The 63,104-nt window shown below is 46.4% G+C and overlaps 2 protein-coding genes across 2 annotated transcripts; one reads left to right on the top strand and one right to left on the bottom strand.

The window, feature by feature from the left end:
• The first annotated feature begins 8,809 nt into the window (after positions 1–8,809).
• Positions 8,810–30,372, top strand: LOC146186055 (uncharacterized). The gene is made up of 11 exons (XM_084607983.1): positions 8,810–9,142; positions 9,333–9,690; positions 11,141–11,184; positions 12,937–13,019; positions 15,611–15,769; positions 17,152–17,214; positions 18,350–18,507; positions 19,678–19,757; positions 20,947–21,181; positions 27,348–27,414; positions 30,113–30,372. Exons 1-11 carry the CDS (start codon positions 8,810–8,812, stop codon positions 30,312–30,314), a joined length of 1,782 nt encoding a protein of 593 aa, XP_084464109.1. The 3' UTR covers positions 30,315–30,372.
• A 1,162-nt stretch (positions 30,373–31,534) lies between these two features.
• Positions 31,535–51,354, bottom strand: LOC146186054 (serine/threonine-protein kinase haspin-like). The gene is made up of 10 exons (XM_084607982.1): positions 50,961–51,354; positions 49,129–49,172; positions 48,272–48,354; positions 40,013–40,171; positions 38,868–38,930; positions 38,594–38,697; positions 35,595–35,674; positions 35,082–35,316; positions 31,978–32,044; positions 31,535–31,736 (listed from the first exon to the last, which is right to left on the bottom strand). Exons 1-10 carry the CDS (start codon positions 51,352–51,354, stop codon positions 31,535–31,537), a joined length of 1,431 nt encoding a protein of 476 aa, XP_084464108.1.
• Between the last annotated feature and the right edge of the window lie 11,750 nt (positions 51,355–63,104).

Below are 63,104 nucleotides of genomic sequence, written 5' to 3'. Positions count from 1 at the left end.
TCAAAATTCGGTCATAAGTTTGGACGCTTCCGAAAAATAAAGGAACAGATAACACTCATATATATCGCACATGAGAATAATTGTTGACCGCATACAGAAAAAAAAAGAGGCGCCTCTATTTATATTGAAGCACGTGCAGTGAAGGGCAGGAGGCAGACGATGCGTTGTTTTTGGGACATTCGTTTACGAATTTCTCGAGTAATCTCGAAAAAGTGATGAAGGAAACGAAAAATTAAACATATCTGGTAACGACCACAACTATTTCACCCTTTTAGTTGGCCACTGAAGACCTTCGTGCCTGGTCACCTGAATATTCGCGAGAAATCGGGTGGAGAACATTCCCTACCGTTTCGAACTCACGCTGATGTGTGCACACAACCTTTCCGCTAATACCCGTGTGCACGAAAGCGACGTAGGCAAGTTGATTGGGCAACATTCTGTGTATTCGGGGTGATAAGTTCAACAAGTGCAGTCGGCAGCGAACGTTTACGACATGCGAGAGTGCAGATAGCCATTTCATGCAAGGCAGTCGCTCCCAATGCCCACAGGTAGGCTGAGATGTGCATGTTCATCTGTTGAATATGCCAATGCTATTGTTCATTGGGCGATGCTTAAGGAGATTTGTCCCCGAGTACACTTACCCACCCGTGAACTTTCGCCGCCGACTATACAGATAGCGTATTCCCCATCACTGCAGCGTTCTAATATGCGAAGAATCAGGGATGCCGATCTTTTGAGCCGCCGAAGCCTCCTTTTCTGCGTCACAGTGATAATGTGCCAATAATAAATAAATCCAGTAACAAAAGCAACAGCTAACGGAGCGGAAGGAAGGCTCTCAGAAGCAGCTCTGTAACCTGTAACCTTGAAATGGCAGTTCTGCGTGCTAACCGCCCGAAGAGCAGAACGAAAAACAAAATCCTGGACTAGATCACTAGAGTTCACTCTTATACAATTAAAGATGGCTTTACTTCACCTGTACAAGTTCGATGTGCGGTTTCGGGTTCGACGGAAGGGGGAGTTCTCAGGGAAAAGAGACCGAGGCACCTTACGGCACAGGCTGCATGCACGAACGCCGGCGCAACGAGATCACCCGGGCTCGGATGTCGGCCCCAGACACGTGACAGAGGCTCGTGACCACGGGGCGCCTAACACGCGGCTCTATCTGCCATCTTTTGATTACCCATGCCAGCTATATGGAAGAATAAGGATTATGTAAATAATAATATCGGTAACGATTGTAACAATAAAATATGTTCATGAAGGGTAAAAAGAGGTCGGAACGAGGTGGATCGACCTAATATCGGTATGACATGAAATTTGATTCAAATGTTTACGCTTTTATTTTATGGTTTTAAAGAAAAAAGGTGCTGGTAGGGCTCCATCCAAAATTTCTATTTATGCAGATGTGGGTTCACAATGACAAACCTTAGTGACTTCTGCGGGGAAGGTGACTCAATATAACATTTTATTTTACTGCCTAGCGGTTGGTTCACATTTTAGAGAAGGGCATATATCTGGAGGTCCCTCTGTCAAGGTTAGATCTCCTTCTGTTCTTCATGTAATTCCATTTATAGTTCGGTGCGAGCGCTAAACTTTCATGTTATGTAGAATTTGTTGATTCCTTCACGACTGCATTATTGCAAATGGAAAGTTTCCTTGTTGTCTCTACTCAAAATTCTTTTACATGTTTCCTTTTTGTTCATCTAAAATGTTTTATTTTTGTTTAATTATTCATTACTAGTCTTCTATAATTTTACTATTCTACAATTACTCCTCATGCATTTCTTTTCTTTACAATGACCTGAAGTCGGATACAGCTCAAGAACGCTGTGGTAAATGTCACTCAAACGAGAATCCAGCGAATGACATCGACTGCTTATCATGACGTCACACTTAATTCCCTAGCATAACATCGGAGATGGCTGGAAGGGGGCTTCACAAAACAGAATCAACCACAGCGTCATTACACTCGCTAATGTCATTAGCCGGAGGGCTAGCGTTGAAGGGCATTTGCCTGCGAGCCCAGTTCGGAAGAACGCTTAAGTTTCTTACAAAAAAGAAGGAAAAATCCTAGGACATCATAGCCTGGAAACACTGTTCACAAAGGCGGACTGCTCGGCACGAAACCTATGGCTGACAGGTGGTGGGTTCTCATTGACTTCAATGCCTGGGAAAGCCCCAAATGCTGCTGCTGCTGATCGCGTGAGCATACCCGTCGCAGCAGTTGAGTTGTAACTTCTGTAGCTGATGCTAGACAAAGTGAGAGCAAGAAGACTTTAGCTCCACAAATCCTAGGGTTTTGATCACATAAACAAATTTACAGTGATCCAGGTGAAGGTTGTGACGGTGTTTATTGCTTTGCGACATCATTTATTTGCCCGACCCGTTCTTTTCACAGTCATATCGACGTAACTGCACCTACAGATGCGCGTAAGACTCATAGGTTGGTTATCACGAGCATATCGCGAGAGATTAACGAGGGACCGTGAAAAACTATCTTTTGAAACTAGAAATGCGCGTGAACATTCCGTAATCCATCAGTACTTTCCACAATGCAAGAATATTAGAGCTAAGCTAGGTTACAACTTAAAAAACACCAATTCCCAACTATGGGCCATGGTATGGGGCGTGTGTATTGCTCCGCTGAGCAGAAAACGAAGTCAGTTTTTAAAGGCCCCATAAAAAGCTCTTTAAGAGAGTTAAGAAGACTCTTAAGAGTTCCTTGGACTGCCAGAAGATCAAATCAGTCGATATTGTCGACCATAAACCCTGACTGCTCATTGGAGGGTCAAATTCTAAAGTTAAAGCTCAGCTACTTTGGTCATCTGATGAGAAGAGAGGAGTCGCTGGAGAAAGATTTGATGTTGGGAAAGGTTGAGGGTCGCCGGAGAAGGGGTAGGCAGCGAACGCGATGGTTAGATGGCATTCTCGAGGCATTGCAGATGAAGCTATGTGATGTTAAGAAGATAGTGAGAGACCGGAAAGCGTGGCGTGACATGGTCCATAGGGTCACGAAGAGTCGGACACGACTGAACGCCTGAACTGAACTGAAAAAGCTCTTTACTAAAACAAGCAAATGGGCACAAAGCGATAGGTATTCTATCAGTCCTTTTCACAACGCAATAATCCTCTATATCGGTGATCGAAAGCAATTCTTCCTCTCCCCGTAAACTCAAAGCACACCACCGAAAAAGAAAAATAAAGAAAACCCGTGGCTATGGTGCCTTATCGCATCCAGTTCATCAAGCTTCACTTGGGAACGTCCAACGAGTAGGAATAGGCGCACTCAGAAAGGCCATTTGACGTCATCGGGAATGGAGAGCACGGGGAGGTGTCGCCCTAATCGGTTGCGAGCGGTCGGCAGGAGCACTTTTTAAAATTTATTTGTTTATTATAGGCTCTTCGCAAAGCTTCTAAATTTGGGTGACTGGTTGGTTTATGGGATATTTAATGCCCCAAGGCGATCCAACCCATGAAAGACGCCGTAGCGGAGGGCTTCAGAAAATTTGGCCACCCGATGTTCTTTAACGTGCACGGACATCGTACATCACACGAGTGCCTTGCTTTTCGCCACCACAGAAATGCGACCAGTACGGCCAGGATCGGGTCCCGCATCCTTAGGTACAGCAGTCGAGTGCCCTAACCACTGCGCCACAGCGGTGGGGTGCTTTTAAATTTGACTTGAATACTCAAGAACACCACTATGGATTCCTCGCATTAGAACTTTACCTGAAGCAATGTTTCAGGGCTTCTTTGATATTTGACTACACCGAACAGGTCAGATGCATTGAAAATCTGGAGCTCATAATTCGGTTTCATGGCTAGCTTTCTTTAAGTAACCAGAAATGCTTTAAAAAGCGGACTAGTTTCTGTAATAACGGAATTGTGTGCGGCGGTTACTGCAGACTTCATTTCATTTCATTTATTGTACCCTCAGGGCTTTTGCATTACAGAGGGGGTGGGAGTAGTAAAACAAAACAAAATCAAGTACAAGAAGAAGCGCGACACAAAACGATTCTATTGAAAATAGCTCAAAACGAAATTCAACAAAAAGGAATATAGTATACATGAGTCAACGAAAAGCAACCAAACAAAAACATCCAAAATAAATTCGTGAAACAACTTGGGATTAATCAGATTCCAACAGTGCGATTAATGCGGCCCTGAAACGCGCAGGGTCGATGATGCAAGTAACTTCCTGTGGAAGATGGTTCCAGTCATTGCATGTTTTAGGAAGGAAGGAATTAAAGCAGGTCATTGTCCTACAGTGGGGAACAGCAACTTTTTGAATGTGGTCGATGCGAGGCGATTGAAAGATGGCTCTTTTATACAGGTAGCCTTCAACTGCGCGTTGTGGTAGTATAGCTTGTGGAAAAGACAAATGCGTGAAAGTTTACGGCGAGTAGACAGCGATTGAAGCTTGAGGTTAGATTTCATGCGCGTAACACTTGCTGTCCGATGATAATTTCCAACTATAAAATGGGCGCTTCGATTCTGCGCAGCCTCTAGTTCATTTATTAATATGATATTACCGTGGTCCCAGATGGAGGATGCATACTCGAGTTGCGGACGGATAAGAGTGGTGTACAGTAACATTTTCAATGAAGGTGGCGATGAAGAGAAATTTCTGCGAGCATACCCAAGCATGCGGTTAGCCTTCGAAGTGATGTGCTTGATGTAAAAATTCCAATAAAGATTATAAGATATGTTAATGCCAAGGTATTTGTAGGATGATACCGATTCGAGACGATTACTATTAAGAAAGTAGTCTGGATCTGTTTGTTGGTTACGAGTGACACGCATGCATTTGCATTTAGATGTGTTTAATTCCATCTTCCATGATTGGCACCAGTCATATATTTTGTTTAAATCAGTTTGTAGGCATGCAATGTCATTCGTGTTATTAATTACTCTATAAATTACGCAGTCGTCGGCAAACAAGCAGATATTAGATAAGAAGTTAAGTGGCAAGTCATTTATGTAGATCAAAAATAATAATGGCCCTAGAACCGATCCTTGTGGCACGCCTGAATGCACAGGGGCTGATTGTGAGTTGTGATTGTTTACACAGACGAACTGAGTGCGGTTACTAAGGAAGGCACGAATCCAATTGAGTATGTTAGGATCAAGGTTAAGGTGGCTCAGTTTTAAAAGCAAAAGAGAATGACTAACTTTATCAAAGGCTTTTGAGAAATCTAAGAATAGGCAATCTGTTATGAATCCAGAGTCTAGAGAGGCATGAAGGTCATTAGGGAAGGTCATTAACTGATTGAAGGGAGGTACCAGGTTCGATCCCTGGTGCCGCCGGGTACCCACCGGCTTTTAAATGGGTACAAGCTTTCCCCGGGACTGGTGCTCGGCTCTCTGGGGTGAAATGTTTGGGAAAGGGGTCATAGTTCTCAAATAGTTGCTCCGATGTGGCAGTGATCAGTTCCGCCATCGGACAACAATAAGTCCGCCTTGTGCGGCAAAAGCCCATTATGTGGCCTTTTTTTTTTTCTCGCAAAGTCAGACAGCCGGAAATCCGGACTTGCCAGGGACTGCAGTGATCTCTGAGAAGTGAACTTCATCAGTGACAGTGAACTATTACGTCTTTCAACACGCTGGCTTAGAGCGTTTCGCACTTGAAAGTTCTAGGCTTTTCTGAGTTTTCGCGTGTGCAGGACACGACTCGTTTTCAGTTTTGAACCCCGTGAAACACGGTAACTCGAACCACCTTTGCAGGCTGAATGTTCGAAACTATTTTGCCCCAGAAGGAGCGCAGTGAGGTTTGCGGAGCCTCTTCCAAGCGCGCACCCCTGTGAGAGCCGGGCGCCAGGCCGGGGGACGCTTGTACCCATTTTTACCGGTGGGTGTCTGCGGCGGGTTTCGAATGAACCACCTCCCGCAGCCGAGACGGACGCCCTAACGACTAGTCCACGACTTGAACTGTATCCGATTATAGCGCCACTAACATAGAAGATATCGGTGACAAAAAATGAGCGCTTCTTCTCCCCCCGCAAGTCAACACGCGCTGGCGGTCATAACGTTACGACTGGTCATGAACGATGACGTCACCAGGTGATGATGTCACAATCTCGCGGTACCTGCAGAATCTCACGAAGCAGTGTGACACTTCTCGCGGACTCATGCACGCACGCACGGACGGACACTCATGAACGTATAAAGGCTTTCGCCGTAAAATTGTGGAGGTTTAAGCATGGTTTGACCCTATAGTGATAGAGCGAAAGTCGTGAGCGTTGCAGTGATAGCCTTTGTAAAACTGCCTTTTTAATTCGCCACGGTTTTTAACGCGATGGGCTTAAGGGCTCCGTTTCGCAGAAAAGCCGGTGTCGGCGTTGTGGTTGCAACGCGAAAAATCGGAAGAAAGTAATGAAGCAATTAAAGTTTTGCGGAAACCCGCGGAGCGAACACGGTTCGTTCGCAGTGCGAGGTGAGCACGCAACCACTCCGCCACAGAACCACATTTCTTCTCTCCGGATAAAAGTAGACCTAATGTATGCATTAGGTCCATTATCCGGATAAAAGTGGACCTAATGTAAGACTTTCATGTGTCGCCTTAGAAATTAGAGATGTCCGTCTGTACTTGCTATACATCGCGAGATGGTATGAAAAAATGACGACCGGTGGCATTGGTGCTGTTACTATCTGTGCAGCCGGGCGCAAAGCAGAATGACACGTTTAACACTCGCTTGATGTCGTCAAGCGCACAGGTATTACCACAAGGGAGGTTTCAGAATCACGGCGAAAGACATTCACGCATAAAACAGCTTGAAAATCTGACCAGACTGGCATTATTATAGCAAACGAAACAACTACGTCATATGGTGCCACCTCTTGAGAGGAGCTGCGAAAGTGGAACTAAAAAAGCTTTTAGCTACGCTGGACACGAAGCAGTCACTCAACACATTCGGTGCGATGTACAATGGCACTTTCACTAATCACCTTCAATTTTTAAGTTATGATGGACTGTGACACGAGGGCTCACCATTTCGTTTTTTCGGCTACGGTGGACTGCGATGCAGTGACTCAGTACTTCGTAGTTTGTACAACTTTTCATCTGTTATGTTTATTTTATTTGTTCATTTAAAATTTTTAATTTTTATAACGATATAACATTTATATTAAACTGCTGATGATTCATCAATCAATTATGGCTTTAGTATTGGTTTGGTTTGGTTTGTGGGGTTTAACGTCCCAAAGCAACTCAGGCTATGAGAGACGCCGTAGTGGAGGACTCCGGAAATTTCGACCACCTGGGGTTCTTTAACGTGCACTGACATCGTACAGCACACGGGCACCTTGCTTTTCGCCTCCATCGAAAAGCAGCCGCCGAGGCCGGGATTCGATCCCGCGTCCTTGGGAACAGTAGTCGAGCGCCGTAACCACTGCGCCACCCCGGCGGGGCGCTTTAGTATTAAACTTCAATAATCCATTATCGATCAATGCCATGTTCGGAACATTTCCGACAACACCCGATTCGAAACTGGTGTAACTGGAAAGCTGCGACGGATTATCGACTAAAAGAGCTGTATACGTTTTTCGTGAACAGTTGAAAAGGACAAATCGACAAATTGCGAAGCAGAAGACAAACTAAACCGAAAAACCGTGCTGCAGGCTCATTTCGTGCACTGTCAAAGGGCCACGGCCACTTGCTTCCGGGGGCTTTATATTCGGGCACCCGATGCGGTACCCAGCCCCCCTAGGGCAGATGAGTGGCGTTAGCGGTTGCCGACTATACGCGCTTTTCCGGCCCCTCGATTGCAGCCGACTGTACGATCCTCTCGGGACCACCAGAGCTAAGTTCTTGTTGTGGGCAGAGTAGAAGGCACAGAAGGCGCCGATGAGAGCGCCGTATTCGAGGTGAATTTTTGCGCAAGGAGAACGCTGTCACTTGGTTTTCTTGAACTTCGCGGGTGTTCATTTCTTTACAGAACAAAAAGGACTGCGTTAAGGCTGACTACCACGTCGGAAACATCTGCGACGGAACGTTTTCGTGGCGCTCGACAACTTTCCTATTAATTCCCGAGTGTTTAAAGCTATCTTCATTTGGTTTGGTTTGTAGGGTTCAACGTTCCAAGACGATTCAGGCCGAGAAACGCCGTCGTGGAGGGCTCCGGAAATTTTGACCACTGGCGTTCTCTAACCCGCTCTGACTACGCACAGAACACGGGCACTTCGCTTCTCACCTCCATCAAAAAGCGGCCGCCGCGGTCAGGTTATCACGTAATTTGGTCTCTCGTCCTTGGATTCAGATATTGAGCGGCCTAACCACTGAGCAACCGCGGCGGGGCAAAACCATATTGAAAACGTTAATTCAGTAAAGCCGACTAATTGCTGAGGAAGGTGGAAAAATATTATCCAGCACTTTATATAAATCCTAACAACACTTAAGCGATTTCAGTACGGAAGAAGGCTTCGGTCTTTGACACATGCTTCTCCGTCGTAGCTGGGACACTTTGTATGTTCATGCTGTTGTTAATAATCCTTAACGTGTAATTTCTGGTGTAATTGCGTGCTTTTGGCTCTCTACGGAACAGTTACCTGTCTTATTATTCTCAGTTATTCTCAGTCTGGGAGAAAGCAGAAAGAAGAGAAAGACGGCAAGAGGACCTCGTGCTACCCTACACGTGCTGTTCCTGTCACGAGAGTCGTTGCTGCCGCTGAACGTTCCATTATGTTCACGCTCGACTAACCAGCCTTCGTTCATTCCTCAGAGGATTGTTATTTTTAAAAGGCGGTTAGATACCCGTGCAAGATGGGATCTGCCGCGTCACCGCCGCTTGCATTACTGTTCTTGCTTGCGAACATGAGTCACCTCAGCTTTAGCGCATCGCAGCAGCCTCTGGCGGTGCTCGCTCTACCAGGGGCCATGACAAGACCTGCCGATCTCGAAGGTAACGTCAGTTACCGGGCACTGGGGCTGCGGAGACAGCAACGCGCCCAGGAAGTCCATGTGTTGGAGGGCGGTAATACCAGCGGACACGTGGTTCCGGTGCTTGCGCATCGACTGAACAAGCCCAGCAGGGCGGCACTCCATGACGAAAGCCATTCTCCCGACACTGTCGCTGCCAGCGACATGGGACACGCTGCCGAGAAGCATGCTCCAGGATTTCTCCGGGAATATATTCGGGGTCACCAGGTATGTGTATATGTGCGTCACTGACGTGGTGTAGAAGCGGCTTTAATCTACGTTTCCCATATTATTGGCAATGACTCATGTAATATATGTCGCCGCCTGACCCTGACACTCAATCATTCAGAGACTAGGACTTGACCCCTTCATGTTGCGTCTTAGAATCGCATATAGTACAGGACGACACCGCTTGCAGGTGCTGGTCTACATCACGTGCTCTCTCGTTCTCGCGGGATTCATACTCGTGTTCACGTTAGTGACCGTATACGGGGACAAGCGCCGGTCAAGCTGGGTGGAAGACGAGTCGTGGAAGCAGTTCAGCGAGTCTTACCCGCTACTTGACCGGCGTCCGCTCCTGGCTGATGGCGGCTGCGGAGAGCTGCAGGGGCGCCGCAGTACTGACGGTGACATGGATGAGCAAGCCAGTTTAGTAAATGATGAGGTGGACACCACAACGCCACGGAAGGATGATGTACCTAGGCCTTGTTCGGCTCGTGGCGCTCCGTCCGAGGTCAGCGACGGCACGTGGTCGACCAGCTGGTCGCTTCCGGACGGTACGTTTAAACTGAGTTTAGTGTTCCAAAGCGATGCTTATTATATGAACAAGGGTGCCCTTAAAGCCTCCTTCCTTTGATCAGATTTGCTTCCATGTTTGTAACCAAAATCGCGGACGCTAAAGGAAACATCTTTCGCAGAAGCCGTGAAACTTTCCGGGCCGAGTTTTTTTAAAACGAATTTCATCTTTGTTACCTTTTCAGAGCACAAATCAGACAAAAGAAAGTGCACGAGCGATCATACGATGGGATTTGACAAATCAGAGTTCGCTGGTATAAGTTGTATGTTCTGCTTTGGTGTGATAGTTTTCTACAGCATCTGTGAATATAATTTTGTGTTGAATCTAGTTTTCCGGAAGGGAGTGCAGAAATGGGTGGAGGCCTTTCTAGGCTTGCCCAGGAGGGCGTGCGCGAGTACTCCACGCCCCCCCCCCCCCCTACACACACACACACACACACGATGAAGTTCAGCTTCTAATCGCAAGGCTATGGATTCGGCATTCGGTACCGGCCCCGGCTTCTCCATTTCGGTTCCTCTGGAGCTGCACGAATACTTCTGTGCGATGCCTGCGCAGCAGTTGATAGTTAATGAACGCGGATTGTACAAAGTAGTCAGGAGCCCTCTACTAAGACGCCTCTCAGACCAGCTTTAGCTGAGAGGAGCTCCGCATATCTCTACCACAATCAATGATATGGGGGTAGAACGGATCGCGGAGAAATGTTTTGAAAGATACAACCCGAGATGACGCCCTATTTCTTATTTGCTTGGTATGGTTTTACTTCATAAAAGCACATTATTAACACAGCCCACCCACAAGTACAATATTCCTCTGAAATATGGCCTCTGCTACCTCTCCGTAGTAGCGATTGACTTTTTATGTCGAAATATAACTTACTGGAGAGAAAAGCTTGGGCTTCGCAACACAATATTTCGAGGCATTTCTAACAGGGTCGTTTTTTGTTCTCCTTATTGATAATGGGGCGTGTAAAGAACAGTAGCAACGTCCTGGCTTAAACAACTTTTGTTGCGAATGTATACTCACCTCTGATGCGGCGTACACTGTAACACATTCCACCTGTATCCCGACGGTCCCAATCTTTTTAAACACCACTGGTTACATAGTGCACTATTTATTGTATCTGGCAGCGCTGACAACTAATGACAACACACACTGATTATATAAGGTTGTTCTCGTCCATGTATAAACAAAATGTGCAGTTTTGCAGTTCCCAACTGCCTTAAATATTTCTGATTTTTCAAATCAACTGGAGATGATTTCTGGACGACCTTATACGTGTGTTTCCGCGATGATTACGCGTAGCCATATAACAGGCAAGCTCGCCAGTAGTTTGTACATGTGGGAAACGTTTCTTGAGAGGCGCTAGCGAAGACAGAAAAATGTGATTGGGCTCAATGTTTACTACTCTTTTCTTCTCGGTATACTTCCAGACATCATTGAGGACGTCGCCAACACCAAACAAGGCTTAAAGCGGGTGAGAGCAACATGAGTATTTAATGCACCTGAAGTTAACGACGCATGTAACTCCCTATTGGACATGAGGGGCATGAGGTCTGCGCATGCAATAAATAAAGCGTTTGGTGACAACTTTCATGGCAATGTATAATGCAGTTATTGAACAATGAACAGTTAATTGTGAGGAATTAAATATTGGTAACGTAAACGGATATTTAGACCATGCATGCACTGAGATAGAAAATGCATTTCTGTCTTAGAAACGTAATATAAGGGGACGAAATAATGTCGTTTTGGAGTCGAAGACGTGAATCTTTCATGTCCTCCGCAATATCCTTGGGCAAGTGAGAACGGCGAACATAGCCACATCTACACATTTTGGACATCTGTCCACTATTGCTATGTCGAGCTACGTAGTGGATCCTGTTATCTTCAAAAGAGACTGTCTTAAGTTGAGGGCTTCTCTACGGGATGCATCGAACAATGAGCGGCAAGCTGCTTGCTCGCAGAGATCTTTCAGTTCGACGGGAGAGCTCGCGTTAAATCGTCACGTTCGCTTTTATTTCAGGCTCGCCCACACATCCAAGTTTAAGCAACAACTTAACTAGTTCTTGTTTTTAAAATGATTCGGCAATTTTTAAGCAGCTAAGCTTAACACTATGCAGTAGACGTTCGTTACAGCGCAAAGACGGGCATTCTTAAATTGGTTAAGCTTAGCTTTCACATTTTCTTGTATGTATAGTTCTTGTTTTTGAAAAACAAAAAAAAAAAGGGGGGGGGGGTGATGGCTGGCAACGCAACTACTCTTGTCAACAATTCCTGATAAAAGCTTTTTTTTTAAAAAAAAATTCTGCGCGCACGTCACTTCTTGTCACGCGATCACACTGCTTTGTGCCCTGCATTTAAAAGACACTACGGCACTGCCAACTAAAATGTGTCGCATTTTGACGCGATTATAGCGCAGGCAACGCAGTGAGCGATGCGTACGCACGCTCACATCTACTTGGTGTCGATTTGCCTAATCCTGTAACTAATGAATTACACAAAAGCCCACAAAGGTTTTTTTTTTCTTTTTTTTTTTTTTTTTTTTTTTTTACTTTCAGGCTACATTATTTTTTGTGGTACCACCATTTCCCTCTCGGCAGTAACATACGGAATCTTGTTCAACAATGTTTCGACATGACAAACAGCAGTATACGCGCTGATTTTGTTCTAGTGTTATGCTGTATTATGCTGATAGAGAACGAAATTATTGCTTTCAACGAAAAGAAAACAGCAGCGGGGAACAGCCCACCGAATGCAGGCTTCTGTTTTATTGCACGGAACGATAGCAGTCGGTCGGGCTAAACCAGCATTTCAGTGTTTGCGTTGTAAACATTCAGTAAAGCGGATAATTGGGCTAGTTGGTATGCCATTGATTATGAGGCAGCTCACCAGAAAGCACCCTTCCTGTTTATGTATTTCCTGGTGCACTGCCTTATAATTATTAAACATGCGAGAGACAAAAACTTCCGTGCATATAATTTTGTTTTATGGTTAGCTGTTTGTTTAGGTAACAACAAGCGTTTTCGTTAATGGTGCTGTGCGCTTATAAAGGGGGCGGAGGATCGATATATCGTATCCGTCTATAGCATCGCGTTCATGACCGCAGTTTCGACCCTATCTTATTTTTTTTTTCTGAAAGCCTTGGACACAAGCTGAAAGAAACATGAGTTTGAATCTCGTTTTCTAGAATTTCTGTGCCGTTCTCTAACGTTGCATGTCTTCCCAGCCCATCGAGGTGTTCCCGAGTCGGCTGCTGGACCTTTGCAATCAGTGCGCGCCGCTTACCTTCCTCGCCTTCCTGCCCAACGGGTGAGCTCGATCTGGCATCTGTACCACTTCGAAACAGTTACTAGTGCCAAATGTTATGTCGAGTTATTGGGGTCGTGAATAAGACTTGTGAATCGGGTTTCCGAATAGAAAAGGCTGCAATTGGCGGCTCTACATTACGGCTTGATATAGCTCATACTTGAGCGGCGACTTTCAGCAACGTTGAGGAAGAGTTTTAGAGTAAGACGTGGTGCCTTCCAGATCGCGGTGTCAGAAATAATAGACGACGGGAAAGAAATGATGGGAAGAAGGTTTGACTAACCAATGATTGAGTGCCTTACCTTATACGTCGCGAGTGAGTTTAAGTTGGACGTTAGTAACAGCTGTATCCATTGATAATAGTTCATAATTGATATTTTACCAAGAGCCGCGGCACTGTGTAAATTTCGCTTGAAAAGTGGAAAGAAGATGCGCAGCCGCTATTCCTTGGCACACGGTTAGTCGGCTATATATCTTGCACCTCTTCGCCTACCTACGTGGGTGTGCGGGTGCGGCTACGTACAGTATTTGGTCCAAAGGTTTCTTTCTAGCGCGCTAAGAGAACGAGCCTGTTGCTCTATTGCGTTGCGAGACACATTTTTCAAAAGTAGAGTGCAGCGAACGGCCAGGCGGCAGCGCCGGGCAAGCGAACTCATGTAAACAATCGCTGCAAAAGGTAGACGCTAATTCAGCGGCTTGGCTTCTATAGCCAAATTGGAAGAGGGAGGGAAGAATGCGAAAAGAAGATTGGCGCGGAGCCGGGCGTGGCTTTTGATGATAAAAATAAGTGGGAGAGGACACATAACAGCACGGAACAGTTGCGAAGTTAGTAACATAGATCAAGTCACATGCGTCTAATACTACGGTTGAATACGCATTTTTACCGAGTACAATGAGGCGCCTCTCTGCAATAAGGAAGGTGCACATGTGAAATATTTAACATAACGGCTAAGGCCTTTCTTGGCTCATGCGTGGGTAGAGCGCGTCTTCAGAGAGCGTCGCCAGAGAGCGTCGGCAGTGTGTGTTGACAGAGCCTGTCATCAGACTGTGTCCGCACGAACTGACAGTCATCTATTGCAGGGTAATTAATATAATGGTACTGAAGTTGGTATCCAATCCAAAGAGTATGGCTGATTCAATGGAGGCCTCTAAATTTGGCCCCGGGACCCCCAGAATTTGAACGCGTCAGAATTTGACCAAAATTGATGTTTAACCTATTGACCACTTCAGTGGTGACTTCCAAATCCAGATGGACCACCCCCAAAGTTTGTACCCCTTTACCCCAAATTTTGACCTCGTGAGAATTGGACCAAAATTGGTGTCTAACCTAATTCGAGTATGACCAATTCAGTGGTGGCCTCAAAACTTTGGTGAAAGACCTACAAAATTTGGCTTCCTGACCCCCTGAAATTTGACTTCGCCCAAATTTGACCAATAGAAACATGAACTAAAGCAACGGTGCTAAGCAAAGCAAGAAAACGCAGAGCCCATAGCTGAACTATAGGCACGGAAGTCGCAATGCTTTCGCATTTATCCACGTATGTATACGTAAATCCACCCCTGTAATGCTTAGATAGCACTCTCACCCAGTTTACTTATGTGAAGTCCGCTATTGTTGGCAATACTACTAGTATGAAGACATTGTCTGGTTTCGTACAGAGTTGTATTAAAAATGGTGAAATTCATTTTAGAAACCGCAATTTAGTAGCTGCACGTAAATAGTGTTCGAGATAATGGCATAATGATAGAACATGCCACTATTGAAAGGTTAAGGGGTGCGACTCATGTTTTGAATGACGCTCTCAGACGGGCGTCATTATTTTAAGGGCTACTTTCACTCATTGCAATGTCCAACAATCGTGTAGAGTGATGTCGGATCTGTGGATGTGGTACCATTTCCGGTGCTGTTACCAGAGATAATGTTTTTGTTATCAGGCAGGGTGTGCACCAACATTCGAGTCTTTTGTAAACATTCTTTCTCACCGGGGGTGAGTGGCTGCGACATTATTTCCTGCATTGGTGGTAAGTATTAGTGCAGCTGCGCTACTTTCGTAGTTAGAGGTGCTTGTAAGTGCCAGCATGGCCGCCCAAGCCGAAGTGAGTGACCCGCTGCGGTTTCTCAGTGGCTATATCCTCGCCAATGCCGAGCAAAGGGTTCGTTCGTCAGCGTTCATCGCACCCTATTTCCGGAATATGAGTGCTTTCCTGAGTAAAGAAAAAAAAAATGCACCCGTAGGTTGAACAGTTGTTCCTCTGTGCTTTCTTTAGGCTTTGTGCTACGGTCCTGTGTGCATTCAAAAACATGCAGCAACTTTGTTTGAGATATAATGGATTAACATCACTCATTGCTCACGTCTGAACCTTAAACCCTATTAACGCTGTAACAAATATGTACAGTTGTACAACCTGTGCCAATAAATCATAACACAGTACCAGCGCCAAAGCACCTTCAGTTGCTCTACTTTTCTTTTCCGCCTATTAGAAGATAGCTGTTACCAGGCTAGTACATGTTTCTCGATAGGACCTCGTTCAATTCTGGATTCCACGGTTGGGAGCTATAAGCACGAAGGTCTGACGCCTGGCTTAAAATGTAGGAGTCAAGAAAGCTCCAAGTGGCTTGCTCACGGCCGCCACAGCGAAATCTTTCAAGTGGCCTCCCTGATGAAGAGGAGAGTGCTCAAGATCATGCCCATCATCGGGGAGTTCACCGAGCAACAAGTGGGCCGCATCGCCGCCGCCATAGAGTGCTGCTTGTGAGCTGACAACGCTTACTTGAACTTAAAATGCTCAATATATGTATTGACCGCATTTATTAGCAATATTTATGATAGGGTGGTCCTATTAGTTCTAGGAACAGCAGAGTGTCAGTACGCATGCGCACAACCCTGATGTTGAAGGAGCGACGGGTGCGGCTCGATGTGGTTGGGGTCGAAAGTGCCGCATTGTCTTATGTCCGAACTTGATGGAACGTGCCGCATTGCTACGTACAGCATGTTCATGTATAGCCAGAGTGGGTATGTCATCTCAGAAGGATTAGGATGGTTTCAGTACTAGTTGATCAATCAATGGTGTAGTAATATAGGTGTATGAACATTAGTTAACGATAATGACTTGTGTAGCCAATCATCATTTTTAATTAGCCATGGCTGATTAGTTAATTAGTTGATAATAATTATAATAACAATATAATACTTTATTAATGATAATTAGTAAGCTTAGGTCATCTTAAACGCACGCACTGCACATGCGCAGTCTTCTCGTGCGCACGCTCAGTGATGTCATAATTGCGCAATGGGCTTTCGCCTCTGCGCACTTTAGATCGACAAAGTGCTCCCCGAATTTTTCTGCAGCATAGTCGCTACGCGGCAGTGAATTTTCATCACAGAAGGCACTGGATGAAGTACTAGCTGTGGGAAAAATAAATTAGGAACACTAAACTCAGGCACATGGTCAGCGTTACAAATAGCATAAACATTTTCCAGTACGATTGTCTTCGCGCGCACATTCAAGGACAGCAAAAAAAGTTTTTTGAAAGTCTGTCATGCGTCGATTGAGAATAATAAAATAATTCGTCGGGAAGAACTTCAGTATTTAATATGTCACTCTACAGTCTAGTCGTAAGCACATAACGGCGTCTAAGCAAGTCCTTGTTTCCTTCTGCGTGTCGTCACTGATACTTTTTTGTTTTGCTGTGAGTACTGAATTCGCATAAAGCTGGCCCTTCACTGAAGGTATACGGAACCTGCACTGCCTAGGTGGCGCTGTAATTGTTCCACAGCGTGCATAAAAACTGCTGCTGTTAGCCACTTGGTTCGCGATAAACGACCGACTATATTTTGCAGCATTATACATAGATACGCGTGTTGCAGACAACGTCCTGCCCAGACGCTCGCGACGTAGCCCAGTTATCTGTGGCACGCCATGCAGGAGTTCGGCAGTGCGTGCAATCTGATTCCTTAAAGCGCATGCGGGTGGCGTGAAAACGCCCTACGGGAGCGCCTGTGAAGTATTTGCTCTTCTCGCTAGGCTGTGTTTTACGGCGCGGCAATCGATACAGCAAACTTTATTGCAGGTTCCCTATAGCGCATTGGATAACCTTCAGTTGTGGTGGCCACGTGCTTTCTTCACTTTTCAGCAAGCTGAACTCGCTGAGGCATGGGACCCGCTACAAGACCCCCAACTTCATCGAGGTCGAACGGTTAGATATATTTTTTCGTTTTCTAGCTGCAGATTGTTCCTTCGCCGTAGCCTAAGCAATTTTCCAGAAGTCACTTCTAGCCATTTGCTTTCCCGCTTGTTCTATGGCCTGCTATTCTGGGCAATTTTAATAGCCTTATAATGATATCTGGGCTGACTCAGTTATCTGACATTTTACAAGCACGGGTGATGACTGCAGTTGTATATTTCCAATCATTCGGGCTAGTAATTGCAGTGACCCAATGACATCCTACCGTGTAACGTCACGTGACCTAGGGAGAAATTATCCCTGGATAGCCTATGGCTGGACCGAACGTAAAAGTGGCCTCGGTACAGTGAAACGCGAAAAGTCGGACATAGAAGGGCTTATAAGCGTAGACGGACGCTACTTTCGGCTCATTTCGTCCTTGAAGCGCACACGCTGTACACATCCGTCACGTTTGCAGCGTGGCGGTGCTAATAGCAATGAAATATGCTGAGTCAAAAAACATGTATTTGTGTCCGTGTTCGAATTTTTTTTCCTCCCCATGAAGTCAGTTGAGCACCAACAAGCCCGATCAACCACCACCACCACAGCGATGTCCGCTACAGGTTGCCGTGCCCGAAACGCATTCGTATAGTTCCAGCGCGCCGCACTGCTGTTATGAAGGATACTCTTAGGTGCGGCTCCAAAATATCTCCAGGGTATATATACTACTTAAAGTGATTTTATTTATTTACATACCTAAAGCGCCCTTGCAGGCATTAGTGCAGGGTTGCATGATAGGTTGATATGCATTGATAGAAAGACTGGGGTGCCAGCGACCTTGTAAGGCAGTGTATATTCTCTGTCCATTAATCTGTCAATAATACGGAGAATTGAGCTAGGTGGTTCAACATCACTTGAACACACAACGTAACAGACGAATGACAAGCGAGTAGACAGGAACAGCGCTGTTCCCCTCTACTCGTTTGTACTTCGTCCGTTGCGCTGTGCGTTTGAAATCTAAATGTCAACGAGCAACTGTTGTGGTTGGCCGTGGTAAACTCTCTTCGGGACTCCTATCTAATCTGCTTCCTTGCTTTCTTCGACTAATGTCCATATTTCCCCTGCACTGTGTCTTGCCGCTCTGCAGCGCCTATTCTGGCTCGTGCAGGGTTGCCTGCGTGTTCGACCAGTTTCCTAAGTGGCTGCTGCGCAGCGACCGTGGCCTTGGATCCCGAGAGTCCCTGGCCGAGAGTCTTGCCTCCGAGATGGCTGGTACGGGCAGCGCACATGCCACCGATATGCTCGCGGCTTTTCGCCGATGGAAGGGTATACACCCACCTCTTACTCGTGTCCTGCACGTAGATGGTGTAGACTATACCGGAACTGTGCACTACAGAGCCACTTATTTCACTCCCCCTCTCATTTCTTTCCTCACGGCGTAATTCGGAAGTCGTCAAAGAAGTGAGAAAGTTATTCCTCAAGGAAAACAAAAAACCAGCAGAACACAGAGCATGCGTGCCTATTCGCTTGCTGTGTCCGTCGCATTGTGACTGAGTGGTCGATATTGGCCTGTGCTAACCTGAGGGTGACATCGGCATATTAACGAAGACTCGGCAATACTGTTTTCCACTTGTTTGAGACTGTTCCGTTGCGCCATTATAAGGTGGTCAGCCATAACAGATACGCCCAGTTTTCTATAGCTATCAAGATAGGTGTGAATAATAGAGGGCGTCTGTCGTAGGTTATCTGCGATGTATTTATGATTGTGAATCTAGGACGGCTTTCCCACTTAAAGCAAAAGCTTTACTTCTCGTCTGCTGAGGGAGAACGCCGACGGCAAGACCAATATTCGCAGGAAAGTCACGTGTGCTTTCTGAAGGCGGTATCGGCTATGCAGACGTCGAATGCCTCGTTCACGGGAGGTTTCATACGTGCTCATAGTGATTATTGAGCGGGTTCGCTTATTTAGAAATGGAAGGAGCAGTGACGTTCCCATTCTGAGGGGATACCCCAACCCTGTCTTCTTGAGGGACGGGGTGAAGGAGGATGTGAAAGGAAGGGGGACATTGTTTCGAATGCTTTGGGTTGATTTTGGCCATAGACACGGACGTTTTGACGCAGCTCAGTATTTCGAGTTCCGAAACAACACCGAAATGGATAGTCTGTAGTCGGAGGGAAGCCGCAATGTTAATTCTTCGCATCTTGGTCTCAGAATCTATTAGCAGTCGGCGCAAATGTTCTTGTATTTATATTGTTACGTTGTGACAAGCAAAGAGCCGGCACAACATGGTGACAGGATGACCGATGATTTAATGTCTGGCCTTGCGCGAGGGCTCCTCTCGCGCCACTGCCGATCTTCTCCGCAATAATATAACCTTTACTAACTTCTTGTCTTTTTTTTTTCTCCAAATTTCCATCCAGATATTGTTTCACGCCGCGCCCTGAAGTTTTGCAAGTATACATTTATAGGCTTTTTTTTGTATTCTTGCTTTCCAGGCACAAATCAGTGCTGCTTAACTAGGCACTTCATTGTGTTCGAGCAGCCTTACGCCGGAAAGCCTCTCTCGCGTATCACGGTGAGTGCGGTGCATTGAGTATTTTGTGCAGTTGTGTATATTTTCATCGAAGCCCCCATGTTGAAGAAAGTCTTTTCAGCCGTTCTCTTGTTGCATTTCTTACTTGCGCTGTATATCAGCGCTCTCCAAAAGCACGCGGAAACGTGCATGATATTCCAGAGTCACGGTGTACGTAGGCTTCCCTTCCCTTAAGAGCACTGTGCAAACGCACTTCACTGCCGGCGCCCATGTGCCATCGTGGTAGGAGTGCATGTGGTGCAGGGCAACATCTCAGTTCAGTTCAGGCGTTCAGTCGTGTCCGACTCTTCGTGACCCTATGGACCATGTCACGCCACGCTTTCCGGTCTTTGCAGGGCAACATAGTATGCCACTAAAACTTACCTACATTGGAAGACGTGTTGGCAAATGTGAAAACATGCGTTCAAGTTAAGCACATCTACCTCTCTCGAGCACTTGCTGTTATAAAATTTCGCTGGTCGATTCGCATCGGCTTGAGGAAGAAAAGTAAGTTTTTCTTGAGAGGCAGACATTTTGACCTCGTTGCGTCCGGAGCCACCGCCTGCACCGAGTGCGTGCCTGCAGTTACTGACATGCATAACTTGTGCTGACGTGCGTATGACTGGCCGCCGGGTTAGAGCAGCTACTTTCAAGGTGGCTGTGACTACTGTAATGGCGGTGCTGCACTCATCCCCTCAGCGATTACCGGTCATTTCGGGATGTACACGCTCATTTGTTTCGCCAATGCCGACTGTTCTGGCTTAGGTGCCATGTGGTGCCTATGGAATGATAACGCTGAACGTCTTTACGCAGAAGACAGTGACTAACGAAGTAACAACTAGATGCAAAAACGACAGATAACTTAGACAGTTTTCACTAATGTCGCTGCGCAGCTGAAAAGTACGTGATATGTGGCATGTGAGGAGCTGCACAGTGGATACGAGACAGGCTGTATTGGACATAATCGCGGGCGACGGCCTGCGGTTACTCAAGCGGTAGTTATGTCCTCCGTAAATCACACTTCAGCCCCACGGAAATGGTACCCACCCGGCAATCAGCGACCGAACTGCACCACTAAACCAGCGCGGGAAGTCCACTACATAAAGGAGCACCAAACAACTGAAGCGCTTTTGTCTCATATTTCATCTGCGTCTGTGCCCTATCCTGAGGAATGCTCGACTCCCCTGTGCAGCTTCGCAGCTCGGTGCAGGGCCGCAGCCTATTCGTGCAGGCCTCGTGCTGCGTGGCCGTGGCTGAGCGCGCACTGGGCTTTCGGCATACGGGCGTGGACTGCGACAAGCTGCTGGTGGCCGTCACCGATGAGGCGAGCCTCGAGTACCGCCTGCCAGACAGGGCTCCGCTGTGCGTGGACTGCGCCGGCCTGAAGGCGCAGCTGGCCGGCGCCATGTCGTTTGCCGTCGATGCAGGTTTGATTCTACCAAGACTAGTGTATACGAGCGTCTTCACACTCGAGCCTGTGGCACTATATTCCAGGTGCCTCCAAATATTCAATAAGTAGTAAAAATCAATCAATCAATCAATCAATCAATCAATCAATCAATCAATCAATCAATCAATCAATCAATCAATCAATCAATCAATCAATCAATCAATCAAGTAAACCGAGCGAGGAAGCTGTAAAGTCCTGCAGTACAGCAGTCGAACGGCCAGACGATCAGTCTAGGTCATTGACCTGCCTCGATGCATTCGGCTCACCTGTCCATGATAGCCTCAGCTGTACGACATGAGGACATTGCACATTATATTCGCAGGATATTTCTGTGTCGAATTTCATATCTGTACCTATAACTGCCCACGTTAAGAATTGCGTGTTTCTGGAATGGCGCTCCGCAGCGGAGGAGCACGAGCAGTCTCGCGATTATTTTTCTATTGCGATAGCAATACTGCGCCAGGTTTCGAGCCGTCCCCACGCGGACGTCACGCTTGAACAGCCGAGGAGGAGGAGGAGGAGCTTTTGCGGCGATGATACTTAATAAATTAATAAACCATGACTCCCACCAGGTGAATCGAACCTCCATCCCTTGGATCCCCAGCCCAGCGCCTCACCACTGCGCCACGCCCCGGATCGTGAAACGCTCTTCATAATTCCCCTTATTTACAGTGAGAATGACAGCGACATTCCGCGAGTGACAGATACTGCGCTTTTCCTTTCCTGTAGACAAATTATAGAACGGCGGTGAACTTTATTGCGTTGAATAAAATGCGGATTGTGTTCGACAAGGGGCGCGCGATGTACCGTCACGACAGGTCATGACGTCACAAGGCGATTAAGAACAAGAAGAAGAAGAAAGAAAGTAAAAGAAGAAAAGAGCAAAAAGAATAACAAGAAGAAGAAGAAGAAGGCTGGTAACTTACGCTCTCGCGGCATACTCTTAAAGGATAAGCTTAAGTGCCCCCATTAATGTAGCACCTTACACTGATAGGGCGTGACAGGGGAATAATGTAGCAGGCAAATGAAGCTTCCGCTGTTGCTATCGCTATTTAGTTAGGATTAACCAGAGTTAAACCACAACAATTTGTTTTTGTCCCGGTAGGTCGTGCAGTAAAAATTCCCATTATTTTATCTAACGGCTGAAAGCACATTGTGAATGTGCCCAGTAGAGAGAAAAAATCGAGAACACAATGCAATGTAGCTACCTATCTGTGCATCGGCAACTAACTTCGGGATGCTGTCTATGCATGTTAGCGGCGTTTCATTTTAGAGGAGTTTATTACTTCTTACGAAAGGACGGAAGGCGTGGAAGCGCAAGTGTCACACGACTGTTTTCCTCAAGCCGGGAGCTAAAAAAGGTTGTAATATTCGCGTTAATGAAGTACAGATTATAGTTGATTTTTTGATTGATAACAACTTTATTGTTCCATCAGATTAGGAGGCCCCCTACTCCCCGCCTCTAGCATGCAGGCCAAGGGGACGGGGGCCGGGACCTCCGCGATAAAAAGCAGGCAAAGAAGCCTTGGCTCTTATCGGCTTCCGCCAGGTAGATGGTCTCTTGCTGTGGGACAGGGACCTCGCTCCGCAGCAGGGATTGTCAGGCTTCTCTACAATTTATATTTGCTTTAGCCCCCGATGAGCTAGCACATTCCCAGATTATGTGGTCACGGATCCCTCTCGCCCCACAATGCTGGCACTTATCGTCTTGTCTATTATTAATCTGGACATGATATGCCTAGACTGTCTTTACAAAGTTTCCAGCTTGCAGGCGCCGCCATGCAACTGCCTCTTTATTGCTTATATTTTTATCTGGTGGTAGCATCAGTCTCATGGTTAACCTATAATTTTCCACGATCTCCGAATAATTTTGCAGACGCTCGTCTATATCCCGGCAGTCGGGTGGCTCCACAATTACCCGGAAGTAGAGAGCTTGGGCTAACTCGTGGGCAGCCTCGTTACGAGGAACGAACGCATGTGCGGGAGTCCAAATTAGGCTAATTTTTCTGTTTATCCGGCTATTAGCCAGGATCCTTGCAAATTTCGGCGTGATCGTACCCTTTCCAAAATTCCAGATGGCTGTTTTGCTATCGATAATGATGAAAGCGGCTTCCATTCCAACGCAAGTGAGCGCTATCGACGCAACTTCTTCAGCTGTTTGCGTGTTGCGGCGTCTAATGGTGGCGGCCGATACGTGCACACCTCGGCCGTCGACCGCCGAGGCAACTGCTGCACCCTATCTGCCTCTTGCCGCATCCACGCACTCAACCGAGTTGCTTTCCGTCGAATCGAAGCGTCTGATTAATGCATCTGCTCTCTTCTCCCTTCTCTCCGTGTTGAATGTGGGATGCATGCTACGAGGGAGTGGGGAATGATTAAATTGTCTCGGCAGTTCTGCGGGATGCATGACCTGCCTTGCAGTTCACTATCTGTTTGCAGGCCTACAATTTTGAGGATCACTCTGCCCGTGGTCGTTGGGCTTAATCTTCCAAACTGCGAAATTCTGACAGCCTCCGCTATTTAGTCCCAGGTACTGCACTTCCATAGAGAGGAGCTTCTCTGTAGAAGTACTAATTAGTAATGCCAGGTCCCTCTTTATGCACCATCGAACAAGTGAGTCTAGTTTCCTCTACTGCTCTGACCTGATAATTAAGGAAGGCACTGCATAGCTCACGCAGCTTATTACGTATGCTTAGGTTAGTCTAAGCAAGTTTCTTTCCTCCAGGACTCGTCCTTTCAGCGTGACACTTCTAAGTATTCCAAGGAATTTCGTGGCAAATCCCTCTAGAATTTTGATTGTCCTATCATTATATCCATTCCTCTGAACGAATTGTCCTAAGATTCTTATTTGATCTTCCTTTAAAACTGGTTTCTCCTCTACTTTAATGTCAAATTCTCTGCGCGCTTGCATCGGAGCGACTTTATATTATAAACGAACGATTCTTCCAACACAAGCGAGCGGTAGGAAGCATAGATTACAATGTAATGTTTGAAGTTTATTTCACAGCTAAACTTTTCACGTCATAGCTAGAAAGCGAATCTCATTACATCTGAGTAACTACGGTTGTCAGTTGATTCAATAACCTTAAATAGTTATCGGCGTAGCATTCATAATCAAAACCTCTCTCTTAACCTTTTATTCTCTAGCACCTTAACTAAATTATGCCTGCCGAAATCTTACGGCAAATCATGCTGTTTGTCTAGCAAATTAAGAACGATTAGCAAACGAATATAGAGAAATTGAGGGGCTCATTATTAGGTACAAAGGAAGCCAACCGGTGCTGACACCAAGGAAAACACAGGAGATTTTTTGGTGTTGTCAAATGCGAAATAATAACGTAATCATTGAGGCAATAGAATAGAAAGCAGACGACAAAACAACCACATGCCGGTGGAGCCTTAGCCGACTGGGCTAAAGCTCCAGCTATTCCGATTTCTCAATGGCTATCTGAAAACGTCAAGGACACCACAGCCGGATCTAGACGACACGAAGGTATCAAAGGAATTTTGAAGATGGAGGTCCCAGCAGGTGAACCAGATGGGCAGCGGTGGTGGTGGAGGGAAAGGGTAGGCAAGTGACTGGAAGGCTGTCTGGCATTGTGTGAGACAATGCTGTACACTTGTGGAACTATGTACCGGTACGACGAAAGTTTTGTTAGGTATGTGATGAAGACGAAGCAACAAGTGTGCGAAGTAGAAGCGAAGCAGAAGCAGAAGCGAGCGCCACCGGCTCCGCGCGCCGCACTTGCGAAGAAGTGGGCGGCGTCAGCCTCTCGCGCCGCACCTAAGGTCAAATTTACTGCGCCGATGACCTTGACTCGACGAGGATAGCAAATCTTTCACTTTATGCTTTCCTTGATGCCAGTGGCTGTTCGTTACCCTTGTTCGTAAATGTAGAACGAGGTTGGTATAAACGCTATTCACTATCAGGTTTAGCAGGTGGCAGTCGTGGCAACCCTGTATTGCGGAGATGCCATAACGTCGGGCGGTTCGAAACTAAAACTACAAAAAAAAAAGAAAAAAGAAACGTTTCCAACAAAATGCCAATAAAATTCCAACAGTGCTAACGAATGGCTGCTCTCCAAATGTTCCCGGGGAACTTTGCACTTCACTGACCCACTAGGAAGATATGCGTTAACAGTAATCATGTAGCTTTTTCCACTCGGCAGTCGCCTCCATCGTCGGCGCAGCGGTCAGCGCGTCATGACCAGATTTGCGTTCGTAAAGGAAGGCTCTTCATTACGGCGGCGAGTCGCGACTCACCAGGTATCTATAGAGTATGAAATCTGTACACCAATGCTTATGGGTTACAATGTTTACAAGTTAGTTCTGCAAGTGAATTCTGCTTAAAAGGGCAAAGTTTTTAATCTGACCAGGTCTGTGACTTAGGTTTGTGACGGAAGATGACTGATGCATCGGTTAAACCTGGATGCCTACGCCTTCAGAGTCTTTCTTGTATCAGAAGACACAAGTCGAGTATTAAACTTGCCAGGCACAGCGTCAACAATGTATTTGGAGAGGTGTATGTAGACATGTGGCGCGAACACATTCATTCTAGCTATACAACGGCGCTCTGTTGTGAACACTGCCCCAAAGTAAGGCAATGCCCCAATTGCAATGTATATATTTTTTTTTTCTGCACACTGCTGCCAGCTTCCACTTCTTGAAACCAGACTACACCAGCTGCGTATGCGCAGAAGCGTGCCGAAAACATTGACACTGTGTTACCTAAGCAAGCGCCAAGTTTTCGGCACTTGGTACCATAAGAGCGAATATAGTGACACTGATAACGGTGTCGCAGTACAAAGGGAATGTCGTCACTACAAAGCCAATCGTGGTCGGCGCTGAGAACGACAGAATCTGACAGCTGATTGCTTATAACATACTTGTAAAAGAAAGAGCCAATAAAGTGGAAAAAAGTGCACACAGACTATACGCAAAGCTAGTCCTTGGTGCATATTTCGTGACACACTGCATGTTGGCTGCACATTTAGGCGCAGACTTCTTACGTGACACTTTGGATTTCTATCAATTACGCGTAGCGGTGAGATTGTTTTATAATTGTGCTTGGAGTTCCTTAGAGCGACTGTAATTCGTGATTGTGTGCTAATTTTCACAGTATGAAATGCACTTTAAATATAAAAAAAACTATTGCTAAGTATTTTCTTAGTTAGAAATAGGATTAGAAAATCAATGACTGCCGCTTAGTCAAAACTCTCGTTTCTTGCCCAAATTGGAGATCAGATATACAGTCGACATTGCTTGTCAATTCTAGCGCATTTCTCTGCTAAGATATATGAAAAAAAAAAAAGAGTACTGAGAGTATTCGGGCCCAATTGGTTCCTGAAAGAGGAGACAAGATCGCACCATGGGCAGTGTGGCAATACACTGCCTTCGTCTTCTGGCGGACGGGCGCGCTGCCGGAAATCGCATCGGAGTCACTGAGTCAGTTTAATGAGACTTTTGCAGTCAAGTCCTTCGGGCCCCAGTCGGAGGGACGCTATTTTTCGGCAAACACGTCAGATGCTGCAAATTGTCCGAGACTAAACTGCATTAAGGCAAGCTGGCCTTGTCCTTGGTCAGCTTGACCAGTTTAGCGTTGTAGGCCCACCTCTGACAATGATCGGTGGGCAGAGTTGGGCTAGGAAGTTTTAGTGCGTTATTCACGGGTCTTCTTTCTGATTATGCAGCGTGGAAAAGGTAAGGGAAGCGCCAGCCGATTTTTGTTAAGCTCAGTCCGCGCTGGCGGTACTCTGAAGCGTTAGCGCACCCGCCGTGAAGTGCGAAACCCAATAGATGATCCTTAGCATATCTTTAAATCAGAATTAATTATCAAATTCATCGCGGTGCTAGGACACATACGATGAACTCAGGGTTCGAATCTAAATCGCCAATGAAAATATTCGTCTCGGTTTGCGTGGCGAGACGGCTTCCTCGTATCCCTGATTGGAATATGCCATAAGGGAATTTAGCACTTCAAAGCTGTGAATGACACATAACAGTGCTTCGGGCTTCCCAGATCCCCATTTTGATGGAGCGGTCGCTGCACATTAAAGGACAGATATGCAGTGAATCTTTTACCGCGTGGTTTATTCAATTATAATTCGCTTCTCCCTCTTTCCTTCAAAACTTATTCTCTTCAGAGGACGAGGAAGACGGCAACTTTGTGTGTCGGGAGAATGCGACCGGCAGCCCTTCATCCGTCTGCAGGTACCTTTAAATAGTTTGTAACGGATTGGTTATGAAGCGTATGGGTGTGGTCGTTCAACAGCGCGAGGATTTGACCGCATGGTAACGATAACATTAGCAGAATTATTATTAGAAATCTACTTCACCTTGGGGGATTTCCTAAATATTTGACCTAGCTGAATACATACAAAATTCGAGGACACTTTGGCGACTAAAGTGATGAAAGGCGAAAGCCTGAGTGCTGCATTCTGCTACGCGTCTGTTGCGCATGTAGCGATGAATGCTGCTACGAGTAAAGCGAGCGATTACTCTTTCACATTCTGCGAGTGCATTTATTCAGCGAATTCTGCGACGAGATAGCGCTTCTTGTATCTTCGCAGTTGTTCTACGTTTACGGTTGTTTGGTTGATTTTTACCGGGTGCGTGGTATTAATCAGTAATTGCTTATTATTTACGCAACTATCACTAATTAGCCATTATAATTAAGCAGACAATAATTAGTAACCAGTAATTAGTACTTAGTGGTAATAATATGCAAATAATTATTGATTACTTACGTAAATGTTACTAATTAGTCGAAATAAATAGTTTATGCATTAATTAGTAATTAATTAGTAACCAGTGCTTAGTTAATAATTAGTCATTATTATTGATTGATTATTGATTGGCATACGGCCATATAAGGCACGCATTCGTGCATACTGTGGTGGTGCTCTGTGATTGGTCGAGACCTCCATGACGTCATCCTGTCTCGACCAACCGAGCCGCCGCAAAAGCGTGACACTTTTGCTGGCGACAACGATGAGGCAATAAAGGCTTTCGCCTTAAAATGTGAAGTAAATGTGGGCTGCTTTAGGTGAAACTTCGGCGCTCAGCGCTCAGTATGCTCACATGAATGGTAAACTGCACCCAGAGAATTTTGTGCGGCGCAGGCTACGGCAACAGCTGAGCAACTACTCCTACCCCGATAGCATTTAGCCTTTGCCGTCATTAGTATTGCCTTTGTTAAAGGCCACATTCTGTCAGCGCATTGCCTGCACTGAAGTCTGGGGATTTTTGCGCATCCGGACCACCTTTTGCGTGTGATATATTTAGGAGAGCTGCTACATTGCTGCTCTAGCTTCATGGCCACTGTGATTTAATTATACGGAGCTAACGAATCCGAGCTAGTCTTTAAGCCAGAAAGGAGTAAAATGTGACTTGAGCTGCTCAGTCTTCTTGACAAATAGTCAGCGGGAAAACCATGGTGGATTACGATGGTTAGCGATTGCACCTTTGCAGTTCGCCAACTACTATAGGGTCTGTAAGGTGAGTCGAAGCGCGCGGCAGTGGATGTTTCGAGATAACCTGTGTCACTCCCTCGCAATCCGAAGTCTGGAGCAAGGTTGCAAAAAATAATCCAGAGTTGTGTCCGTGGTGGAGGTGGGAAGAGGGGAGGGAGCAGTGCTGGAAATGTTTGATGGAGTCTATAGGGAAGCTGTGGCTGCAGTGCAGTAACAGCTGCAGAGCCGATTTTCCAAGTTCTTGAATTGGTCGTGTAGTCATTGAAGACTGTTTACCCACAGTGTTCTACGAAGAAAGAGGTGCTTGTGGGGGATACTTAAGAGAGGGCTAAGCAAGGCTAATATGGGGGCCAGTTGGTGATCATAATTGTCAAAGGCGCTATTTGGGAAGCTCGAGAGAACAAGACATACTGCTCAAACGCAAGTGCGTCTTCTAAGTAGTGCATTTGACAACGAGGGAAGCAAGACCAGTGAGCAAAACTATCTTCCCTGCTTGTGTAGACGACAGCTTGAATTCCGCCATCGGGTGAGCAGATAGAGCAGGGTCCTCGTGTGACAATAAACGCGATGATCGCACGTGCGATTCAGTAGCCTGCACTCTGAGACCTCGGATTGCTGCCTAGGAGGAGAATCGTTTTGTAACGGTAGAAGTAGCATATAAGTGAACAGCAATGAGCCAGAGCAGCTGCTGCTAGGGTACCGCCAAGCTCCACGGAACAGGCATTACGACGCTAATCCAGGTGTTGATCGATAGAGTTCACTTGAGCTTCCGCTTGCAGCGCAGGAATGAGCGTTAAGCGAAGAAGGCTGATAATTCGCATGGCTTCTCTATTCACTCTATCCAGGCGGTCGCAATCCCTCGGGTTAAGGAGTTGGAAATGTGCTTGGTAGACCAGCCGAGAGTACGAGAATTGGGGCGAATGTTCTTTTCTCGTAAGCTATCGTAAGCTATTTAATCCCAGTCGATGACGACCGGAGTGTTGCTTTGTATCTTCGAAGAAAACAAAAATCTGTCGTAGAGTTGCTAAATCCAAACCGATTATTGCAATGTATGACGCGCTCTGGTCTGCTGTTTGAAGGCTTTGGCCCGCGGCGGAGCGATTTGCTTCAAATCCATGTTTGGAACATAGAGCTTGTGTCATCCAAAAAAACATCGAAGTGTTGGGAAACAGAGAAATTATACTATACGTACTGGTGCCAAAAGGATTTCGGAGCATCGAAACCACGAAAAATATTTTTCCTCACCGCTTAGGGGTGCAGCCTGTGTATTCCGAAGTTGCGCAGGGCAGTCTAAGACACACTCTTTAATTTATGGCTGCATACTTACACTGCCCGGTAATTGGGCTTTGTTTTAATTTTTGTGTTCCGAAAACTTTTCCGTGCACCTGTACTAAGCCCAGGGGCTCAGGTGCTGCCCTACTTTGCATATCATGCAGCGACCACGACGCACCGCGCTTCTACGGCAACGTGATGTGGCTCGGCGCGGTGCTAGACTGCGTGGCCAACAAGCTGCGTGCCGAAGTTCCCGAGCCACGCGCCCGTGCCGAGCGCGCCGTCTTTGAGGAGCTGCTGTCCTGGCAGGCACGCCTGCAGCAGTGCAACTGCGCACTAGAGTTCGCTGCCACGCTGGGCCTCTGACCCGCTCGCTGGGCACACATTCTTTCGCCCCCTAGTGGCTGTATTAAACTTTCCTACTTTCGCCTATTGCATGAGCTAACTCTTGTTTTATTTTGCCTGCGTCTTTATACTACATTCACCACCAGGTAAGAGTGTGTCTGAGAGCAGACAAATCGTAACGCCATTACTGCGGTCCACTATAAACCGTTGAGATCACTCGGATTACCACCACTGTAAGGCATGACTATCGTATATTTGTTTGATTATCATTGTCATATGCGGGATTTCTGCTTGGCTTCAATGACAACGACAGCTGTGAAGTGGGAACTGCTCTGTTCCGCACCACTGATATTTTGTTTTGGTGTAGTACGCCATTTTGACTAGTGAGCTTGCAGGGACGTCTCGAGTAATGCACAGTGACGTCACAATCTCTGGTTGACTCCACAGAAACGTTTATATTTACCATCGCAAACAGCTAGCTTTTGATGAATCTCACGTTAGAAAGTTTATCGTGGTTTCGAGACCCCAGGCGGTCGAAATTTCCGGAGTCCACTACGGCGTCTCTCATAGCCTGAGTCGCTTTGGGACGTTAAACCCCACGAACTACAAATCGTTGTATTAATGGCAGTGCTAATACTTCAAACCAGAGAAACGTTCGACTGTATTTTTGTTTGATATTTCGTTATTTTTGCTTGCATTTATACCATGGCCACAATTTCTAACGCTGATAGGCATCACAATCAGCTTTATTTACGAAAATCCTATTCGGACATACCTTAGGGGGTAAGAAGCGGAAGTTTTGTTTAGGCTATATTTCACCCTTTTCATTTTCCCCCTCCCCCCATGATCATAATCAGGGCAAACAATGTAATAGAACCAACTCGCACAACTTTCTGCTCTTTTTAGCACAGCTGTCTTCACTAGTATCTCACATATCGCCCCAGTCTTCTCAATTTTAATCAATATCTCCTTAACCCGGTTTTGTTTCATAGTCAACTCGCCTCTCTTCCTATGTCTGATAGCTTTACCGCTATCATTTTATTTCCTAATGCTCTCTGCTGTTTCATGAATTTAGTTTCAAGTTTTCTTGTCGTCCTTTAAGAACTCTGCGCAACAGTTAATTACTGACAGAATCACGCTTTGTTGCGCTAATGGAAGGAGGGGGACAGTTTAATTTGGCCGATAAGAAATTGGAGAGCTAGACGGTGTCGTTACGGATAGGACCGACATCGCCGTCGTCTTCAGAGGCCCAGCGAAGCGACGAACTCGCCGACAGTGGCGCACCGCTTCAGGCGACCCTGCCACGACAGCAGCTCTTCCAGTACGGAACGTTCGTTGCGTGCCCGGGATTCGGGAACCTCTGCGCGGACCTTGCATACCACGCAGTCGAGCACGGTGGCCAACCACATCACGTTGGCGTCGAAGTGCTGCGCTCTTTGACCGCTGAGTGAGGTAAAAAAAAGAATAACGTAACTATGCATGACACCAAATGATTCACGGCTAATATTTTTGCAGTGAATCAGGCTCTCCTCTTTATAAAATCTTCTGGTGGTCGTAAACAATAACGACATTAGCGATCCATGAACTTTTTAACGCAGATATATCCCCTTTGATTTTACACTGCAACACCCTCTAAAATTCTGACGCGGAAACAAATGTAGCATTCTGTAACTTGCATTTGTACCTGCACTTGGAGAAGGCGCTCTTGACCGCTGTGTCGTGAAGCGCCAAGTCGTTGTCCGAGTCTGCCTCTGCGGTTAAATAAAGGAGGGTAAAAATAAAATGGGGAAACATTTAAGCTCCATCTTTAACAATATGACATGAGAGCATTACGTATAACACCTGTCATCTCCCTGTGGGTCATCGTTCATGTACAAGCACTTTGCCATAGGAGAAACCATGACTCTTTTTGTTCGTGTTTTTAATTACCTCACAAATACTAGTTAGCATACAGTCATATGTGAAAGGAGAATACGATAGAAATGGGATTCGACATTAAACCAAGTCGTGCGACCTTGTGCACTTCGTAGCTAAGGGAAAGCGCGATGTACGTCGGGATTGGTTATCGATTTCCATTTCAAAGGAATCGCCCAAGATGGTAGCACCTGTAAACTCGGCCATGTCATGTAGTATCGTGACGTCACTCATTTTCCTGCCCGTGTCAATTGCCGGCTGTGACCTGCCAAGGCATGCCCGTGGGAATTTTGTTCACTACATCGACGCCGAAGCCACCGTTGACAGCGTCGTTGCCGGATTTTCTAAAAAGCGGGACCTTTACGCTGATGCGTCGAAAAACTGGTACAACGCTGCTGAACCGAATTTGGATGATGGTGAAAACTCAAAATGGAGATGGGGGTGGTGGTGGTGAAAACATTTATTATAATACATAGAGGTATATACACTAGGTGGGATGCCTAGACAGGCACTCCATTGGCGTTTGCCGCAGCCCGGGCACGCTGCGTTAAGACCTTTTGGGCCTCTAGGGTGCAGCAGCCGGACAGGGTCACCTCCCAGTTCTCTCGGGTGGGGTTGGGGATAGGGGGCAAAGATGGGTTTTTCTGGCAGGCCCGCACCATGTGGTAGGTGTCAGACATCTCCCCACAGTGCGAGCACAGCCCGTCGAATTGCGGATCAAAATGTTTTAGAGTAGCCGGGCACAACATTCTATTGGTGAGCAGGCGCAGGAGCACCCGCTCGTTAGCCTTCCCCAGCCCTTTGCACGGGGTGGGAAGAGTTTGGTGCGTAGATCTGTAATATTCACATATTTTTTTAAATTTGTAAACTGGGCAGAAATCAAAATCCTGGTCCGCGTCGGGTCCCGTGGCAAATTCCCGGAGAGAGAAATGGAGAGGCATCCGTGTGCTGTGAGATGTCAGTGCGCATTTAAGATCCCCAGGCGATCGAAATTATTCCGTTGCAGGCGGAATTCCCCTTCATCCTCTGCGCGTGCGATGCCGGTAGACTCTTTCCTGTTCCACGCGAACATGCTCTGTGTGGAGACTGCCTTCTGCTCCTCTACGTGCCGGCGCGCGCATCAGCTGGGGCGCCGCTATCCTCCTCTTCCTCCTCTGTAGCGAGCGCAGCGTCGGAACACCTGTGGAAGAGGCGTCCGTGTGCTGTGCGATGTCAACGCACGTTAAAGATCTCCAGGTGGTCGAAATTACTCCGAAGCCCTCCACTACGGCTTCTCTTTCCACTTTCACTCCCACCTTCCTCCCTTTCCTTACGGTGCGGTTGAGGTGTCCACAGAAAACAAGTGAGACAGTTACCGCGCCTTTCCCTTCCTATAAATAAATCAATCACCTGTGAAACGGCTCAGCGGGTTGCATGGTTATGCCGCATGCGCAATAGCGGCTTGTGCCAGGTCACGTGCCGCGCGGTGGAGGGGTCGGTGGTCGGGCAGACGTCACGCTCGGCTCCGCTTGAGCCGGTCGCCATGGTGACTGCGTATGCGCAGTAGCGGCCCCATTGGAGGCACCGGCGAAATACGCAAACCTGAACCAGTGTAGCTCAGCTTCTAGCTATGCTAAGCTTTCGCTACTGTAAGCACATTGCTTATTTGGGAGGGTGATCGATGCGAGTGACTCAAATGTTCAAACAGCAACCTTGAAGCATCCTCTTCCAGGCAATGCCGCGGGCTCGAGCCCAGTGAACTGGGCACCAGTATTGAGAATGGATTAAGTTCGTCTTTTCAGCGAAAGTGCTTGAGAAATAACACATTCAGAAGGTCCTTACCATAAAGTTGCTTTTGTGTAGCAAGCGGCGACTAGACAAAGGAAGGAAGTTCCCACGCAGGAACGTTCAAATAAACATTTTTTAGTGTGCGCCGATGGCCAATGCAGTACACGGAGAGCCTACTAGATCTTAAGGAGAGAAAGATGCAGTGGCAGCACAGCATGCATCATAGAATTTCTACAACTCAGCACGAAACAGATCACGTGGCGACAGCGTAACTTCGTATGTAAGAGGGCGACTCATTTTCTTATGGAATATCAGTGACTTGCACGGCCAGAGTTGGCCAGCTTAATTCGTGCGCTTGTTACCTCAAATTATATATGCACTCATTGTTCTTCCCGCTGTTCGCTGTGCTGTGCGTGAGTGCATCAGCGACGCGGGTGATTTTCACGAGATAGCGCCGGAGCTATTATTGCAGGTCACATGCATCTGGAGGTCTGATGGTTTATACCTCCGAGATGCATGAGGTGGAATAGGTGCAATAGAAAATCGCGTGAAAATCTCTGCAGGTAGTAGTTGGCAGGTGACAAGTTGGGATACTAACTGGCAGGCGGGTTGTATGATGTCACGAGACCTTATGTCACGAGGCAGGCGCTGGCATCACGAGCTTCTTGTTTGAGACGGGAATCGAACCTTCCAGGATCCCCTTGGGAGATAATTTCGACAGGCTACTCCTAGAACACGCAGGCATGTCCTTATGGCTTGATTAAAAAGCGACTTATAGACATCTGTGTCGGGTGGTCTTTCACATAACCATAGGTAGCTAACGGTTGTGTTCTAATGAATATGTTTGGGATAATAGATGCGCAAATGAAGGGATCAGTGACTAAGCGAACTGCAAAGCTCTTGTTCGCGAACGAGGATCCGCAAAACAAAAAAACAAAAAAGAAACCCACAGACAGGAACCATTTGTGCTATCGCGTCATACCCTTCAACTCAGAAGTGATGTGTCCCCCCCTTCTTATTTCATTCACTCAAAATACCACCAAGTCTTGACGAGGAGGATGTTACGAGAGTAGGGAAAGGGTGGTCTATGAGCATGTGCCGACTCGCCTGGTTCGAGCGCGAACGACAAGCAGCCGGCCAAGTGCGCCCTAAGGCCCGCGCTGTCCACGGACAGAGGCGGCTTGTCCGGCATGCAGTACTCGAGGCTGGCAGCGTCGGTGGCCACCACGAGCAGCTTGCTCGCATCCGCCCCCGTCAGCTGCAAGCCCAGTGCGCGCTCGGCCACGGCTAGGCAGCACGACGCCTGCAATATCAGGCTCCGACCCTGTACAGCGCTGCGCAGCTGTGAAGGACAGCCACCAGAACGGATTAACATGAGAGTAAGAAGGGAAGGAAAAAAGGCATGTTATAAGCTCAGGAGTGAGCGGAGAATAGTATTCATAACTTTGTGTAAAAGATTTTACTGTGTATGTAAGTCTTTGTCCCAGAAAAGAATTCTAGCACTTGCGCGAGAGATTGTAATAAGAGAAACAAATGTGTATGAACACGAAATCGATTGTCAGGTTCTCTAGGACAGGGTCGGAAAGAACACTCACAATCAACAATGCTTGGAAAACGCACCGTTATATGCGACAGTGGCTTGCCGGCATAGCACAGTTCGAACACGATGAAATGCCTGGTCAGAAAGCATTGATTGGTGCCTGAAAAAAAAAAGCGTTTATTAATTATATAAGCTTATCTAGCAATATATTTTACTGACTCTGCCCAGCTGTAAACAGAACAGCAGAGTGCCGTCTGCGTTATTTGCGTAGAATTTCCAACTCCAAATTTAGGCACAAGATGAGGAATTACTCAGTGCAGTTTTTAAAGATGGCGCAGGAGTCAGCCGTGGTTTTCGTTACTTAGGGAGTATACTTAGATAAGAACACTCATAGGCGGGCACCTTGATGCAAAAAAACAAAAACCAGACGACCAGTGCGATTAATGCGATGTATAGTATGCGTTAGCATTACTGTCCCGCTACTGCTGATGCGGTAACATTAGTAATCGCAGCCGCTGATGTGTTCAGATCGTGCGAGCATGTAGCATAGTTTAGCCAACCTACCGCCGTGCACCATTCAGAGTAAAGGGGTGGGCAAAGCCTCCCCCCCTCCCCCCCCCTTCTCGACTTTGAGGGGTGACGAGGTTTCCTATCCATTCGCCACCCATTATCTCGCCCCCCCCTTTTTTTTTCTCCTTCCCTTTACCCGCTCTCTTTCATCTTTTTGAAAGCGAGACAAAAGATTTTGTTCTCTTAAATTTCAGCCTTCTCCGCCAGGGCTTCACACGCTAACGTGTCAACGTCAACGCCGACACTCTTTCTGAACAATTCGACGTTCTAATGCTAACGCACGAAAAATCAAAAGCTCGTTCCGGAATAACATGATCTAAGTAATGCTAAGACGATATTTTATATACGCATTTTTTTGTTATATGTAAAGAACACGCGCAGATATAGAACTGCACCCGGCTAATCCGGCCATAGATGCACTATCTATCTATCTATCTATCTATCTATCTATCTATCTATCTATCTATCTATCTATCTATCTATCTATCTATCTATCTATCTATCTATCTATCTATCTATCTATCTATCTATCTATCTATCTATCTATCTATCTATCTATCTATCTATCTATCTATCTATCTATCTATCTATCTATCTATCTATCTATCTATCTATCTATCTATCTATCTATCTATCTATCTATCTATCTATCTATCTATCTATCTATCTATCTATCTATCTATCTATCTATCTATCTATCTATCTATCTATCTATCTATCTATCTATCTATCTATCTATCTATCTATCTATCTATCTATCTATCTATCTATCTATCTATCTATCTATCTATCTATCTATCTATCTATCTATCTATCTATCTATCTATCTATCTATCTATCTATCTATCTATCTATCTATCTATCTATCTATCTATCTATCTATCTATCTATCTATCTATCTATCTATCTATCTATCTATCTATCTATCTATCTATCTATCTATCTATCTATCTATCTATCTATCTATCTATCTATCTATCTATCTATCTATCTATCTATCTATCTATCTATCTATCTATCTATCTATCTATCTATCTATCTATCTATCTATCTATCTATCTATCTATCTATCTATCTATCTATCTATCTATCTATCTATCTATCTATCTATCTATCTATCTATCTATCTATCTATCTATCTATCTATCTATCTATCTATCTATCTATCTATCTATCTATCTATCTATCTATCTATCTATCTATCTATCTATCTATCTATCTATCTATCTATCTATCTATCTATCTATCTATCTATCTATCTATCTATCTATCTATCTATCTATCTATCTATCTATCTATCTATCTATCTATCTATCTATCTATCTATCTATCTATCTATCTATCTATCTATCTATCTATCTATCTATCTATCTATCTATCTATCTATCTATCTATCTATCTATCTATCTATCTATCTATCTATCTATCTATCTATCTATCTATCTATCTATCTATCTATCTATCTATCTATCTATCTATCTATCTATCTATCTATCTATCTATCTATCTATCTATCTATCTATCTATCTATCTATCTATCTATCTATCTATCTATCTATCTATCTATCTATCTATCTATCTATCTATCTATCTATCTATCTATCTATCTATCTATCTATCTATCTATCTATCTATCTATCTATCTATCTATCTATCTATCTATCTATCTATCTATCTATCTATCTATCTATCTATCTATCTATCTATCTATCTATCTATCTATCTATCTATCTATCTATCTATCTATCTATCTATCTATCTATCTATCTATCTATCTATCTATCTATCTATCTATCTATCTATCTATCTATCTATCTATCTATCTATCTATCTATCTATCTATCTATCTATCTATCTATCTATCTATCTATCTATCTATCTATCTATCTATCTATCTATCTATCTATCTATCAGATAGATAGATTCTATCTATCTATCTATCTATCTATCTATCTATCTATCTATCTATCTATCTATCTATCTATCTATCTATCTATCTATCTATCTATCTATCTATCTATCTATCTATCTATCTATCTATATATATATATATATATATATATATATATATATATATATATATATATATATATATATACTCTGCTCAGGCGTTCCTATGGTCACAGGTTTGATAGGGTTCAGTGCTTCTTCACATTAAAAAATTATTTGGTGGTTGGTTATCTTATCGGCACACCCGTTAATAAGCTGCACTGTTGTGTAAGGTTCGCTCAGCGCGAGGTCATGAGGATGCCATCGGAAGGCTGGCTGTTTGTGGGCCAGAAAGCGTTTTGAAACGAGATATTAACGACATGCCTCATGCATCGCTATAAAGCGCACTGCTTCTGAGCAACTATACAGTTTTTCACCTTGCCATATGTGTTGTGAGCTGCAACAAGTAGCAGTATGCGAAGTTGTAGACTGTTCTTGTTTGTGCGCCAATAAAGAACACAAAAACCTTTAACGAGTTGCACCCGTCAAAGGAATCAGAGATGCTAAAAATGGTTCTCACCGGATATCTCGGAGGACAGGCTCTCGGCCAGGGAGTCTTTAGAACCGAGGCTTCCATCTCCGCTTAGTAGCCACCTCGGGAACTGGTCGAAGACGCAAGCTATCCTGCGTGGTATTAATCACACGTTTGAAGCGTCAACTACAGTCTGCGCGTCGGAATTCACAGATGACAAAGAGAAAACTGCTTAACTGCGACATGAATAAGGGGCGTAGAGCAGCATAAAAAGGCAGACTCTTCAAACAATTAGCAAAAATAGTCGCGATTAATCACTTACCGTTGGACCTCGATGAAATTTGGTGCCCTGTAGCGCATTCCATGTCTAAGCATGCTGAGCTTGCTGAAAAATAAGCAGACAGAAGATGGTCACTTATGGGGCAGGAAGGATGCTGGAACAATAGGAAGAACTCCGTGAACAGGGCTAGTTCTGGTCCCTTGAATTTGCCTGCGTAGGCATACTGTGAACATTTGTTTTTCTTTCAAATTATGAGATTTGTTTCTTCACGATGCCATTTCCACCAGTTCAAGGCGTGGAACTGCATATCACGTCGAAATCTTCGCCATAAAGATTAAAAATACGACGGAGGTTTATGCATGATTTCGGCCTAGCTATACGAGCGGAAGCCATGTTAAGCAATATTTTGGATTATTTAGCAAGGTGGTGCATGGTTTAATGGTTTGAGTTGGGGGGATGGTCAAGCTTCGCCTATAACACCGCCTTTTAATTCAGTGATTTGATTTTTATTCTTGTTTAATTTGATTTTTGGGAAACGAAGGCGCAGTATTTCTTAGTTTTCAATGGACACCTGCACTTGAATAGGTCAAGGTCACTTGGACCCAGTGAAGGGAAATCCAAACTGCACCCCGAGTAGCAGAGCTTACGCTCTAAGACAACATGAAGTATATCTTGCTTCTTGAAAACTGCCTGTTTCGGTGTAGTTAGATTAAGTTGGAGAGGACATATTGTCAACGCTCTCCGAACGAGCAGCGAGCAAGAGTTTTGGTTTCGTTCTTCATACCTAACAAAAGTCCTTTCGAACAGCATATTTCAACAGCGTGGTAGAGGCTTCAGTTAGAGGACCTTTTTCGAAATGCTGCTGTCGAAAAACATGATTGCTCGGAACCGTGAATCTAGGCGAGTAGCCAAGACATTTCTTTTTCTTTTTCGTGAGGTGCCTAGTGCTAACACTTTGCAGAGTAGGAGGGAGGTTGGGGATGTCCCGCTAAGCAACGCATACCCGAAGAAAGCACTGCACTGAGGTTTAGAGAAGGGCCATGTAGAAGAACAGTTTCGTTGTGTCCCCTCTCTCGCCCCACCATTCCTTCTTGTATGGGTACATGGCCACAAGAAGCACCTATATTTATGGCCATGCGGTAGCCATCCACTCCTTGCATGTGAAAGCGAGTCTGTATCTCACTCACACGCTACACTCGATGGCAGCGGCTATGACGTCGACATGCTGCTGGGAAAAGTCTGCGGTGACCGGAACCACCTTGAGTATGGTCCTCCTGAGCACCGAGGTCAACTGAAAGACCTCGCTGTGACGGCCGCGGGCAAGATACTTGCAACGCCTCTGGCTCCTGCAAAACAAGGGAACTTCTGGTTGGGTTTTAATAATTTATTTATTTTTACCTTACAACTTACCAAAATACGCAGCATTTGCAACTCAAAGGAAACGAGGTTTAAGTGCAGTGATTGCAAGCATCCACTGCACTATGGTTTTTACATCAGGTGCAGCGGACCAGAATTCAGTATGGTTGAAAAAGATCAAACACTTTCATTACTTATTCTCGTTAAAATAACCATATAATTGACAAACTGGGGTTAAAACGCCGAGAGAAGTTGAAAAAAGTATTAGAAAATATTTGTCTCATGCTTGAAACCGCTTGAAAAAACAAACAAACAAATCCTCTAACATCTGAGTACCAGATGACCCTAATATTTGCATGTGACAGGGATAAGTAAAAAGTAAAATAACAAGAGATAGCAGAAAAAAAAAAGCGCGCATTATGACGCAAACATACTCAAACTTTAATTAAAACAAACAAACATGGAAAATGATTTATAACATCCCTCTTTCAAACTCCGTTTCAAGAGCTGTTTGCAGCGCTGTGAAAGCTGAGGGGGACCTGGGCCAATTAAGATGGCACGTACTAAATGATTGTTTTTTGGTTGGTTACATTCTTTTACCGCAGTTGATAGGCGCGCAGGGTGGTGGTGGTGGTGACAAACGTTTATTGAATCAAAAAGGGGTAGATGTATGCATCGGCCGGATCTATGAACATCCAGCCCTTACAGATACTGGGTGGGGTCCCTAGTACGGGACCCCAGTGGCGTCGGCCGCTGCCCGGGCGCGCTCGACCAAGGCCTTTTGGGCCTGCAGGTCATAGCAGCCGAGCAGGGTCGCCTCCCAGTCCTCCTGAGTGGGGTTGGGGTGAGGAGGAATAGCTGGGTTGGATGGGCAAGCCCACACCATGTGGTAGATGTCCGAAGACTTCTCCGCACAGTGCGGACAACTGCCCGTGAAGGAGGGATTAAAATGTTTTAGTGCTGCCGGGCACAGCAGAGTGTTGGTATAAAGACGGAGTAGAAGCCGCTCCTCCGTCTTTGATAGACCTTTACATGGGCGAGGGTAAAGGCTATGACAAGATTGATAATAAAGAACAATGTCTTTAAAAGAATACGCGGGTTCGAATTCGAAATCCTGATCTAGGGGGTCGAGATGGGAAGCCCGGAAAGAGAGCGCGCGGGCGGCGGCGTCGGCTGCCTCATTCCCCTCGAGACCCATATGAGCAGGAGCCCATACTATTTTCCGGTAAGCGGGGTCCCCGGTGTAGGTGCAATTTTGAAGTAGTCGGTAGGCTAGGTATGGCGCCCAGCCTTGCTCGACGTTCCGACAGGCCCCTCGCGAGTCGGAGATAATTGTTTTAGAATCAGTGTGGGTAGCTGCCAGCGCAATGGCGACCTCCTCCGCGTGGGTTATGTCATGGGCGCGAAATGTAAGCCCGTTAACCGTTTTAGACTGGTGGACCACTGCGGCCGTGTACCATCCCCCATGGTGGGGGCCGGAGGCGTCCACGTAGTAAATGCCGGGTTTCGACCCATAATGGCGGCCCAGGGCTTCCGCCCGCGCCAGGCGCCGGCCATTGTGTTCTTCACGTGTCATGTTTTTAGGAAGAGGGCGTACGTGGAGGGCGCATCTCCACTCGAAAGGGAGGCGTACACGATCTTCCATAAGGGTGGTATGTTGGATGTGTAGCCGGGCAAGGAGGCGGCGACCCGACAGTGTCTTAGAAAGACGTGTGTATTGGTTGGTTAAGTGAGCCTCTCGGATTTCCCGGAACGTATTCACCATGCCCAGGCCCAGTAGACGCTGGTTGGAGGTGTTCACGGGGAGATCGAGGGCTCTCTTAAAAATTTTGCGCAGGACGACTTCGAGTGCATCCTCGTCTTGTTTCCGAAGGTGGAGGTAAGGAGTCGAATACAAGATTCGACTGGTCACGAATGCATGCGCCAGCCGCAAGGCGTCTTTGCACCGCAACCCCCCACGTTTGTTAGAAACCCGACGGACCATGCGGCCCACCTGGTCCCCCACCTTACGGAGTTTCGCCAAAGTAGTGTCCGACCGTCTATGTTGATGAATAAAGAGCCCCAGTACCCGGACTTCTGTGCGTTCAGGAATTGATCCTGTCTCTAAAAAGAGCTCAATTTTGGCCGTACACTTTGGTGAGGGGCGTATGTGTACAAATTCAGATTTTTGAGGGGAGCATTGAAGGCCGCAGCGGCGAGCATAACGGTTCACTATGGTTGCCGCTTGCTGCAGGTTGGCCTCAATATCTCCAAGAGAACCTTGCGTGGCCCACAGGGTGATGTCATCGGCATACAGCGCATGCTGCACACCAGCGACAGCACCCAACTGGGCCGGCAGGTGCATCATAGCCAGATTGAATAAGAGAGGAGACAGCACTGCACCCTGTGGTGTTCCTCTGGTTCCAAGTTGGAACGGGCCATGTTCGGTGTCCTGGATTTTAATGTAGGATTGGCGATCTGTCAAAAATTGCCGAATGTATCTGAACGCGTTGCGTCCGCAACGGGTTTGTGAAAGATGAGTGAGTATTACCTCATGAGTAACATTGTCGAAGGCTCCTTTCAAGTCTAAGGCGAGTATGACCCTGTCGTTGTGAGGGCATTCGACCGGGTCAAGAACGTCCCGATTAAGTTGTAGCAAAACATCCTGTGCGGACCTGTACGGGCGAAATCCGAACATGGAGTCTGCGAAGATGTGTTGATTTTCCATGAACTTGGACAACCTGTCACGCACCATCGTCTCCATTAGTTTGCCCGCACATGAGGTTAGAGAGATGGGTGAAGGTTGTCCGTGTTGATAGCCTTGCCAGCTTTTGGAATGAAAGTGACCAGAGCAGTCTTCCAATCGATGGGGAGTGGCGCATCCCCAAGCCAAATTAAATTGATGTAATCCAATAAGGATTGGTAGGCCGGGTCGGGTAAGTTAGCTAGTAATTTGACTGTAATTTTGTCCCGACCCGGGGCTGTGCCACGTTTCATTTTCGCCAGGGCCGCCCGCAGATCGTGGAGCTGGAACGGCTGATCCAGCTCAGCGTTCTCCGAACCTGCATAAGAGTGCGCCGGTCCGCGGGGGTCCTGGGTAGTGCACAAGTATTGGTCCCGCAACTTGTGCGCTAGCTGAGTTGTGTTGCCCTGAAAGCTGTGTATGGCACGTTGTAAATGTTTCTGAGTTTCTGTGTGTGTCTGCGTTGGGTCGATAAGAGCGCGGAAGAGCCGCCAGGTGTTCCTGCTGGACATCTCCCGCGCCGCCGTGTTGCAACGATCCACCCAGTTGGCGTCTGCGAGCTGGGCCGCATACTCGGCCGCCTGCTGGGTGAGCTCGGAAATTCGAGCCTTAAGTTTACGGTTATGCTTTTGTCGGCGCCACCGGCGGACAAGGCAATGCCGCGCTTCCCAGAGGTGGAGGAGGTGGTTATCCACGTCTGATACCGCCTCGGAAAGCTGAATTTTAGTTTCGGTAGAGCGAAGGCTAGAAACCAATTGTTCGGACCATGACTGGTAGCCTTGCTCGAGTATAGATGTAGCTGTGTTGTAATTTTTCCTAAATTTGGACCAGTCTGGGAGTCGAGCCTGTGTTGTGGGTTTTGCTAATGGTCTGGTCCCAATTGTAGTGTTTAGTATACAGTGGTCGCTACCGAGTGTTTCCTCAGTGTTGACCCAGTCAGCATACTGAATGTTGCGGGTAAAGGTTAAATCCGGACACGTATCCCGAGTCACGGAGTTACCTATACGTGTTGGGTGGACGGGGTCTGTGTGAAGAGTGAGGCCCAACGTAGACGCAAGCTCCGCCAACTTGCGTCCCCGTTTCTCTTCACGGCGGTACCCCCAGCCCCGACTGGGGGCGTTAAAATCGCCCACAATCAAGAGGGGGTCCCGACCCGCAGCTTTCAGCGCACGGCTGAAAAGCTCCGAGAATGATACATTCGACAATTTAGGTGGGCAGTAGACATTTAGAATGTGCAATGGTGGGTCCTGCTTGCGGAGGGGGAGGAGAGTCACCATTACATGGGAATAGCCAAGTTGAAGGTTCAAGTCGACCATATTTGCTGTGTAATTTTTATGAACGCATAGACAAGACGAGGGGTCCTGCTGAAACGTCGTATAGTTTGTTAGGGTGGCGCCTCTTCCTGGCTCCTGAAGGGCCACCACGGCGGGCATATGCTCGAAAGTTGAGAGGAAAAGCCGAAGGTCGGCCCGCTTAGTGCGAGACCGTAGCCCTCGGCAATTCCATTGAGTTACAGTGATGGGGGAGGCCAATTTAGATAAGGGGGAACGCTTACACCGAGGTTGTCCCGCCATGTTCAGGTTTTGGGGTTAGAGGAGGGAAGGTAGATGCCCCGGAGCCATCAACCCGGGGCTGAATATCAGCTCCTGGGAGGGGGCAGCTATCTTCCTCATTTTCGATGTCAATTTCTCGACGCGAAAATTTTGAGGGCCGGCTGGATACGTTTTTGAGAGGAGCGGCCCGGCGAGACGTGCGAGGGAGATTCGCGACATGTTGAGCGATCATGGTAGGAAGGGCCTCCATGACTTTGGCAATGATACGCTCCATTGCCGTCCCGATAAGGGTTTCGAATTTGGCGTTAAGGCGGGCCTCAAGAATGGCCACGGAGGAGTCCGAGGTCACCGGTGCCGCCGCATCGCTCTCCATGGCTTCTGCTTGGGGGGCAGGTTGTGGGGGAGGAGCAGTTTTAGTTTCTAGGGCTTCAATTTTGGCAAGTAGCATCTCGTTTTGGACCCGGAGAGAAGCTACCAAGTTATGAAGCTCGGCGTCGGCCGCCGAGCGAGCGTGAGGAGAAGGGGGGTGGGAGGAGGAGGCAACCCTACCCGAGCCGCTCACCTGTTTTCCTTTTTTGACCGCATTTGCCCAGGCACCGCTTTCGCCTTGTTTGAGTTGAAAGTGGGCTTGCTTCCCCGATCCGCCGTGTGGGGGCGGTGGTGGCGCTTGGTTGCCTTTGATGTCCAGCCCGCTTGAAGGCGCTTGCTTCTTGGAATTGGTGGCGTCACCGCCGGTGACGTGATCCTGTTGACGTGGCTTCTTGCCCGTTGCGCCAGTTTTGCCGCCCTTTTGGGCAGTCGTATTGGTGTCGAGGCGGTACTTGGCGGTACAGTCTCTGGAGTTTGTGGCATGGCCGCCACCACAAACAGCACATTTCAGCTTACACTCATGAGGGGCCCGCACTCCCTCGACGAAAGGAGCCTGTAGTCCACACAGGCCACACTTATCTTGAAATGGATTTGGGCATGTGTCTGCACTGTGGCCCACGGTGCCACACACACCGCAGGCTGGGATAGTGCGCAGGTAGGGCTGCACTTGGACAATTTCTGAGTTGTAGGTCACCGTCCGTGGCTTCACTTTTCCGGCAAAAGTAAGACGAGCCTTATTGGAGGTTCAAAATTTGCGAATTTCCAAGATAGTGCCATGCCTCCACTGGACACCATCTTTCAGGGTTTCCGCTGTTTCGTGATTTGCCACAGTGATGACGCCGTAGCAAATTTCTTCGCCATTTTGCTTGAGATGGCCTCGCAGTGGCACATCTCCTTGAGCTGATTTGATCGCGAAATCACCAAGCAGACGGTCCGCCACGTATTCGTTTTTGGTGCTCGCAATGAGAAGATTTTGCTCGCGGGAAACGACGAAGCTGAGTTCGGACGCCATTTGCACGCCGAGATAGGCACGCAAGGCTAAGCCCAGCTCACCACATTGGAAGACAGTCCCAATGGCCACAGCGGTTCGGGGCTTGATGATCACGACGAAATCGTCGGGGCGGAATTTGTGGAGATGTCTGGGCCTCCACGATGACTTGGGTTGGCGATCCTTGGCCGTGTGCGAGACGCGGTCGTGCTGAGGTGGGGTTGACTTGCCGGATGTCAACCTGGCGTCTGCCGTCATCTTGGCTTTCCGGCGCTGAGAGCGGCTCTCAACGAGACGGAGGAGATTTGAGTCCCGGAGCTGGTCCGATGGTGCCGAATTGGGTTCCCCGGCTTGAGGAACTGTCGACCAGGTCATGGCGTCCGGGTCGTAGCCGCGTTGAGGCAGGGCGTTCGCCATGTTGATGCGGAGAGTGGCTTCCTTCCCGCCGCACGCCGGCGCAGCCGTTAGGCTTAGCGGCGGCGCCACCGAGCGCGAGTGAAAGTCCGCTCTAAAGTGGTGAAAAATTTGCCCACCGGGATTGAAGTGGTGTCCCTGTGTGCCGGGTAACTTGCTGCGTCCGATGGATGCCAAATTTGCGGGGTTTGACGAATTGGTCCGTGGCTCTTGTCAAAAACTGACGGAGCCGAGGTGCCACGCGTGCATACGTGCGCGACGCAAGGTAGCCGCGCGCAGGGCACCGATATATGCGCCGTGCGTATGTACTGGCTTAGGTCGCCTTAGCTTTCAGAGTGTTGCAAACATGCGTTCGAGATTCTTCTGTATTGAGTGACTGCCTATGGCACATAAAAGCAGGGGGTAAGGCAGAACAGATTATAAGGAGAGTTGGTGCAGATACATGATCAAAATCAGCGCACACTTCGACACAAAACAACACAACAAGGAAGGCACCATCTGTGCTGGTGGTTTCTTTCGCCTTGTCTTTTTGTTCTTTGTTTTGTGTCTAAGTGTGCGCTGGGTTTGATCATATGCAGTTGGTGAAGCCTGCCTTTCATCTTCCTGTCAACACCAACATGGACGCCTGGTCCAGTCTGGCGCCACCATGCGTTCGCACCTCTATAGTAACAAGTTGAATGCGCCCAAAGACGAATAATTTCGGATGGCAGCGTAGTATTGCGTTTAATTTTTCATGTCAATTGCATGCTTAAGCGTTTTCTAGCGGAATATACTTGCAAAAATGTATTTTAGGTGTTCAGTCTGAACTTTCAGCGTACGCGTCTAGCAAGGAAAGCCGGACGCGTACCGGAAGCCAGAAGCTCAAGAAAGAGAGAGAAAGTTTCTTGCGTTTGTATCACCTCTTCTACAGTTTTTTACCACACAATTTCCTCGCCTGTCTCTGATCATTTTCTGCCCTTCGTGGGTGGGTTCGAAATCAATGGCAGCATTCTTTTCGTTTACTTTCCAATTTTCACCCGTCTTTGTCCCTCTTCATCTTGCCCCGTTTCTCTGCACCTTAACCCAGTTACACTTTGCATAGCGTAAGTTTTCTTACTATACTTTGGTCCACTGGTGACAGACTGTTTTCGCCCTCTCCGTCTTCAATGTTTCCTCAGGGTTCCTTCAGTCCTTATGCCGCCTACTGAGGAGACCTTAGGACTAAGTTGGCGCTCGTCCATGCCTTCCTATTTGTTCTTCCGCTATGTATCAAAGAGGACGATCGCCTCCGGTATGCTAGTGTACTTCTCGGCGAGCCTCAATTTGGATGCTGGATCGCGTACGGTATTGAAAATGAGCAGATCGTCTTTGTTTGAGTCTCCGTATTGCCAAGGTAGCCCAGAAGTGCATTTCAGGACATTATACCTAATTAAGGCCGCGTCTCGAAGAGGAGATTTGCATTATTTCCAGAGATTTCAATGTTGGTACAATATCCGAGAGAACGAAAGCAAGCGTAGGGGGTGGGGAGTGGGAGGGGGAAGATCACCGAAACTCAGCTAGTGGCCACGAGATTGAGAACATGTACACAATACGAATTCGCAAGGCAAAAATTAGCTCTGAAAGTAATGAGCTACGTTTCATACTTTAAATCATATGCCTTTATTTTTCAAGATGCAAGTTGAATTGAAGTAAAGAAAATAGAATTAAAGGTGAAGTGCAAACTCAAATGCACGAATGAACGAAGTGCTTAAAACACTAATGAATTTCGTTGCAGATTGCAGGCGATGCTGCTTTGCAAATGGAGCCAGTGAAAACCATGTCCTTTATCATGACAAACCGTGCATAATGCCTAACTGCTTTAGGCGCGGTGAGCCAATGTAGCGCAAGTGTTTCTATAAAGTTCAAGTGAAGCGCACGGTTTCGCGACACATTCATTATCGTACAAAATAGCCACCACTAAGTTTACACCTCAGTTACCTTTAGTGTAAAGGAGACTTTATTCTTTCTTTTAATTTGCAATTTAGGCTGTCCTTTTTTTACTTCATCAAAGCTGTACACTGCTTACCCGCTAGGAAGGAAGGCAAGGAAGGTAAGCGGGGTTTCCTGGTTGCACAGGTCGAGCAGCCGGCCTGGGAATACTTCGATGGGCTGCCAGAGAAACACGGTTCAGCGCAGGTGACTGTTTCATTAATTACGCTCATCGAAGAAGTTACGCACAAAATTGCAGGAAACTTATGGGCAGTATCGCGCCAAGAAAAAAAAAAGTACTGAATCAAACGCTGTAATTATTGGAAAAGCAGCATGAGGAAAAAAAAAAAAAAAGGTAGGGTACCATGAGAGCACACGAAATGAAGCAACTGTAGAAATGAAACCTATGAAAGAATGTAAGGAATCCACAGATAATTACAGTGGTCGAAACAACATCCAAAAATCTACAAATCACGGAGCTTGTAAACATTAAGCATTATAGCATATTATTGAATTTAATGAGCAAAAGATAACAGGCTTGCAAATTACACGGATCGGTTGCTTTGACTCCGGTGGGAGGTACGAAATTTCTGCCGTTACCGAATGGCTGAAAGCGTAGCGTATTTATTTACTTTATGTGACAGCTTTACTTCAGTAGAACTCAAAGCTCTTGCCTGATAATTGCGGGGGTAGTTATAGGCGGTCGGTTAGACAACTACACTGAGCTGAGCATACTCCCTCTTTATTGACACTCAGTGGGCTCTTGCTGGCTAAATGAAACCTTACCCTTCAGTTTTACCACCAGCAATATTTTTCACGAAGGCTAAATATACACCGCTACACGTCATGGCCAGGGAATATTCGTGATGGAAATTGGGTATTCTTCAAAAAGCTGGAATATCTCGCCTAAAAAGTGGTGTCCGCTTGAAACGCTAAAATTTATGTGAACGTTACCCGCTTGATTGCTTGTTCGGATTTCCAGAGGCCTTCGGCTGGCTCTGAAAACAGAAGTGTGAAGAATGTTTTGAGACTCTCGTCAGCCGTAACACGCAACTTTATATGAGCATTCTGCTTCGTCACAAAATCACCAGGAGCCGTACCACACCGCATTGCTCGTGTGCAGATAACAAAGCCTGAATCCCGATTCATGACAGGTAAAGAAACATACTGGTGCTCACTCCTACTTCTGAAGGTAAAGCGCCGAGAAACCTATTTGGCGCCTCTGCTGTTTTTTTTTTTTTTGGTGCATTTCACATCTGGAATACGCGAGAGGCAATAACACAGAGGAGACGGCGGTCATTGTACGGGTCACGTAGCTGTGCGTTCTCGCTCTGTTGGAATATGCGCCCGCAAACTGTGACGTCATAACGTGACGTGAGCAGATAGGCGAAGCTGTTCGATGCCAGAATATCCAGCATACAGCTCTGAGGATAGGAAGGAAATTGAAAAGTGGTGTAAAATATTGCGAGAAAATGAGAAACTGAGCACATACCCAACAGAATTGCTTCCGAAATTGGAACTTGCGGAACAAAAACTCACTGAAGTGCTGACCTTGCAACGGCACCTCTTTCATGGCGACAGTGCTTTTAAAAGGCTGCTGATAGTAAAGCACGAGTGCAGCCGTCACCGGACGCTAATAGTTTTGTAGCTGCTTAAAATTTGACGTGAAAACGTGAAATTACAACTCCTGATGTTTTTCAATTCTGAAGGACACAGTCATCTCATCAAAGAAATAAAATGTCTAGCTTGCAGGCAGACAATAAAAATTGGCCATGTCTACCTTGTAATGTACAACCGCCTTGATAACAACGGGGAATTAACTGCATAGTAACTGCACTGGATGAAAAGGTGCATCATTACTACCATGCTGGCATACTGCCGTCCCGTTTCTTTTTGTGTTCTTTTTCCTGTGGCATGAGCAAGGAGGAGAGGGGTTATATCGTGGCTGGGCTGACGTCCCTTACCTGAAGATAATGTTTGAGGGTTATCATTTTCATACAATTGACAGTTAAAGCCCATGATACGCATGCAGTTTCAAATGACAGATACATGGTAGATCGAGTTGACCGGCCGTCTAGCTTTAGGTGTTGTTGAATACAAAAGCGGCCGGCTGAGGTTAAACAGTATTTCCAATATTGAGTTTATCCTCTTCATTCCATGGTGCCGATAAATAAAGTTACGCACCGATATTGTTGTTTGCTTTTTAATACTTTATTTCACGAAATAAAATTTATCGCCGAATTTACTGCATCGCTTGCTCTACAATTGAATTTTGCACAAAGCTCAATTAATACAGAAGTGTTATACTTTGCTTTTAACATGATCAGTTTTTCTGATACTGCTTTGCATATTTGCTCGTTTGTACGCATTCTATCACAAAGATGAGCATATTAAAAACCGTGATATGTAGTGGAGCAATAATTCATGTTATTTCAGAAAAGGCGGCCGGCGGAAAATGTGGCTGATATGGTGGGTGAGTTAGCTATATCTTCTCCGTAGACCAATTCAAATGAATACCTCATCTAGGAAGTTAAGCGTTGTTCCTAAACTGAGTGCAGCTGAGAGTCGCCGCCATTTTGCCCACTGACGTCTATCAAGCGCACTTGCTGATATCCACACTATCAAGCTCATTTCATTTCGAGAGCGGACGTTTGCCCACGCAAACAGTTTTAGATTTTAACGCTCGACTACTCAGTCTCCGCTCTAAACAGCCTGCCATCACACAAATATGCAATAATTGGCTTTAGATTACTGCAAGGACTGAAACAGAAACGGTTCACAAATACCGTCTGGCTCCGACCAGGTGGCTGCCCCTTCTCCAGCACCAATCTCGGACAAGGTGCTGATCTCGAAAAGGGAGCCGGTGGCTGAGCCAGATGTGTTTCTGTGTAGTCCACGGCGCCCCGCCGTAGCGTCCTGGTGCATATAGTTTCCAGGTGCAGCCTCGTCCTCATCCTCGGCGTCGTGTTCGCCAAGAGGCGAGCTTCTCTCAGCCAGCAATGGTCGCCGATCCAGCAGTGCGTACGAATCGTCGTATGGTCTCCGTTGCCGTCCCGACCAAGGAGTCCTCCAGTTCGATCCGTGTCTCACAGTGTGCAGGGCCATCAGCGTGACCAGTAAGCACACGCCAGTCAGCACACTCGAACACGCTATGTAGAAGAGCAGCTGCGAACGTGGCATGACGCCGTGCCGTGGCACATGGGAGGGAACATGAATAGGAATGAGACTGGGCGACCCCCTATCGGTTATTATAGAAAGCTGCAGTTGTTAGCGATATACATGTGACCAAAGAAGATTCAAGTATGCATTTAAGGGTGGGGCCTCATATACACGTTCCTACTCATAACACATATGCGCACAGGACTTGCATATCCTACCCACACGTGCTCATTCTGTCGTGGTGTCTCGCAAACCGTGGCTGAACGGCGCTCAGCCCAGCTATGCAAAGTTTTGTAGAAAGTAGGATATGTACTGGATAAAGCACGCGGTCGGAATACGAATGTCTGTGAAATTCGCTTATATTTTATGAAAAGCCTTCGCGACTAGCACTGTATTTTAGGCCTCATGTGGCGTAGCAGACTGATACATATTGTACTGTACTGAACAGAAGTAAATGTTTTTCAGCCGCCAGAGCGTTGGGTTATTCACATGTAATGCACATACATACCTGATGATGCTGTATGAACTGGAGCATCTTTCGAGCATGCTCTGGCCGGAAAGAATCACGAGGTTCGTTCTCGCTGTTGGTGACGAGCCAGCTTAGTTTTCCCGGCCATGCAACTCGCATCGCAGGTTTGCGACTGCTAGCGTTGCCACCGCCGTCCGCACGCAGTCTTCGAGCTTGCTCAGACCTGACGCGCTCAATATAGCGGTAGGTGTCATAGTCTGGCAGGTCAGAGAACTGTCTCGCAAAACGCTCCCACGTCTTTTCAGTCGGCTTCTCTGAGGTCCTTATTGCCGAGGTCGGTACACCCAGGAAGATATGAAGCATTAATATACTAACTACGCGGTACATATCAGCTGCTTGAGAGGCGCGTACAGCCCCGTTTTTCACCTGATACCGATGGCAAAAAACTCCGCTGCAAAGGCTGCCACCACGAATCACGTCTTCTTCTTCTTTCTAATCTTTTACAGATGGGGCCACGACAGAGCTTGAACAAGAACTGCCTATTGCATTATATGTCGCATACGTTAAATGATAAGTCCTAAACTTCTGGGCTCATTCGCTGCGGCAACTATACCTAAATTATTTTTGCTTCTGTCTATATTGAAAATACATGTTGGTATACTTGGCCCGGTAACCGCTTAACCCTAACGACGCAGGGGCATACCCCGTCTCATGTTTGTTCTGCGCTGTTCGCTGCGTAGAGTCACTTGCAGGCACGACGTGGATAATATCCATTTGCCACAGCAGCTTTAGAAAAGGCCGAACGCGGGCCGAAACCTACTGCCAACGCCATCAGTTCAAACATATGTTCTAAGGTTCTCTACAACCTTGTGCTCCTCTACGAACAACTTAATTACAAACAAAAATATTTTAAAAACTTCAAAATATTGTTACACGCCAGATGGATGATGAAGATGAGGAACTCGGGATAGAAGGACGAAGAAGAAGCGCGTGTGAGTGCCGCTCCTTTATGTCAGTAACATTGCATTGCGTTTTGACGTCCAGAATGTTGCAATATAAATAAAATGTAGCAGAAATAATTCACGCGTAAATGAATGAAGTTTAGTTATTTGCTTAAGAAATGACATATATTTGTAACATCATTTTAGGTTGTGTGCATCGTCGGTGAGGACAGCATGGTGGGGGGGGGGGGGGGGGGGGTAAAGCAGGCTCGGAAAAAAGGCATGTGCCGAAATTTTACCGCCATGATCAAACACATCACTATGGCCAGCTAGCATAGTTCTTTCATAGTTTTAGCATAGTTTAGCCGAAATTGAGTAAGGGTTGGACTTGAGTTTTAGAACTGCGGTAGAACACAACTTTACGAAATTTTGCGCATTTTTAAAAGTCTCAAAACATATTTTCTGCTCTTTTAGACACCGGTTGGGACATCAGGAGTTGATGTTGGACGACTATGAATCATTTTCGCTAGCAGACGTCTTTCAAGGTTGAATTGAAATCTCAGTACTAGAGTGCCGCTTCAATTTTTAGTTGCAAAGTAAAAGTAGTTCAAATTCTAGGGGGCCCTTTGGGCCACTAAAGTGCGAGGAGGCGGAAGCCTTTTTTTTAAACGCCGCTGGTTCCTTGTTTATTGCGTTTGCTTGTGTATGCTGAGCGGTGCGGCGTTCAAGGAAGCACCAAATGGATGGCACAGCACAGACGCCTGGATCGGACTCCCGGCGGGGTCAGCTTCGTATGCTTGAATCACCTGGTGATGTCATCGGTCATGACAGACATGACGTAACGACGACGTCAGTTCTGGTTATTATACGTGACTGGATGTGACGTCATGATGACGTGATATCCGTTCATGGTCAATGACATCACCAGGCGATGACGTCAAAATCTCGAGGTATCCTGCAGAATCTCGCAAAGAAGTGTGATACTTCTCGCGGACGGACACTCATGAGATAATAAAGGTTTACGCCTTAATACTTTTCTCACGTGCCCGGAGGGCGATAGGCCGGGATGATTGACAGCTATAGTGTGAGAGAAGTGCGTGAGGGAAGTGTGTGACAGAATCATGGCCGGCCGTATGAGCCGTTAAAGGCTTTCTCCTTAATAAGGAGCAGTTTGTGACAGAGTCGCTTGCTATCTAATGCATCGCGATGACACCCTCATGCGTTCTATGGGAGGAAAAAGCTCCGAAACATCCGGCATATCGCCTCACTGTGAGTAAACGTGCCGAATTATACATCTGCAAATTTCGTGACAGGTCTCACCTTCCACGACGAGAGCCATGCGTGAAATACGGACTGCAAGGAGTGTGAACGAAAACCTCGCGGATAGAAATGACACCAAGTGAACTGAACACTTTTCTTTTTCACTCGTGTCCTTACTGGACAGAGCTACGAGATTACCACCGTCTCAATTAGACAAGAACACGCTGCTCGCGTCTTTTTCTGCTGCTGTACTTGTCCAAATGGACTGCCAACTTACCCCAAAAAGTCCATTCTAAGCTATATTTCAAGTACACCGGACATTGTGTCTTCTAATGCTCCTCTGCTCACAGCATTTTGAACCGCCATTTGTAAAAGAGCACAGGGTAAATAAAGTAAACAGTAAGCTCACATGAGTACCCTCTGATATTTACTGTACTCAACGCATACCACCCGTGTAAAGCCAGGAAGGGCAGTTGCTGTCCGGTTCATTACCCCTTTTTTTATACTGTGTTCGTTTTCTTGTGCCAAAGCAAATTTCCCAGGTGTCCTCAGACGTTTGCGAACAGAGGCGATGCGTGTATGCTCGACAGACGAAATGCACGTGAAATGCGTAACAAGCTCGCAATCTCTGCAAAATATTATCAATGAGTGCAAGCACATAATTACCAGTTTTGCACTTTATCAACCCACATTTCAGATCTAGACTGTCAGCCGGACTTCTTAACCACGCGTAAGCTTTCTATCGTCGACTTTCTTCTCAACGCTAAGTTTAAAAGCGTCGCCTTTTAGTCGCGTTTAGGACAAATGACAAGTCTACACTGCGACGAATGCGGCATACTACCTCAACAGTGGAGCATATTCTGTTTGAATGCTCAGCGTACGCCGATGAGTACGCTCATTATGAATATCTTCTGCGTTATGTGTTGAATGTTAGGCACTCACTCAAATGCCTAACACTCGACTGCGTATTAGGATCATTGCCTGCCAAATACAGCAGAGATGTGCAACGAACTTTTAAGAATGAAGTGCTTTTAGCTTCCGTTGCCGGCGCCCTTGAGGCAGCGTCGAGCCAACACCAAGAACGAACTTCCGGGCGCAGATTTCCCTTTATGCGGGCACCGAGCGAGGTTTAATGAGATGAGCTCCCCTCTCTCTAAGGCTTCTGCGCTCTCCGCCAGGATGGCGCCACGGTACTACTACACACACGTGTGTAGAGGACCGCTCGATTCCGGCGGTCGGTTCGAAGCGCGTTCGGACATTTGGAATCAATTTTGTCACTGCGTCGCGGTATCAGATCGCGGCTTTTCCCTATTTAGCAGACACGAATGTGTACAGCTTTGGGAAGCACTCGAGCGCGCTGCTTCTCCTACATTGTTCTTAGACCAGCGTCTCTTCCTGGCCGCGCACGCTTCTGATTTTTTCCTAATTCAAATGCCGTCACCGTCACAGCTATAATTAAGCCGAGCAACGGAGCCTGATGAAAGAGAGATAAGAAGCATCTTGAAAGCGATCACTTTACAGTTAGTCACAGCTGGTCCCTGGCGACAACATGATATGCCCGTAAACATATCATGCTTACATCTACTCTCAGTTTAGGGAAGGGCAGGAATCATTTATTTGGTTGTTTATACGTCATTGCTAACATGGAAAAACTCGAACCCCTCTGCGTTCTTGGTACTTTGCATTCTCCCTGCAGTGAGCTTTGTCAGCTCTTTTGGGGGACATTATACGCCATCGAATTTTCTCCGGCAAATCATGTTGGTGCATGTGACATCAAGCTCCATATAGCCACTTTTTAAGCCTTCACCTGTTCACGCATCTTCCTGCTCTGTGTTTCTTTCTCATAATCGCCCCCCCCCCCCCTCCCCTCTCCTCCCTCCAACGCGATAAGCGCCTATTACATTCTCTATTTTTCCAATAAGTAACTTTTTTTCTTTCCATCAGACTACGTCTTTTCTGCAAAAGATTTCATGCTGTCCACCTCTTCTTCTCTAAGCGGCTGGAGAATGTTCTGATGGACGCCTGCTGCCAGGGGACATTTACCGACTTGCATGAACGATGCCGCCAGGACTGAAGCCCACCCGTCTTTGCTTTTTATTTAACGGATACAGACTTATCCCACTCCGCTCTCCGCTCGCTTTAGCGGACATCAAATCCGATGTCAGTGACCTGTTGGTTCGATGGCGTTTCCACTTCAAAATGAGAGAAGGATATCTAACTTATCTCGTAACCGCCCTGAATTCCTTGGCACGGGCGGCTGCCTTACGCATTTGTTCTATCCCTTTCGCCGTTCTCTTCATCCTTGTGAGCCCTATTTTCTGCTCACTAAGATGTGGTATTGTGGTATTAGCCCATTCCTGTACCTTAAACTTATTCCTTCTTCGTGCAACCGCTTAAAATTTCATTTTCATTTCTGGAACTTTTCTTACTATCGTTTCTTCTCTGCCTCGGTGACCACCTCCTGATGACTGAGTCCCGGAGGCCCAACGTGCCACCCGGTTCGTCACTACATTTAGGTGCATTTTTTAAAATAGGCCCATCAAAACAACAGGATCAAGCATGCATGAAACAAAAGTTTATTGACTCCAAGTTTCGTGTAAAACATTTTCCAGGGAGACTAGAGTCATGAGCCTGGTTTTCAGCGAACAACATCAGTCATAACAATCGCTCAAGAGTTATGGCATGCGGATGCTGAGCAGGAAATCGTGGCATCAAACTCCAGTCGTGGCGGCCCCATTTACTCTAACAACGTCTCTACGCTATGTGTCGAGGTACAGCTGCCGCTGTCAGTTGCAGCATGCTTAGAGTGTTCGTCCTGCGAAAATCGGTTTTTGTGATTACTCCCTGGCATGCAATTTGAGTCTGTTGCTATGAGATTTGAAAGATCCCGAGGCTTCTGATGCACTATGCGCCACCTGGTAATTTGAACGAGCTGCAGAAAAGCTATGACCGACATTAAACGCAGGCCGGAGTTGAAAAAGAATCATCATGCATTTTATCGTCAAAAGGTTGCACATGTTGCCATGTGAACCACACAATATCTGGAAATTATTACATTTACCGGCTTGCGAACATAAAGTTACGGGTTAATTTCAAATTTGCCCGAAATCGGGCTTTCTAGGCGCAGTATTCTAGAGTCCAAATTGCAAAATAATTTCGCCCTTTAAACAAGCTAACAGCTTTCTCAGAAACTTGGCACCTGAACTGAAAAATCTCCCTAGTGCGGGTAGTAATTGCAGCGTGGATTTTGATCGTTACCTAATTCGGTAAATGGTGTTTTTGAGGTCTTCTAGGCTGAGGAGCAGTCCACTTTAGTGTTACGTACTCTTCTATTCTTGATCTCAGGATGTCCTAGCTAGCTGGAGTATCATGACAGTTTTTCTTCGCATGAGGGCACCAAAAAAAAACCAGTCGCTGTGCATGTTTTTACAGCACTGCCGCCATTACCTGCCGTGTACTCGCTGGCTAGCTGTGCGACTGTTAGTAAAAAAAAAATGTGTGATACAAAAATAAAACACACAGATTTGCTACGTCATTTTGAAAAAAATAAAGTATATGCGGAAAGCTATTCGTAAAAAGCACATTCATTTCTGCAGTCCCTCCGTCGCATTTGTTTAGAAAGCCGTGGTATATGAGAATATATTGTTGTTTTAATATGTTTTAAGCCTTTTGCAAAACGTAGACTAATCGAGCTTTATTGCATAAATTTTTTGGCATGTTTTGACGACAACACGGTGTTTCTAGTCGTCCCCTGAATTATATTAATGCCCATTACTCTTATGCTTATTGCGAAGCTTGTTTGGTTTGGTTTGTGGGGTTTAATGTCCTAAAGAGACTCAGGCTATGAGAGACGCCGTAGTGGAGGACTCCGGAAATGTCGACCACCTGGGGTTCTTTAACGTTTACTGACATCGCACAGTACACGGGCGCCTTGCTTTCCGCCTCCAAAGAAAAGTGGAGCTTGTGTTGATTTCTGAATAAAATTTGTGAGCTTAGCACTTTTGTGCGCGCTACATTATTTTTAGTCAGTGTCTTTTTGGGCTGCATGAATTCATATTGTTTCTCTTTGCTTCGTCATAACTCAGACAGTGATATTTGAATTAAGGGCCTAAAAATGAGTCCAGCAGAATGGCTTTGTGCTCTAATAATGAAGCGGGTTTATGCCTGAAAAATACAATCAATATTCCTGCAAAAGAAGCAAAAATGTATAGAGACATGCGAAATGTGGACTTCCTCAAGAAAGGTAGGCATGTTAAAGAATGAAATGCGAATTTTATTACGTATAGCGTTGGTCTGTCTGGCAAGGATGACACACTGAGCTTGAATCAGAAAGCTGCGGGATCAATATGTATTTAAAAAGTTACAAGCGCCTTACCTTTCGTTCTGTATGCATGCTCGCGGCTCATTGCACTCCGCCCTAATACCGGATCGACGTAAGGTAGCCTCGTAGTTTCACCGAGATGGTGAATGTAACTCGTTATGCGGGTATCAGACAGATGTAATGACAGATGGTCGGCCCGGATAAACGGCACGAGTTGCAGTGGTTGGAGAATCAGTTTGACCTGATTTTTTTTTTCATCAAGCTACAATAATGCGCGACGAAGCCTTGACACACGGTGCTCTTTTTGCACATGGCAAGAAAGGAACAGAAAAAAAAGGGATCGGAAGTTTCGTGCCCAGGTCTCTTACTTTTTACCGGCTGTCATACAGGCTTCGAGGCTCCGCTCAGCGTGCATTTTAACTCTCATGTTTTGCTGGTACAGTAAACCTTCCATCATAAAGAACAAAATACCTCACTGGCTGCGTAGTCTTCACGAGGGGAAAGGGCAATGTACATTTGATGAGAACACTGTTAAAAAAATAAACGAGAAAAAAGTGCGGTTGTGCAATTTACAGCATGATGGGAGGCGAGTGGAAGGATCAGACACAGATTGAGGTGGTTCAGTGACTGCAAGTACAGGTGGTGGCCTATAATCCCTTTAAAATTGCCCTCTCGCTTGTCCCGCAACCAGTGGGGCACTGTCGCTAGCGCAGACATGTTCTGGAGCACATTTGTAGTCTTTGCTTTTTGCCTCGTACCAACAGCAGTCTATGGAACGGCTTTAGGAGACTTTTTCCAGGTACGTGTCTCAATGACTGTCCTGAAAGGACCACCAAGAATCTGTCCTAGACCACAACGAGAAGTTCGTGCGCCATGTTCTAGGAGTGCGGAAATGTATAGACGTATGCATGAATGCTTCATCTTTCTTTTGCCATATACTATAGGCTGAATGGTTACTATACCCTAACGGTAGATTAAACGGAAGTACTAAACTAAACAAGGCGGTTACATTGTTCCTTGGGCGCACTACCGACGTCTATGTTTTATTCGTAGAAGGGTGAAGTATTAGTGAAAAACGGGAGCAAATCAAAAGGCCGAACACTTTATACCCTTCCATATTTAGAGCATCTGAGTAAAATAGACACGTTTACGCCATTTGTACGACGCAGTTGCAATTGAGCTCTCCGACCCATCAGTAACGTGACTTCTAAATGCCGGAAGCGCGACTGGAGACCGGAACTTGACCGCCGGTCGGTAGAGTAGTGGCGCGAATGCGAAAACATTAATGCGCAAAAAAGAAATTTCAAACACAGCTGGCTAGGGCTCTTAGTAATGCGCTCCAGTACTGAGTGTCGCTATTTTGGTTCGCTCCATTAAGTGACCTTTTTATCCGCTAGCTGCGAGCTGAGACGTGCAGCGCCTCTGGTCTCCGGTGACGAGGAGGGGTTAGGTGGAAGGCTCTGGTGAGGCTGGCAGGCCCACGCTACGTGGTAGAAGTAGGGGGACTCTGAACAACGCGAATATGTGTCCTGGCAATACAGAGGCTGCAAACGGAGAGTAAGCCGTCATAACCGCAAGGAACAAGTTTGGAAGTAATTGGGTGATATATTTCGAATAATAACCCAAAGGATTCAGTGTGCACAATTTGGAGCCCTCTTCTTGTTCTCACCAGGAAACGGCACTGCATTTTATTTTATGTTTTGTCTTGCGTCAATACTGAAGAAAGTGGGTTTATCGCTTATGGTAAATAGAGCGTAATGCTGCGACGACCGAATGCGAAGAACTTTGCTGATAAGTCTTTGCTAGAACAGTAAGCCGATATGAGAGCCCAGCTTTGTTTCGTTTGCAGTTTATTTATGTAATTCTTGCCCCTTGCGTCGACGCTTCCTCAGTTCCATATGAAATCCTAAATGTGTGGTCAACTAATAGTCACTCATCAGCTAACTAAATCTTGTACGCATGGATCATAGACTTCAGCAATACAAGTGAAATGCGCATGGGTATATTTAAGTCCATGAATAAATCGAATAACTAAAAATAAAGAAATCGCATCGCAGGGTGGCGCAATGGTTAGGGCGCTCAACTACTGTTCTCAAGCATGCGGGACCGAATCCCGGCCTCAGCTGCCGCTTTTCTCTGCCGGCTAACAGCAAGGTGCCCGTGTGCTGTGCGACGTCAGTGTACGTTAAAGAACCCGAGGCGGTTTAAATTTCCGGAGCCTTCCACTCCAGTGTCTCTCATAGCCTCAGTCTATTTGGGATTTTAAACCTGAAAACCAAAAGAAAAAACAACAACAACAAAGAAATTGAAATGCGGTCCATCTGAAAAGTTGTTCTTACAACCCCCATAGCCAGGCGCAATACATGCGTTGACTTTTGCTTCCTTTTTCGGCTTTTACTTAAACTCAACAGATAAAGCCACCAGGGTTCCAGCGCCGACCTTACTTTAGCGGTAGACGTGGTCGAAATGGAGGATTTTGCATATTTGTAAGCAAAATCGTGGCTCTGGTTACAAAGCCAAGAATTACATCTAAGCAGTGAGGTGCAGCCGAAGGACCGACGCACGAGCTTGCACCAACGAAGACTGATCAATGGCAGAATAGAAAATACGTTGGTTTCTTGATAGAGCGGTACCTTCTCAGAGCAAGAAAGGTTCTTCCGAAAACCGGGAGATTTCAAATTTGTTTTCAATGAAGGCATTGATTCCCGAGGAGGGAAGTTTAACTAAAACGAACTATAAAGGGTTTTGCCGCCGCGTGTAGTGCTATGCATTACGAGTCGCCTTAGGCAGCTCCAGCAGTACTAAAGCAGCGAGTTCAAACGACTGTGAAGCAAATAACCATTCCTCAGCCTGCTGACATAAGAGAAAAAAATATGTTCTGCGTAGGAAAACTAAACATCCGCCCGGATCTTGATTGGCAATGATCGCAGTCACTGCGCACGAGTTCGCAGTGTGGTTCACATGCCTGTGAAGTTCCATTAAACGATTTTTCCGCGTCGTTTCCGCTGTCCAACTTGCCAATTTTATCTACTACGTTCAAGGCAGCAGTCGAACGGCGCCGCTTCAGCCGGTGCCGTTGAAAGCTCTCCGTATCTGTTAGGCACTGGACAGCTCCCATACTCTCGCAGATAAATCTAATGGTGAATTCCAATCGCAGAGCAGGAGCACTTCCAGAGCAACGTTTCCTGCTCCTTTCGGAGCAATTGTCTTCCAAACGCAGATCCGGAACACGGATCGCGTTTTCCAAACGCAGAATGGGAGCAATTGCCGAGCAAGGGTCGCTCCGCGGAGCAGTCACAACTGCTCCGCCGAAATCGGGGGAACCGACCGGAAGTTTGCGTGACGTGACTTTCCGAGCGACGCTTGCGCATGCGCTAGCTAGCGCATTAATTTCCGGTGGCTCGCCGCGTTGGCTTCTGGTCTCCGCAACGCGCCGCTCCATAGCAGACGATTAGTATTTGCCGCCGCCATGGATGGTGATTCGCGTCGCGCTCTTGCGCTCGCTTTGCTTGAGGACAGCGAGTCGGAGAGCAGCAGCTCCGACTCATCTGTCGAAGAATCAAGAATCAACTATTTATATGTCCATCGTCCGTGTAAACTCAAAGCCGCGCACGTTACACTGCAAACATTCGGTACGTGAACCGAAGTTTTCTTCCATATTAAAGAAAGTGCTGAAGGAGTCTTACCGTGTGTGTCCACGCTCGGCTCTCCGAGCAAGGAGGATATAATTGCGTAAACGGCTGGTGTAACCTCCATATCAAACGGAAGAAAGGCTGCAGGCTTGCAAAGCAGACGACGCGAGCGCATGAAAAGCGCGGGCAAGTGCAAGGAATGATGGGTACTTTCTCCGTCTCCGTTTGCTCGCGAGCGCCACCTACTTGCTCCGGCCAGAGCAAGAGTATTCGAAACGCGGAGTCTGGGAGCGTGCTCTCCGCCGGATTGAGGCGCTCTGTGATGGAGCGTGCGCGCTGCTCCAGTTCTGCGATTGGAATTCGCCATAATTATCAAGGTTCAATGACAGCTTACTTCTGACTGGTTCTGTGGCAGGTTTAATTCTTTCTGAGTATCAGCATCAACAATGCTGTATGGCACGCGTCTTCGTCGCAGTAGTTAAAGCTCGACTGGCTACGCTTCGACAGCTCGCTGATGCGGTGAAATGCTTTCTTACCAAGGGAGCGATTTAGGTACGCCAAAATTAAGCTTAGGCAGGTCAAGTCCGACGTTTGTGTCAAATAAATAAATAAATAAATAAATAAATAAATAAATAAATAAATAAATAAATAAATAAATAAATAAATAAATAAATAAATAAATAAATAAATAAATAAATAAATAAATAAATAAATGTATCCTAAATAGCAGGTAAACTGGCTAGAAAACATCACACAGTAGTAAACCAACACGCGTTATTCACTGAGTGTTTCACGCGGCCGCTGCGAAGGTTACCGCTACGGTATGTGCCCGCGTGTTCAGATACGTCTTGTATTTGTTTAGTTAGCTGTTGTGCTAGTGATGCGTCAGACAAAAGATCGTCTGTTTGTTCCAGGGCGCTCTAAGAAATATTGATAGCTTAACTGATTGAGTAGTGTCACTCAATCTATACTGCACAAGGGCCTCTCACAGCCTTCCGATTATTCCGCTATGATTTACCGCACTATGGGTTGCTATCAGTCACCATGATTATCATTAACCCGAACACAGTTAACACTAATAAAATCTATGCGAAACACATGTTAGGAAATGAACTCTGAACATTGTGGTGTAATTACATGATCCTAAG

The sequence above is a fragment of the Amblyomma maculatum genome, chromosome 6, assembly GCF_055883805.1.
Source record: "Amblyomma maculatum isolate TAMU_Amacu chromosome 6, ASM5588380v1, whole genome shotgun sequence".
In the NCBI taxonomy this organism is placed as follows: domain Eukaryota; kingdom Metazoa; phylum Arthropoda; class Arachnida; order Ixodida; family Ixodidae; genus Amblyomma; species Amblyomma maculatum.
The sequence above is the reverse complement of the archived record's forward strand: the minus strand, read 5'-3'. Positions and strand labels throughout refer to the sequence as shown.

Excerpts from the sequence above, each read along its gene's own strand:
- LOC146186055 (XM_084607983.1), top strand. The coding sequence starts at position 8,810 with ATGAGTCACCTCAGCTTTAGCGCATCGCAGCAGCCTCTGGCGGTGCTC. Across the intron at positions 15,770-17,151 it reads GCCGCCATAGAGTGCTGCTT|CAAGCTGAACTCGCTGAGGC; the intron begins GTGAGCTGACAA and ends TTCACTTTTCAG. Across the intron at positions 27,415-30,112 it reads AGCCCTTCATCCGTCTGCAG|CGACCACGACGCACCGCGCT; the intron begins GTACCTTTAAAT and ends CATATCATGCAG.
- LOC146186054 (XM_084607982.1), bottom strand. The coding sequence starts at position 51,354 with ATGCCACGTTCGCAGCTGCTCTTCTACATAGCGTGTTCGAGTGTGCTG. Across the intron at positions 38,931-40,012 it reads GCTGCCATCGAGTGTAGCGT|CAAGCTCAGCATGCTTAGAC; the intron begins GTGAGTGAGATA and ends CTTATTTTTCAG. Across the intron at positions 32,045-35,081 it reads GTCGTTCGCGCTCGAACCAG|AGGCAGACTCGGACAACGAC; the intron begins GCGAGTCGGCAC and ends ATTTAACCGCAG.